We start from the raw sequence: 72,089 nt of genomic DNA, 5'->3' as shown, positions 1-72,089 counted from the left end.
GTAATATATATTTACTGTAATTTTGATATTTTATTTACAGTATATAAAATGTATTTGGTGTACTTTTAGTTAATATTATATGTACAATATATGTAATATATTTGCTGTACTTTTTGATATTTTACATACAGTATATAAGATATATTTGGTTACCTTCCGATATTTTTTGTAAATTATATAATATATATTTGGTGTAAATTTGGATATTTTACATAGGGTGTGTAATATATATTTACTGTATTTTGGATATTTTATTTACACCATATAATGTTCATTTGGAGTAAATTTTGATATTTTATGTACAGTATATTGAATATAATTACTGTAGTTTTTAATAGTTTATTTACAGTATATATAACACATATTTGGTGTACTTTTTGATATTTTATGTATAGTATGTAATATATATTTACTGTAATTTTTGATATTTTATTTACAGTATATAAAATGTATTTGGTGTACTTTTAGTTAATATTATATGTACAATATATGAAATATATTTACTGTAGTTTTTGATATTTTACGTACAGTATATAGGATATATTTGATGTCCTTCCGATATTTTTTGTAAATTATATAATGTATATTTGGTGTAATATTTGCTATTTTACATAGGGTGTGTAATATACATATACTGTATTTTGGATATATTATTTACACTATATAATGTACATTTGGAGTAATTTTTGACGTTTTATGTACAGTATATTAAATATAATTACTATAGTTTTTGATAGTTTATTTACAGTATATATAACACGTTTGGTGTACTTTTTGATATTATATGTACAGTATGCAATATATATTTACTGTAGTTTTCGATATTTTATTTACAGTATACAAAATGTATTTGTTGTACTTTTAGTTAATATTATATGTACAATATATGAAATATATTTTCTGTAGTTTTTGATATTTTAGGTACAGTATATAAGATATATTCGGTGTCCTTCCGATATTTTTTGTAAAGTGTATAATATATATTTGGTGTAATTTTCGATATTTTACATAGGGTGTGTCATATATATTTACTGTATTTTGGATATTTTATTTACACTATATAATGTACATTTGGAGTAATTTTTGGTATTTTATGTACAGTATATTTAATATAATTACTGTAGTTTTTTATAGTTTATTTACAGTATATATAACACGTATTTGGTGTACTATTTGATATTTTATGTACAGTATGTAATATATATTTACTGTAATTTTTGACATTTTATTTACAGTATAGAAAATGTATTTGGTGTACCTTTAGTTAATAATATATGTACAATATATGAAATATATATACTGTACTTTTTGATATTTTATGTACAGTACATAAGATATATTTGGTGTCCTTTTGATATTTTATGTAAATTATATAATATATATTTGGTGTAGTTTTCTATACTTTACATAGGGTGTGTAGTATATATTTACTGTCCTTTTTGATATTTTATTTACAGTATATAATTTACATTTGGTGTAATTTTTGATAGTTTATATACAGTACATTGAATATAATTACTGTAGTTTTTGATAATTACAGTATATATAACACATATTTGGTGTACTTTTTGATATTTTACGTACAGTATGTAATATATATTTACTGTAATTTTTGATATTTCATTTACAGAATATAAAATGTATTTGGTGTACTTTTAGTTAATATTATATGTACAATATATGAAATATATTTACTGTAGTTTTTGATATTTTACGTACAGTATATAAGATATATTTGGTGTCCTTCCGATATTTTTTGTAAATTATATAATATATATTTGGTGTAAATTTGGATATTTTACATTGGGTGTGTAATATATATTTACTGTATTTTGGATATTTTATTTACAGTATATAATTGACATTTGGTGTAATTTTTGATATTTTATATACAGTACATTGAATATAATTACTGTAGTTTTTGATATTTACAGTATATATAACACATATTTGGTGTACTTTTTGATATTTTATGTACAGTATGTAATATATATTTACTGTAAATTTTGATAATTTATTTACAGTATATAAAATGTATTTGGTGTACTTTTAGTTAATATTATATGTACAATATATGAAATATATTTACTGTACTATTTGATATTTTATGTAGAGTATATAAGATACATTTGGTGTCCTTTTGATATTTTATGTAAATTATATAATATACATTTGGTGTAGTTTTTGATATTTTACATAGGGTGTGTCATATATATTTACTGTACTTTTTGATATTTTATTTACAGTAAATAATATACATTTGGTGTAATTTTTGATATTTTATGTACAGCATATTAAATATAATTACTGTAGTTTTGATAGTTTATTTAGAGTATATATAACACATATTTGGTGTACATTTTGATATTTTATGAACAGTATGTAATATATATTAACTGTACTTTTTGATATTTTATTTACAGTATATAAAATGTATTTGGTGTACTTTTAGTTAATATTATATGTACAATATATGTAATATATTTACTGTACTTTTTGATATTTTATGTACAGTATATAATATATATTTGGTGTCCTTTTGATATTTTATGTAAATTATACAATATATATTTGTTGTAGTTTTTGATATTTTACATAGGGTGTGCTGTATACATTTACTGTCCTTTTTGATATTTTATATACAGTATATAACATACATTTGGTGTAATTTTTGATATTTTATATACAGTATATTAAATATAATTACTGTAGATTCTGATAGTATATTTACAGCATATATAACACATATTTGGTGTACTTTTTTATATTTTATGTACTGTATGTAATATATATTTACTGTATTTTTGATATTTTATTTACACTATATAAAATGTATTTGGTGTACTTTTAGTTAATATTATATGTACAATATATGAAATATATTTACTGTACTTTTTGATATTTTATGTACAGTATATTAGATATATTTGGTGTCCTTTTGATATTTTATGTAAATTATATAATATATATTTGGTGTATATTCTGATATTTTACATATGGTGTGTAATATATATTTACTGTATTATTTGATATTTTCTTTACAGTAAATAATATACATTAGGTGTAATTTCTGATATATTATGTACAGTATATTAAATATAATTAGTGTAGTTTTTGATAGTTTACTTACAGTGTATATAACACATATTTGGTGTACTTTTTGATATTTTATGTAAAGTATGTAATATATATTCACTGTAATTTTTGATACTTTATTTACACTATATAAAATGTATTTGGTGTACTTTTAGTTAATATTATATGTACAATATATGAAATATATTTACTGTAAATTTTGATATTTTATGTACAGTATATAAGGTATATTTTGTTTCCTTTTGATATTTTATATAAATTATATAATATATATTTGGTGTAGTTTGTGATATTTTACATAGGGTGTGTAATATATATTTACTGTACTTTTTGGTATTTTATTTACAGTAAATAATATACATTTGGTGCGATTTTTGATATTTTATGTACAGTATATTAAATATAATTACTGTAGTTTTTGATAGTTTATTTACAGCATATATAACACATATTTGGTGTACTTTTTGATATTTTATTTACAGTATGTAGTATATATTCACTGTAATATTTCATATTTGATTTAAACTATATAAAGTTTATTTGGTGTATTTTAGTTAATATTATATATACAATATATGAAATATATTTACTGTACTTTTTGATATTTTATGTACAGTATATAGGATATATTTGGTGTCCTTTTGATATTATATGTAAATTATATAATATGTATTTAGTGTAGATTGTGATATTTTACATATGGTGTGTAATATATATTTAGTGTACTTTTTGATATTTTATTTACAGTAAATAATATACTTTTGGTGTAATTTTTATATTTTATGTACAGTATATTATATATAATTACTGTAGTTTTTGATAGTTTATTTACAGTATATAAAACACATATTTGGTGAACTTTTTTATATTTTATGTACTGTATGTAATATATATTTACTGTACTTTTTGATATTTTATTTACAGTATATAAAATGTATTTGGTGTACTTTTAGTTAATATTATATGTACAATATATGAAATATATTTACTGTAGTTTTTGATATTTTACGTACAGTATATAGGATATATTTGGTGTCCTTCTGATATTTTTTGTAAATTATATAATGTATATTTGGTGTAATATTTGATATTTTACATAGGGTGTGTAATATATTTACTGTATTTTGGATATATTTTTTACACTATATAATGTACATTTGGAGTAATTTTTGACATTTTATGTACAGTATATTAAATATAATTACTGTAGTTTTTGACAGTTTATTTACAGTATATATAACACATGTTTGGTGTAATTTTTGATATTTTATGTACAGTATGTAATATATATTTACTGTAATTTTTGATATTTTATTTACAGTATATAAAATGTATTTGGTGTACTTTTAGTTAATATTATATGTACAATATATGTAATATATTTACTGTACTTTTTGATATTTTACATACAGTATATAAGATATATTTGGTGACCTTCCGATATTTTTTGTAAATTATATAATATATATTTGGGGTAAATTTGGATATTTTACATAGGGTGTGTAATATATATTTACTGTATTTTGGATATTTTATTTACACCATATTATGTACATTTGGAGTAATTTTTGATATTTTATGTACAGTATATTGAATATAATTACTGTAGTTTTTACTAGTTTATTTACAGTATATATAACACATATTTGGTGTACTTTTTGATATTTTATGTATAGTATGTAATATATATTTACTGTAATTTTTGATATTTTATTTACAGTATATAAAATGTATTTGGTGTACTTTTAGTTAATATTATATGTACAATATATGAAATATATTTACTGTAGTTTTTGATATTTTACGTACAGTATATAGGATATATTTGGTGTCCTTCCGATATTTTTTGTAAATTATATAATGTATATTTGGTGTAATATTTGATATTTTACATAGGGTGTGTAATATATATTTACTGTATTTTGGATATATTATTTACACTATATAATGTACTTTTGGAGTAATTTTTGACATTTTATGTACAGTATATTAAATATAATTACTGTAGTTTTTGATAGTTTATTTACAGTATATATAACACATGTTTGGTGTAATTTTTGATATTTTATGTACAGTATGTAATATATTTACTGTAATTTTCGATATTTTATTTACAGTATATAAAATGTATTTGGTGTACTTTTAGTTAATATTATATGTACAATATATGTAATATATTTACTGTACTTTTTGGTATTTTACATACAGTATATAAGATATATTTGGTGACCTTCCGATATTTTTTGTAAATTATATAATATGTATTTGGTGTAAATTTGGATGTTTTACATAGGGTGTGTAATATATATTTACTGTATTTTGGATATTTTATTTACACCATATAATGTACATTTGGAGTAATTTTTGATATTTTATGTACAGTATATTGAATATAATTACTGTAGTTTTTAATAGTTTATTTACAGTATATATAACACATATTTGGTGTACTTTTTGATATTTTATGTATAGTATGTAATATATATTTACTGTAATTTTTGATATTTTATTTACAGGATATAAAATGTATTTGGTGTACTGTTAGTTAATATTATATGTACAATATATGAAATATATTTACTGTAGTTTTTGATATTTTATGTAAAGTATATGAGATATATTTGGTGTCCTTTGATATTTATTGTAAATTATAAAATATATACTTGGTGTAGTTTTTGATATTTTACGTAGTGTGTGTCATATATATTCACTGTCCTTTTTGATATTTTATTTACGGTATATAATATACATTTGGTGTGATTTTTGAAATTTTATGTACAGTATATTAAATATAATTACTGTAGTTTTTGATAGTTTACAGTATATATAACACATATTTGGTGTACTTTTTGATATTTTATGTACAGTATGTAATATATATTTACTGTAATTTTTGATATTTTATTTACAGTATATAAAATGTATTTGGTGTACTTTTAGTTAATATTATATGTACAATATATGAAATATATTTACTGTAGTTTTTGATATTTTACGTACAGTATATAGGATATATTTGGTGTCCTTCTGATATTTTTTGTAAATTATTTAATGTATATTTGGTGTAATATTTGATATTTTACATAGGGTGTGTAATATATATTTACTGTATTTTGGATATTTTATTTACACCATATAATGTACATTTGGAGTAATTTTTGATATTTTATGTACAGTATATTGAATATAATTACTGTAGTTTTTAATAGTTTATTTACAGTATATATAACACATATTTGGTGTACTTTTTGATATTTTATGTATAGTATGTAATATATATTTACTGTAATTTTTGATATTTTATTTACAGTATATAAAATGTATTTGGTGTACTTTTAGTTAATATTATATGTACAATATATGAAATATATTTACTGTAGTTTTTGATATTTTACGTACAGTATATAGGATATAATTGGTGTCCTTCCGATATTTTTTGTAAATTATATAATGTATATTTGGTGTAATATTTGAAATTTTACATAGGGTGTGTAATATATATTTACTGTATTTTGGATATATTATTTACACCATATAATGTACATTTGGAGTAATTTTTGACATTTTATGTACAGTATATTAAATATAATTACTGTAGTTTTGATAGTTTATTTACAGTATATATAACACATGTTTGGTGTAATTTTTGATATTTTATGTACAGTATGTAATATATATTTACTGTACTTTTTGGTATTTTATTTACAGTATATAAAATGTATTTGGTGTACTTTTAGTTAATATTATATATACAATATATGAAATATATTTACTGTACTTTTTGATATTTTACATACAGTATATAAGATATATTTGGTGACCTTCCGATATTTTTTGTAAATTATATAATATATATTTGGTGTAAATTTGGATATTTTACAAAGGGTGTGTAATATATATTTACTGTATTTTGCATATTTTATTTACACCATATAATGTACATTTGGAGTAATTTTTGATATTTTATGTACAGTATATTGAATATAATTACTGTAGTTTTTAATAGTTTTTTTACAGTATATATAACACATGTTTGGTGTACTTTTGATATTTTATGTATAGTATGTAATATATATTTACTGTAATTTTTGATATTTTATTTACAGTATATAAAATGATTTTGGTGTACTTTTAGTTAATATTATATGTACAATATATGAAATATATTTACTGTAGTTTTTGATATTTTACATACAGTATATAGGATATATTTGGTGTCCTTCCGATATTTTTTGTAAATTATATAATGTATATTTGGTGTAATATTTGATATTTTACATAGGGTGTGTAATATATATTTACTGTATTTTGGATATATTATTTACACTATATAATGTACATTTGGAGTAATTTTTGACATTTTATGTACAGTATATTAAATATAATTACTGTAGTTTTTGATAGTTTATTTACAGTATATTTAACACATGTTTGGTGTAATTTTTGATATTTTATGTACAGTATGTAATATATATTTACTGTAATTTTTGATATTTTATTTACAGTATATAAAATGTATTTGGTGTACTTTTAGTTACTATTATATGTACAATATATGTAATATATTTACTGTACTTTTTGATATTTTACATACAGTATATAAGATATATTTGGTGACCTTCCGATATTTTTTGTAAATTATAAAATATATATTTGGTGTAAATTTGGATATTTTACATAGGGTGTGTAATATATATTTACTGTATTTTGGATATTTTATTTACACCATATAATGTACATTTGGAGTAAATTTTGATATTTTATGTACAGTATATTGAATATAATTACTGTAGTTTTTAATAGTTTATTTACAGTATATATAACACATATTTGGTGTACTTTTTGATATTTTATGTATAGTATGTAATATTTATTTACTGTAATTTTTGATATTTTATTTACAGTATATAAAATGTATTTGGTGTACTTTTAGTTAATATTATATGTACAATATGTGAAATATATTTACTGTACTTTTTGATATTTTATGTACAGTATATGAGATATATTTGGTGTCCTTCGATATTTATTGTAAATTATAAAATATATACTTGGTGTAGTTTTTGATATTTTACATAGTGTGTGTCATATATATTCACTGTCCTTTTTGATATTTTATTTATGGTATATAATATACATTTGGTGTGATTTTTGAAATTTTATGTACAGTATATTAAATATAATTACTGTAGTTTTTGATAGTTTACAGTATATATAACACATATTTGGTGTACTTTTTGATATTTTATGTACAGTATGTAATATATATTTACTGTAATTTTTGATATTTTATTTACAGTATATAAAATGTATTTGGTGTACTTTTAGTTAATATTATATGTACAATATATGAAATATATTTACTGTAGTTTTTCATATTTTACGTACAGTATATAGGATATATTTGGTGTCCTTCTGATATTTTTTGTAAATTATTAAATGTATATTTGGTGTAATATTTGATATTTTACATAAGGTGTGTAATATATATTTACTGTATTTTGGATATTTTATTTACACCATATAATGTACATTTGGAGTAATTTTTGATATTTTATGTACAGTATATTGAATATAATTACTGTAGTTTTTAATAGTTTATTTACAGTATATATAACACATATTTGGTGTACTTTTTGATATTTTATGTATAGTATGTAATATATATTTACTGTAATTTTTGACATTTTATTTACAGTATATAAAATGTATTTGGTGTACTTTTAGTTAATATTATATGTACAATATATGAAATATATTTACTGTAGTTTTTGATATTTTATGTACAGTATATAGGATATAATTGGTGTCCTTCCGATATTTTTTGTAAATTATATAATGTATATTTGGTGTAATATTTGATATTTTACATAGGGTGTGTAATATATATTTACTGTATTTTGGATATATTATTTACACCATATAATGTACATTTGGAGTAATTTTTGACATTTTATGTACAGTATATTAAATATAATTACTGTAGTTTTTGATAGTTTATTTACAGTATATATAACACATGTTTGGTGTAATTTTTGATATTTTATGTACAGTATGTAATATATATTTACTGTACTTTTTGGTATTTTATTTACAGTATATAAAATGTATTTGGTGTACTTTTAGTTAATATTATATATACAATATATGAAATATATTTACTGTAGTTTTTGATATTTTACATAGAGTATATAAGATATATTTGGTGACCTTCCGATATTTTTTGTAAATTATATAATATATATTTGGTGTAAATTTGGATATTTTACATAGGGTGTGTAATATATATTTACTGTATTTTGCATACTTTATTTACACCATGTAATGTACATTTGGAGTAATTTTTGATATTTTATGTACAGTATATTGAATATAATTACTGTAGTTTTTAATAGTTTTTTTACAGTATATATAACACATGTTTGGTGTACTTTTGATATTTTATGTATAGTATGTAATATATATTTACTGTAATTTTTGATATTTTATTTACAGTATATAAAATGATTTTGGTGTACTTTTAGTTAATATTATATGTACAATATATGAAATATATTTACTGTAGTTTTTGATATTTTACATACAGTATATAGGATATATTTGGTGTCCTTCCGATATTTTTTGTAAATTATATAATGTATATTTGGTGTAATATTTGATATTTTACATAGGGTGTGTAATATATATTTACTGTATTTTGGATATATTATTTACACTATATAATGCACATTTGGAGTAATTTTTGACATTTTATGTACAGTATATTAAATATAATTACTGTAGTTTTTGATATTTTATTTACAGTATATATAACACATGTTTGGTGTAATTTTTGATATTTTATGTACAGTATGTAATATATATTTACTGTAATTTTTGATATTTTATTTACAGTATATAAAATGTATTTGGTGTACTTTTAGTTAATATTATATGTACAATATATGTAATATATTTACTGTACTTTTTGATATTTTACATACAGTATATAAGATATATTTGGTGACCTTCCGATATTTTTTGTAAATTATAAAATATATATTTGGTGTAAATTTGGAAATTTTACATAGGGTGTGTAATATATATTTACTGTATTTTGGATATATTATTTTCACTATATAATGTACATTTGGAGTAATTTTTGACATTTTATGTACAGTATATTAAATATAATTACTGTAGTTTTTGATAGTTTATTTACAGTATATATAACACATGTTTGGTGTAATTTTTAATATTTTATGTACAGTATGTAATATATATTTACTGTACTTTTTGATATTTTATTTACAGTATATAAAATGTATTTGGTGTACTTTTAGTTAATATTATATGTACAATATATGAAATATATTTACTGTACTTTTTGATATTTTATGTACAGTATATGAGATATATTTGGTGTCCTTTGATATTTATTGTAAATTATAAAATATATACTTGGTGTAGTTTTTGATATTTTACATAGTGTGTGTCATATATATTCACTGTCCTTTTTGATATTTTATTTACGGTATATAATATACATTTGGTGTGATTTTTGAAATTTTATGTACAGTATATTAAATATAATTACTGTAGTTTTTGATAGTTTACAGTATATATAACACATATTTGGTGTACTTTTTGATATTTTTTATACAGTATGTAATATATATTTACTGTAATTTTTGATATTTTATTTACAGTATATAAAATGTATTTGGTGTACTTATAGTTAATATTATATGTACAATATATGTAATATATTTACTATACTTTTTGATATTTTACATACAGTATATAAGATATATTTGGTGACCTTCCGATATTTTTTGTAAATTATATAATATATATTTGGTGTAAATTTGGATATTTTACCTAGGGTGTGTAATATATATTTACTGTATTTTGGATATTTTATTTACACCATATAATGTACATTTGGAGTAATTTTTGATATTTTATGTACAGTATATTGAATATAATTACTGTAGTTTTTGATAGTTTATTTACAGTATATATAACACATATTTGGTGTACTTTTTGATATTTTATGTACAGTATGTAATATATATTTACTGTAATTTTTGATATTTTATTTACAGTATATCAAATGTATTTGGTGTACTTTTAGTTAATATTATATGTACAATATATGAAATATATTTACTGTACTTTTTGATATTTTATGTACAGTATATTAGATATATTTGGTGTCCTACTGATATTTTATGTAAATTATATAATATATATTTCGTGTAGTTTGTGATATTTTACATAGGGTGTGTAATATATATTTACTGTATTTTTGATATCTTATTTACAGTATATAATATACATTTGGTGTAATATTTGATAATTTATATACAGTACATTGAATATAATTACTGTAGTTTTTGATAATTACAGTATATACAACACATATTTGGTGTACTTTTTGATATTGTATGTACAGTATGTAATATATATTTCCTGTAATTTTTGATAAATTATTAAAAGTATGTAAAATGTATCTGTTGTACTTTTAGTTAATATTATATGTACAATATATGAAATATATTTACTGTAGTTTTTGATATTTTACGTACAGTATATAAGATATATTTGGTGTCCTTCCGATATTTTTTGTAAATTATATAATATATATTTGGTGTAAATTTGGATATTTTACATAGGGTTTGTAATATATATTTACTGTATTTTGGATATTTTATTTACACCATATAATGTACATTTGGAGTAATTTTTGATATTTTATGTACAGTATATTGAATATAATTACTGTAAATTTTGATAGTTTATTTACAGTATATATAACACATATTTGGTGTACTTTTTGATATTTTATGTACAGTATGTAATATATATATACTGTACTTTTTGATATTTTATTTACAGTATATAAAATGTATTTGGTGTACTTTTAGTTAATGTTATATGTACAATATATGAAATATATTTAATGTATTTTTTGATATTTTACGTACAGTGTATAGGATATATTTGGTGTCCTTTTGATATTTAATGTAAATTATATAATATATATTTGGTGTAGTTTTTGATATTTTACATAGAGTGTAATATATATTTACTGTCCTTTTTGATATTTTATTTAGAGTGTATAATATACATTTTGTGTAATTTTTATATTTAATGTACAGTATATTAAATATAATTACTGAAGATTTTGATAGTTTATTTACAGTATATATAACACATCTTTGGTGTACTTTTTGATATTTTATGTACAGTAGATTATATATACTTACTGTAATTTTTGATATTTTATTTACAGTATGTAAAATGTATTTGGTGTACTTTTATTTAATATTATATGTACAATATATGAAATATATTTACTGTACTTTTTGATATTTTATGTACAGTATATAATATATATTTGGTGTACTTTTGATATTTTATGCAAATTATATTATATGTATTTGGTGTAGTTTTTGATATTTTACATAGAGTGTAATATATATTTACTGTCCTTTTTGATATTTTATTTAGAGTGTATAATATACATTTGGTGTAATTTTTGATATTTCATGTACAGTATATTAAATATAATTACTGAAGATTTTGATAGTTTATTTACAGTATATATAACACATCTTTGGTGTACTTTTTGATATTTTATGTACAGTAGATAATATATACTTACTGTAATTTTTGATATTTTATTTACAGTATGTAAAATGTATTTGGTGTACTTTTAGTTAATATTATATGTACAATATATGAAATATATTTACTGTACTTTTTGATATTTTATGTACAGTATATAATATATATTTGGTGTACTTTTGATATTTTATGTAAATTATCTAATATATATTTGGTGTAGTTTTTGATATTTTACATAGAGTGTAATATATATTTACTGTCCTTTTTCATATTTTATTTAGAGTGTATAATATACATTTGGTGTAATTTTTGATATTTTATGTACAGTATATTAAATATAATTACCGAAAATTTTGATAGTTTATTTACAGTATATATAACACATCTTTGGTGTACTTTTTGATATTTTATGTACAGTAGATAATATATACTTACTGTAATTTTTGATATTTTATTTACAGTATGTAAAATGTATTTGGTGTACTTTTATTTAATATGATATGTACAATATATGAAATACATTTACTGTACTTTTTGATATTTTATGTACAGTATATAATATATATTTGGTGTACTTTTGATATTTTATGTAAATTATATAATATATATTTGGTGTAGTTTTTGATATTTTACATAGAGTGTAATATATATTTACTGTCCTTTTTGATATTTTATTTAGAGTGTATAATATACATTTGGTGAAATTTTTAAATTTAATGTACAGTATATTAAATATAATTACTGAAGATTTTGATAGTTTATTAACAGTATAAATAACACATATTTGGTGTACTTTTTGATATTTTATGTACAGTAGATAATATATACATACTGAATTTTTGATATTTTATTTACAGTATGTAAAATGTATTTGGTGTACTTTTAGTTAATATTATATGTACAATATATGAAATATATTTACTGTACTTTTTGATATTTTATGTACAGTATGTAATATATATTTGGTGTACTTTTGATATTTTATGTAAATTATATAATATATATTTGGTGTAGTTTTTGATATTTTACATAGAGTGTAATATATATTTACTGTCCTTTTTGATATTTTATTTAGAGTGTATAATATACATTTGGTGTAATTTTTGATATTTTATGTACAGTATATTAAATATAATTACTGAAGATTTTGATAGTTTATTAACAGTATAAATAACACATATTTGGTGTACTTTTTGATATTTTATGTACAGTAGATAATATATACATACTGAATTTTTGATATTTTATTTACAGTATGTAAAATGTATTTGGTGTAGTTTTAGTTAATAGTATATGTACAAAATATGAAATACATTTACTGTAGTTTTTGATATTTTATGTACAGTATATAATATATATTTGGTGTACTTTGATATTTTATGTAAATTATATAATATATACGGTGTAGTTTTTGATATTTTACATAGAGTGTAATATATATTTACTGTCCTTTTTGATATTTTATTTAGAGTGTATAATATACATTTTGTGTAATTATTGATATTTTATGTACAGTATATTAAATATAATTACTGAAGATTTTGATAGTTTATTTACAGTATATATAACACATCTTTGGTGTACTTTTTGATATTTTATGTACAGTAGATAATATATACTTACTGTAATTTTTGATATTTTATTTACAGTATGTAAAATGTATTTGGTGTAGTTTTAGTTAATATTATATGTACAATATATGAAATATATTTACTGTACTTTTTGATATTTTATGTACAGTATATAATATATATTTGGTGTACTTTTGATATTTTATGTAAATTATATAATATATATTTGGTGTAGTTTTTGATATTTTACATAGAGTGTAATATACATTTACTGTCCTTTTTGATATTTTATTTAGAGTGTATAATATACATTTGGTGTAATTTTTATATTTAATGTACAGTATATTAAATATAATTACTGAAGATTTTGATAGTTTATTTACAGTATATATAACACATCTTTGGTGTACTTTTTGATATTTTATGTACAGTAGATAATATATACTTACTGTAATTTTTGATATTTTATTTAGAGTATGTAAAATGTATTTGGTGTACTTTTATTTAATATTATATGTACAATATATGAAATATATTTACTGTACTTTTTGATATTTTATGTACAGTATATAATATATATTTGGTGTACTTTTGATATTTTATGCAAATTATATTATATGTATTTGGTGTAGTTTTTGATATTTTACATAGAGTGTAATATATATTTACTGTCCTTTTTCATATTTTATTTAGAGTGTATAATATACATTTGGTGTAATTTTTGATATTTTATGTACAGTATATTAAATATAATTACCGAAAATTTTGATAGTTTATTTACAGTATATATAACACATCTTTGGTGTACTTTTTGATATTTTATGTACAGTAGATAATATATACTTACTGTAATTTTTGATATTTTATTTACAGTATGTAAAATGTATTTGGTGTACTTTTATTTAATATGATATGTAAAATATATGAAATACATTTACTGTACTTTTTGATATTTTATGTACAGTATATAATATATATTTGGTGTACTTTTGATATTTTATGTAAATTATATAATATATATTTGGTGTAGTTTTTGATATTTTACATAGAGTGTAATATATATTTACTGTCCTTTTTGATATTTTATTTAGAGTGTATAATATACATTTGGTGAAATTTTTAAATTTAATGTACAGTATATTAAATATAATTACTGAAGATTTTGATAGTTTATTAACAGTATAAATAACACATATTTGGTGTACTTTTTGATATTTTATGTACAGTAGATAATATATACATACTGAATTTTTGATATTTTATTTACAGTATGTAAAATGTATTTGGTGTAGTTTTAGTTAATATTATATGTACAATATATGAAATATATTTACTGTACTTTTTGATATTTAATGTACAGTATGTAATATATATTTGGTGTACTTTTGATATTTTATGTAAATTATATAATATATATTTGGTGTAGTTTTTGATATTTTACATAGAGTGTAATATATATTTACTGTCCTTTTTGATATTTTATTTAGAGTGTATAATATACATTTGGTGTAATTTTTGATATTTTATGTACAGTATATTAAATATAATTACTGAAGATTTTGATAGTTTATTAACAGTATAAATAACACATATTTGGTGTACTTTTTGATATTTTATGTACAGTAGATAATATATACATACTGAATTTTTGATATTTTATTTACAGTATGTAAAATGTATTTGGTGTAGTTTTAGTTAATAGTATATGTACAAAATATGAAATATATTTACTGTAGTTTTTGATATTTTATGTACAGTATATAATATATATTTGGTGTACTTTGATATTTTATGTAAATTATATAATATATACGGTGTAGTTTTTGATATTTTACATAGAGTGTAATATATATTTACTGTCCTTTTTGATATTTTATTTAGAGTGTATAATATACATTTTGTGTAATTATTGATATTTTATGTACAGTATATTAAATATAATTACTGAAGATTTTGATAGTTTATTTACAGTATATATAACACATCTTTGGTGTACTTTTTGATATTTTATGTACAGTAGATAATATATACTTACTGTAATTTTTGATATTTTATTTACAGTATGTAAAATGTATTTGGTGTAGTTTTAGTTAATATTATATGTACAATATATGAAATATATTTACTGTACTTTTTGATATTTTATGTACAGTATATAATATATATTTGGTGTACTTTTGATATTTTATGTAAATTATATAATATATATTTGGTGTAGTTTTTGATATTTTACATAGATTGTAATATATATTTACTGTCCTTTTTGATATTTTATTTAGAGTGTATAATATACATTTGGTGTAATTTTTGATATTTTATGTACAGTATATTAAATATAATTACTGAAGATTTTGATAGTTTATTTACAGTATATATAACACATATTTGGTGTACTTTATGATAATTTATGTACAGTAGATAATATATACTTACTGTAATTTTTGATATTTTATTTACAGTATGTAAAATGTATTTGGTGTACTTTTAGTTAATATTATATGTACAATATATGAAATACATTTACTGTACTTTTTGATATTTTATGTACAGTATATAATATATATTTGGTGTACTTTTGATATTTTATGTAAATTATATAATATATATTTTGTGTAGTTTTTGATATTTTACATAGAGTGTAATATATATTTACTGTCCTTTTTGATATTTTATTTAGAGTGTATAATATACATTTGGTGTAATTTTTGATATTTTATGTACAGTATATTAAATATAATTACTGAAGATTTTGATAGTTCATTTACAGTATATATAACACATATTTGGTGTACTTTCTGATATTTTATTTACAGTAGATAATATATACTTACTTTAATTTTTGATATTTTATTTACGGTATGTAAAATGTATTTGGTGTAGTTTTAGTTAATATTATATGTACAATATATGAAATATATTTACTGTACTTTTTGATATTTTATGTACAGTATATAATATATATTTGGTGTACTTTTGATATTTTATGTAAATTATATAATATATATTTGGTGTAGTTTTTCATATTTTACATTGAGTGTAATATATATTTACTGTCCTTTTTGATATATTATTAAGAGTGTATAATATACATTTGGTGTAATTTTTGATATTTTATGAACAGTATATTAAATATAATTACTTAAGATTTTGATAGTTTATTTACAGTATATATAACACATATTTGGCGTACTTTTTGATATTTTATGTACAGTAGATAATATATACTTACTGTAATTTTTAATATTTTATTTACAGTATGTAAAATGTATTTGGTGTAATTTTAGTTATTATTATATGTACAATATATGAAATATATTTACTGTACTTTTTGATATTTTATGTACAGTATATAATATATATTTGGTGTACTTTTGATATTTTATGTAAATTATATAATATATATTTGGTGTAGTTTTTGATATTTTACATAGAGTGTAATATATATTTACTGTCCTTTTTGATATATTATTTAGTGTGTATAATATACATTTGGTGTAATTTTTGATATTTTATGTACAGTATATTAAATATAATTACTGTAGATTTTGATAGTTTATTTACAGTATATATAACACATCTTTGGTGTACTTTTTGATATTTTATGTACAGTAGATAATATATACTTACTGTAATTTTTGATATTTTATTTACAGTATGTAAAATGTATTTGGTGTACTTTTAGTTAATATTATATGTACAATATATGAAATATATTTACTGTACTTTTTGATATTTTATGTACAGTATGTAATATATATTTGGTGTACTTTTGATATTTTATGTAAATTATATAATATATATTTGGTGTAGTTTTTGATATTTTACATAGAGTGTAATATATATTTACTGTCCTTTTTGATATTTTATTTAGAGTGTATAATATACATTTGGTGTAATTTTTGATATTTTATGTACAGTATATTAAATATAATTACTGAAGATTTTGATAGTTTATTAACAGTATAAATAACACATATTTGGTGTACTTTTTGATACTTTATGTACAGTAGATAATATATACATACTGAATTTTTAATATTTTATTTACAGTATGTAAAATGTATTTGGTGTAGTTTTAGTTAATAGTATATGTACAAAATATGAAATATATTTACTGTACTTTTTGATATTTTATGTACAGTATATAATATATATTTGGTGTACTTTTGATATTTTATGTAAATTATATAATATATACGGTGTAGTTTTTGATATTTTACATAGAGTGTAATATATATTTACTGTCCTTTTTGATATTTTATTTAGAGTGTATAATATACATTTGGTGTAATTATTGATATTTTATGTACAGTATATTAAATATAATTACTGAAGATTTTGATACTTTATTTACAGTATATATAACACATATTTGGTGTACCTTTTGATATTTTATGTACAGTAGATAATATATACTTACTGTAATTTTTGATATATTATTTACAGTATATAAAATGTATTTGGTGTAGTTTTAGTTAATATAATATGTACAATATATGAAATATATTTACTGTACTTTTTGATATTTTATGTACAGTATATAATATATGTTTGGTGTACTTTTGATATTTTATGTAAATTATATAATATATATTTGGTGTAGTTTTTGATATTTTACATAGAGTGTAATATATATTTACTGTCCTTTTTGATATTTTATTTAGAGTGTATAATATACATTTGGTGTAATTTTTGATATTTTATGTACAGTATATTAAATATAATTACTTAAGATTTTGATAGTTTATTTACAGTATATACAACACATATTTGGTGTACTTTATTATAATTTATGTTCAGTAGATAATATATACTTACTGTAATTTTTGATATTTTATTTACAGTATGTAAAATGTATTTGGTGTACTTTTAGTTAATATAATATGTACAATATATGAAATACATTTACTGTACTTTTTGATATTTTATATACAGTATATAATATATATTTGGTGTACTTTTGATATTTTATGTAAATTATATAATATATATTTGGTGTAGTTTTTGATATTTTACATAGAGTGTAATATATATTTACTGTCCTTTTTGATATTTTATTTAGAGTGTATAATATACATTTGGTGTAATTTTTGATATTTTATGTACAGTATATTAAATATAATTACTGAAGATTTTGATAGTTTATTTACAGTATATATAACACATATTTGGTGTACTTTCTGATATTTTATGTACAGTAGATAATATATACTTACTGTAATTTTTGATATTTTATTTACAGTATGTAAAATGTATTTGGTGTAGTTTTGGTTAATATTATATGTACAATATATGAAATATATTTACTGTACTTTTTGATATTTTATGTACAGTTTATAATATATATTTGGTGTACTTTTGATATTTTATGTAAATTATATAATATATATTTGGTGTAGTTTCGATATTTTACATAGTGTGTAATATATATTTACTGTCCTTTTTGATATTTTATTTAGAGTGTATAATATACATTTGGTGTAATTTTTGATATTTTAGGTACAGTATATTAAATATAATTACTGAAGATTTTGATAGTTTATTTACAGTATATATAACACATCTTTGGTGTAGTTTTAGATATTTTATGTACAGTAGATAATATATACTTACTGTAATTTTTGATATTTTATTTACCGTATGTAAAATGTATTTGGTGTACTTTTAGTTAATATAATATGTACAATGTATGAAATATATTTACTGTACTTTTTGATATTTTATGTACAGTATATAATCTATATTTGGTGTACTTTTGATATTTTATGTAAATTATATAATATATATTTGGTGTAGTTTTTGATATTTTACATAGAGTGTAATATATATTTACTGTCCTTTTTGATATTTTGATTAGAGTGTATAATATACATTTGGTGTAATTTTTGATATTTTATGAACAGTATATTAAATATAATTACTGAAGATTTTGATAGTTTATTTAGAGTATACATAACACATATTTGGTGTACTTTTTGATATTTTATGTACAGTAGATAATATATACTTACTGTAAGTTTTGATATTTTATTTACAGTATGTAAAATGTATCTGGTGTACTTTTAGTTAATATTATATGAACAATATATGAAATATATTTACTGTACTTTTTGACATTTTATGTACAGTATATAATATATATTTGGTGTACTTTTGATATTTTATGTAAATTATATAATATACATTTTGTGTAGTTTTTGATATTTTACATAGAGTGTAATATATATTTACTGTCCTTTTTGATATTTTATTTAGAGTGTATAATATACATTTGGTGTAATTTTTGATATTTTATGTACAGTATATTAAATATAATTACTGAAGATTTTGATAGTTTATTTAAAGTATATATAACACATATTAGGTGTACTTTTTGATATTTTATGTACAGTAGATAATATATACTTACTGTAATTTTTTATATATTATTTACAGTATGTAAAATGTATTTGGTGTACTTTTAGTTAATATTATATGTACAATATATGAAATATATTTACTGTACTTTTTGATATTTTATGTACAGTATATAATATATATTTGGTGTACTTTTCATATTTTATGTAAATTATATAATATATATTTGGTGTAGTTTTTGATATTTTACATAGGGTGTAATATATATATACTGTCCTTTTTTGATATTTTATTTAGAGTGTATAATATACATTTGGTGTAATTTTTGATATTTTATGTACAGTATATTAAATATAATTACTTAAGATTTTGATAGTTTATTTACTGTATATATAACACATATTTGGTGTACTTTTTGATAATTTATGTACAGTAGATAATATATATTTACTGTAATTTTTGATATTTTATTTAGAGTAGGTAAAATGTATTTGGTGTACTTTTAGTTAATATTATATGTACAATATATGAAATATATTTACTGTACTTTTTGATATTTTATGTACAGTATATAATATATATTTGGTGTACTTTTGATATTTTATGTAAATTATATAATATATATTTGGTGTAGTTTTTGATATTTTACATAGAGTGTAATATATATTTACTGTCCTTTTTGATATTTTATTTAGAGTGTATAATATACATTTGGTGTAATTTTTGATATTTTATGTACAGTATATTAAATATAATTACTGAAGATTTTGATAGTTTATTTACAGTATATATAACACATCTTTGGTGTACTTTTTGATATTTTATGTACAGTAGATAATATATACTTACTGTAATTTTTGATATTTTATTTACAGTATGTAAAATGTATTTGGTGTACTTTTAGTTAATATTATATGTACAATATATGAAATATATTTACTGTACTTTTTGATATTTTATGTACAGTATGTAATATATATTTGGTGTACTTTTGATATTTTATGTAAATTATATAATATATATTTGGTGTAGTTTTTGATATTTTACATAGAGTGTAATATATATTTACTGTCCTTTTTGATATTTTATTTAGAGTGTATAATATACATTTGGTGTAATTTTTGATATTTTATGTACAGTATATTAAATATAATTACTGAAGATTTTGATAGTTTATTTACAGTATATATAACACATCTTTGGTGTACTTTTTGATATTTTATGTACAGTAGATAATATATACTTACTGTAATTTTTGATATTTTATTTACAGTATGTAAAATGTATTTGGTGTACTTTTAGTTAATATTATATGTACAATATATGAAATACATTTACAGTACTTTTTGATATTTAATGTACAGTATATAATATATATTTGGTGTACTTTTGATATTTTATGTAAATTATATAATATATATTTGGTGTAGTTTTTGATATTTTACATAGAGTGTAATATATATTTACTGTCCTTTTTGATATTTTATTTAGAGTGTATAGTATACATTTGGTGTAATTTTTGATATTTTATGTACAGTATATTAAATATAATTACTGAAGATTTTGATAGTTCATTTACACTATATATAACACATATTTGGTGTACTTTCTGATATTTTATGTACAATAGATAATATATACTTACTGTAATTTTTGATATTTTATTTACAGTATGTAAAATGTATTTGGTGTAGTTTTAGTTAATATTATATGTACAATATATGAAATATATTTACTGTACTTTTTGATATTTTATGTACAGTTTATAATATATATTTGGTGTACTTTTGATATTTTATGTAAATTATATAATATATATTTGGTGTAGTTTTTCACATTTTACATTGAGTGTAATATATATTTACTGACATTTTTGATATTTTATTTAGAGTGTATAATATACATTTGGTGTAATTTTTGATATTTTATGAACAGTATATTAAATATAATTACTGAAAGTTTTGATAGTTTATTTACAGTATATATAACACATATTTGGCGTACTTTTTGATATTTTATGTACAGTAGATAATATATACTTACTGTAATTTTTGATATTTTATTTACAGTATGTAAAATGTATTTGGTGTAGTTTTAGTTAGTATTATATGTACAATATATGAAATATATTTACTGTACTTTTTGATATTTTATGTACAGTATATAATATATATTTGGTGTACTTTTGATATTTTATGTAAATTATATAATATATATTTGGTGTAGTTTTTGATATTTTACATAGAGTGTAATATATATTTACTGTCCTTTTTGATATTTTATTTAGAGTGTATTATATACATTTGGTGTAATTTTTGATATTTTATGTACAGTATATTAAATATAATTACTGAAGATTTTGATAGTTTATTTACAGTATATATAACACATCTTTGGTGTACTTTTTGATATTTTATGTACAGTAGATAATATATACTTACTGTAATTTTTGATATTTTATTTACCGTATGTAAAATGTACTTGGTGTACTTTTAGTTAATATTATATGTACAATATATGAAATATATTTACTGTACTTTTTGATATTTTATGTACAGTATATAATATATATTTGGTGTACTTTTGATATTTTATGTAAATTATATAATATATATTTGGTGTAGTTTTTGATATTTTACATAGAGTGTAATATATATTTACTGTCCTTTTTGATATTTTATTTAGAGTGTATTATATACATTTGGTGTAATTTTAGATATTTTATGTACAGTATATTAAATATAATTACTGAAGATTTTGATAGTTTATTTACAGTATATATAACACATCTTTGGTGTACTTTTTGATATTTTATGTACAGTAGATAATATATACTTACTGTAATTTTTGATATTTTATTTACAGTATGTAAAATGTATTTGGTGTACTTTTAGTTAATATTATATGTACAATATATGAAATATATTTACTGTACTTTTTGATATTTTATGTACAGTATATAATATATATTTTGTGTACTTTTGATATTTTATGTAAATTATATAATATATATTTGGTGTAGTATTTGATATTTTACATAGAGTGTAATATATATTTACTGTCCTTTTTGATATTTTATTTAGAGTGTATAATATACATTTGGTGTAATTTTTGATATTTTATGTACAGTATATTAAATATAAGTACTGAAAATTTTGATAGTTTATTTACAGTATATATAACACATATTTGGTGTACTTTTTGATATTTTATGTACAGTAGATAATATATACTTACTGTAATTTTTGATATTTTATTTACAGTATGTAAAATGTATTTGGTGTACTTTTATTTAATATTATATATACAATATATGAAATATATTTACTGTACTTTTTGATATTTTATGTACACTATATAATATATATTTGGTGTACTTTTGATATTTTATGTAAATTATATAATATATATTTGGTGTAGTTTTTGATATTTTACATAGAGTGTAATATATATTTACTGTCCTTTTTGATATTTTATTTAGAGTGTATAATATACATTTGGTGTAATTTTTGATATTTTATGAACAGTGTATTAAATATAATTACTGAAGATTTTGATAGTTTATTTACAGTATATATAACACATATATGGCGTACTATTTGATATTTTATGTACAGTAGATAATATATACATTCTGAAATTTTTGATATTTTATTTACAGTATGTAAAATGTATTTGGTGTAGTTTTAGTTATTATTATATGTACAATATATGCAATATATTTACTGTACTTTTTGATATTTTATGTACAGTATATAATATATAGTTGGTGTACTTTTGATATTTTATGTAAATTATATAATATATATTTTGTGTAGTTTTTGATATTTTACATAGAGTGTAATATATATTTACTGTCCTTTTTGATATTTTATTTAGAGTGTATAATATACATTTGGTGTAATTTTTGATATTTTATGTACAGTATATTAAATATAATTACTGAAGATTTTGATAGTTTATTTACAGTATATATAACACATCTTTGGTGTAGTTTTTGATATTTTATGTACAGTAGATAATATATACTTACTGTAATTTTTGATATATTATTTACCGTATGTAAAATGTATTTGGTGTACTTTTAGTTAATATTATATGAACAATATATGAAATATATTTACTGTACTTTTTGACATTTTATGTACAGTATATAATATATATTTGGTGTACTTTTGATATTTTATGTAAATTATATAATATATATTTGGTGTAGTTTTTGATATTTTACATAGAGTGTAATATATATTTACTGTCCTTTTTGATATTTTATTTAGAGTGTATAATATACATTTGGTGTAATTTTTGATGTTTTATGTACAGTATATTAAATATAATTATTGAAGATTTTGATAGTTTATTTACAGTATATATAACACATCTTTGGTGTACTTTTTGATATTTTATGTACAGTAGATAATATATACTTACTGTAATTTTTGATATTTTATTTACAGTATGTAAAATGTATTTGGTGTACTTTTAGTTAATATTATATGTACAATATATGAAATATATTTACTGTACTTTTTGATATTTTATGTACAGTATATAATATATATTTGGTGTACTTTTGTTATTTTATGTAAATTATATAATATATATTTGTTGTAGTATTTGATATTTTACATAGAGTGTAATATATATTTACTGTCCTTTTTGATATTTTATTTAGAGTGTATAATATACATTTGGTGTAATTTTTGATATTTTATGTACAGTATATTAAATATAATTACTGAAAATTTTGATAGTTTATTTACAGTATATATAACACATATTTGGTGTACTTTTTGATATTTTATGTACAGTAGATAATATATACTTACTGTAATTTTTGATATTTTATTTACAGTATGTAAAATGTATTTGGTGTACTTTTATTTAATATTATATGTACAATATATGAAATATATTTACTGTACTTTTTGATATTTTATGTACACTATATAATATATATTTGGTGTACTTTTGATATTTTATGTAAATTATATAATATATATTTGGTGTAGTTTTTGATATTTTACATAGAGTGTAATATATATTTACTGTCCTTTTTGATATTTTATTTAGAGTGTATAATATATTTTTGGTGTAATTTTTGATATTTTATGAACAGTGTATTAAATATAATTACTGAAGATTTTGATAGTTTATTTACAGTATATATAACACATATATGGCGTACTATTTGATATTTTATGTACAGTAGATAATATATACATTCTGAAATTTTTGATATTTTATTTACAGTATGTAAAATGTATTTGGTGTAGTTTTAGTTATTATTATATGTACTATATATGCAATATATTTACTGTACTTTTTGATATTTTATGTACAGTATATAATATATAGTTGGTGTACTTTTGATATTTTATGTAAATTATATAATATATATTTTGTGTAGTTTTTGATATTTTACATAGAGTGTAATATATATTTACTGTCCTTTTTGATATTTTATTTAGAGTGTATAATATACATTTGGTGTAATTTTTGATATTTTATGTACAGTATATTAAATATAATTACTGAAGATTTTGATAGTTTATTTACAGTATATATAACACATCTTTGGTGTAGTTTTAGATATTTTATGTACAGTAGATAATATATACTTACTGTAATTTTTGATATTTTATTTACCATATGTAAAATGTATTTGGTGTACTTTTAGTTAATATAATATGCACAATATATGAAATATATTTACTGTACTTTTTGATATTTTATGTACAGTATATAATCTATATTTGGTGTACTTTTGATATTTTATGTAAATTATATAATATATATTTGGTGTAGTTTTTGATATTTTACATAGAGTGTAATATATATTTACTGTCCTTTTTGATATTTTACTTAGAGTGTATAATATACATTTGGTGTAATTTTTGATATTTTATGAACAGTATATTAAATATAATTACTGAAGATTTTTATAGTTTATTTAGAGTATACATAACACATATTTGGTGTACTTTTTGATATTTTATGTACAGTAGATAATATATACTTACTGTAATTTTTGATATGTTATTTACAGTATGTAAAATGTATTTGGTGTACTTTTAGTTAATATTATATGAACAATATATGAAATATATTTACTGTACTTTTTGACATTTTATGTACAGTATATAATATATATTTGGTGTACTTTTGATATTTTATGTAAATTATATAATATATATTTGGTGTAGTTTTTGATATTTTACATAGAGTGTAATATATATTTACTGTCCATTTTGATATTTTATTTAGAGTGTATAATATACATTTGGTTTAATTTTTGGTATTTTATGTACAGTATATAAAATATAATTACTGAAGATTTTGATAGTTTATTTACACTATATATAACACACCTTTGGTGTACTTTTTGATATTTTATGTACAGTAGATAATATATACTTACTGAAATTTTTGATATTTTATTTACCGTATATAAAATGTATTTGGTGTACTTTTAGTTAATATTATATGTACAATATAGGAAATATATTTACTGTACTTTTTGATATTTTATGTACATTATATAATATATATTTGGTGTACTTTTCATATTTTATGTAAATTATATAATATATATTTGGTGTAGTATTTCATATTTTACATAGGGTGTAATATATATTTACTGTCCTTTTTGATATTTTACTTAGAGTGTATAATATACATTTGGTGTAATTTTTGATATTTTATGAACAGTATATAAAGTATAATTACTGAAGATTTTGATAGTTTATTTAGATTATACATAACACATATTTGGTGTACTATTTGATATTTTATGTACAGTAGATAATATATACTTACTGTAAGTTTTGATATTTTATTTACAGTATGTAAAATGTATTTGGTGTTCTTTTAGTTAATATTATATGAACAATATATGAAATATATTTACTGTACTTTTTGACATTTTATGTACAGTATATAATATATATTTGGTGTACTTTTTATATTTTATGTAAATTATATAATATATATTTTGTGTAGTTTTTGATATTTTACATAGAGTGTAATATATATTTACTGTCCTTTTTGATATTTTATTTAGAGTGTATAATATACATTTGGTGTAATTTTTGATATTTTATGAACAGTATATTAAATATAATTACTGAAGATTTTGATAGTTTATTTAGAGTATACATAACACATATTTGGTGTACTTTTTGATATTTTATGTACAGTAGATAATATATACTTACTGTAAGTTTTGATATTTTATTTACAGTATGTAAAATGTATCTGGTGTACTTTTAGTTAATATTATATGAACAATATATGAAATATATTTACTGTACTTTTTGACATTTTATGTACAGTATATAATATATATTTGGTGTACTTTTGATATTTTATGTAAATTATATAATATACATTTTGTGTAGTTTTTGATATTTTACATAGAGTGTAATATATATTTACTGTCCTTTTTGATATTTTATTTAGAGTGTATAATATACATTTGGTGTAATTTTTGATATTTTATGTACAGTATATTAAATATAATTACTGAAGATTTTGATAGTTTATTTACAGCATATATAACACATATTTGGTGTACTTTTTGATATTTTATGTACAGTAGATAATATATACTTACTGTAATTTTTGATATTTTATTTACAGTATGTGAAATATATTTGGTGTATTTTAGTTAATATTATATGTACAATATATGAAATATATTTACTGTACTTTTTGATATTATATGTACAGTATGTAATATATATTTGGTGTACTTTTGATATTTTATGTAAATTATATAATATATATTTGGTGTAGTTTTTGATATTTTACATAGAGTGTAATATATATTTACTGTCCTTTTTGATATTTTATTTAGAGTGTATAATATACATTTGGTGTAATTTTTGATATTTTCTGTACAGTATATTAAATATAAGTACTGAAGATTTTGATAGTTTATTTGCAGTATATATAACACATATTTGGTGTACTTTTTGATATTTTATGTTCAGTAGATAATATATACTTACTGTAATTTTTGATATTTTATTTACAGTATGTAAAATGTATTTGGTGTAGTTTTAGTTAATAGTATATGTACAAAATATGAAATATATTTACTGTCCTTTTTGATATTTTATGTACAGTATATAATAAATATTTGGTGTACTTTTGATATTTTATGTAAATTATATAATATATACGGTGTAGTTTTTGATATTTTACATAGAGTGTAATATATATTTACTGTCCTTTTTGATATTTTATTTAGAGTGTATAATATACATTTGGTGTAATTTTTGATATTTTATGTACAGTATATTAAATATAATTACTGAAGATTTTGATAGTTTATTTACAGTATATATAACACATCTTTGGTGTACTTTTTGATATTTTATGTACAGTAGATAATATATACTTACTGTAATTTTTGATATTTTATTTACCGTATGTAAAATGTATTTGGTGTACTTTTAGTTAATATTATATGTACAATATATGAAATATATTTACTGTACTTTTTGATATTTTATGTACAGTATATAATATATATTTGGTGTACTTTTGATATTTTATGTAAATTATATAATATATATTTGGTGTAGTTTTTGATATTTTACATAGAGTGTAATATATATTTACTGTCCTTTTTGATATTTTACTTAGAGTGTATAATATACATTTGGTGTAATTTTTGATATTTTATGAACAGTATATTAAATATAATTACTGAAGGTTTTGATAGTTTATTTAGAGTATACATAACACATATTTGGTGTACTTTTTGATATTTTATGTACAGTAGATAATATATACTTACTGTAAGTTTTGATATTTTATTTACAGTATGTAAAATGTATCTGGTGTACTTTTAGTTAATATTATATGAACAATATATGAAATATATTTACTGTACTTTTTGACATTTTATGTACAGTATATAATATATATTTGGTGTACTTTTGATATTTTATGTAAATTATATAATATACATTTTGTGTAGTTTTTGATATTTTACATAGAGTGTAATATATATTTACTGTCCTTTTTGATATTTTATTTAGAGTGTATAATATACATTTGGTATAATTTTTGATATTTTATGTACAGTATATTAAATATAATTACTGAAGATTTTGATAGTTTATTTAAAGTATATATAACACATATTAGGTGTACTTTTTGATATTTTATGTACAGTAGATAATATATACTTACTGTAATTTTTTATATATTATTTACAGTATGTAAAATGTATTTGGTGTACTTTTAGTTAATATTATATGTACAATATATGAAATATATTTACTGTACTTTTTGATATTTTATGTACAGTATATAATATATATTTGGTGTACTTTTGATATTTTATGTAAATTATATAATATATATTTGGTGTAGTTTTTGATATTTTACATAGAGTGTAATATATATATACTGTCCTTTTTTGATATTTTATTTAGAGTGTATAATATACATTTGGTGTAATTTTTGATATTTTATGTACAGTATATTAAATATAATTATTTAAGATTTTGATAGTTTATTTACAGTATATATAACACATATTTGGTGTACTTTTTGATAATTTATGTACAGTAGATAATATATATTTACTGTAATTTTTGATATTTTATTTAGAGTATGTAAAATGTATTTGGTGTACTTTTAGTTAATATTATATGTACAATATATGAAATATATTTACTGTACTTTTTGATATTTTATGTACAGTATATAATATATATTTGGTGTACTTTTGATATTTTATGTAAGTTATATAATATATATTTGGTGTAGTTTTTGATATTTTACATAGAGTGTAATATATATTTACTGTCCTTTTTGATATTTTATTTAGAGTGTATAATATACATTTGGTGTAATTTTTGATATTTTATGTACAGTATATTAAATATAATTACTGAAGATTTTGATAGTTTATTTACAGTATATATAACACATCTTTGGTGTACTTTTTGATATTTTATGTACAGTAGATAATATATACTTACTGTAATTTTTGATATTTTATTTACAGTATGTAAAATGTATTTGGTGTACTTTTAGTTAATATTATATGTACAATATATGAAATATATTTACTGTACTTTTTGATATTTTATGTACAGTATATAATATATATTTGGTGTACTTTTGATATTTTATGTAAATTATATAATATATATTTGGTGTAGTTTTTGATATTTTACATAGAGTGTAATATATATTTACTGTCCTTTTTGATATTTTATTTAGAGTGTATAATATACATTTGGTGTAATTTTTGATATTTTATGTACAGTATATTAAATATAATTACTGAAGATTTTGATAGTTTATTTACAGTATATATAACACATCTTTGGTGTACTTTTTGATATTTTATGTACAGTAGATAATATATACTTATTGTAATTTTTGATATTTTATTTACAGTATGTAAAATGTATTTGGTGTACTTTAATTAATATTATATGTACAATATATGAAATATATTTACTGTACTTTTTGATATTTTATGTACAGTATATAATATATATTTGGTGTACTTTTGATATTTTATGTAAATTATATAATATATTTTTGGTGTAGTATTTGATATTTTACATAGAGTGTAATATATATTTACTGTCCTTTTTGATATTTTATTTAGAGTGTATAATATACATTTGGTGTAATTTTTGATATTTTATGTACAGTATATTAAATATAATTACTGAAAATTTTGATAGTTTATTTACAGTATATATAACACATATTTGGTGTACTTTTTGATATTTTATGTACAGTAGATAATATATACTTACTGTAATTTTTGATATTTTATTTACCGTATGTAAAATGTATTTGGTGTACTTTTATTTAATATTATATGTACAATATATGAAATATATTTACTGTACTTTTTGATATTTTATGTACAGTATATAATATATATTTGGTGTACTTTTGATATTTTATGTAAATTATATAATATATATTTGGTGTAGTTTTTGATATTTTACATAGAGTGTAATATATATTTACTGTCCTTTTTGATATTTTATTTAGAGTGTATAATATACATTTGGTGTAATTTTTGATATTTTATGAACAGTGTATTAAATATAATTACTGAAGATTTTGATAGTTTATTTACAGTATATATAACACATATATGGCGTACTATTTGATATTTTATGTACAGTAGATAATATATACATTCTGTAATTTTTGATATTTTATTTACAGTATGTAAAATGTATTTGGTGTAGTTTTAGTTATTATTATATGTACAATATATGCAATATATTTACTGTACTTTTTGATATTTTATGTACAGTATATAATATATAGTTGGTGTACTTTTGATATTTTATGTAAATTATATAATATATATTTTGTGTAGTTTTTGATATTTTACATAGTGTGTAATATATATTTACTGTCCTTTTTGATATTTTATTTAGAGTGTATAATATACATTTGGTGTAATTTTTGATATTTTATGTACAGTATATTAAATATAATAACTGAAGATTTTGATAGTTTATTTACAGTATATATAACACATCTTTGGTGTACTTTTTGATATTTTATGTACAGTAGATAATATATACTTACTGTAATTTTTGATATTTTATTTACCGTATGTAAAATGTGTTTGGTGTACTTTTAGTTAATATTATATGTACAATATATGTAATATATTTACTGTACTTTTTGATATTTTATGTACAGTATATAATATATATTTGGTGTACTTTTGATATTTTATGTAAATTATATAATATATATTTGGTGTAGTTTTTGATATTTTACATAGAGTGTAATATATATTTACTGTCCTTTTTGATATTTTATTTAGAGTGTATAATATACATTTGGTGTAATTTTTGATATATTATGTACAGTATATTAAATATAATTACTGAAGATTTGATAGTTTATTTACAGTATATATAACACATATTTGGTGTACTTTTTGATATTTTATGTACAGTAGATAATATATACTTACTGTAATTTTTGATATTTTATTTACTGTATGTAAAATGTATTTGGTGTACTTTTAGTTAATATTATATGTACAATATATGAAATATATTTACTGTACTTTTTGACATTTTATGTACAGTATATAATATATATTTGGTGTACTTTTGATATTTTATGTAAATTATATAATATATATTTGGTGTAGTTTTTGATATTTTACATAGAGTGTAATATATATTTACTGTCCTTTTTGATATTTTATTTAGAGTGTATAATATACATTTGGTGTAATTTTTGATATTTTATGTACAGTATATTAAATATAATTACTGAAGATTTTGATAGTTTATTTACAGTATATATAACACATCTTTGGTGTACTTTTTGATATTTTATGTACAGTAGATAATATATACTTACTGTAATTTTTGATATTTTATTTACCGTATGTAAAATGTATTTGGTGTAGTTTTAGTTAATAGTATATGTACAATATATGAAATATATTTACTGTACTTTTTGATATTTTATGTACAGTTTATACTATATATTTGGTGTACTTTTGATATTTTATGTAAATTATATAATATATATTTGGTGTAGTTTTTGATATTTTACATAGAGTGTAATATATATTTACTGTCCTTTTTGATATTTTACTTAGAGTGTATAATATACATTTGGTGTAATTTTTGATATTTTATGAACAGTATATTAAATATAATTACTGAAGATTTTGATAGTTTATTTAGAGTATACATAACACATATTTGGTGTACTTTTTGATATTTTATGTACAGTAGATAATATATACTTACTGTAAGTTTTGATATTTTATTTACAGTATGTAAAATGTATCTGGTGTACTTTTAGTTAATATTATATGAACAATATATGAAATATATTTACTGTACTTTTTGACATTTTATGTACAGTATATAATATATATTTGGTGTACTTTTGATATTTTATGTAAATTATATAATATACATTTTGTGTAGTTTTTGATATTTTACATAGAGTGTAATATATATTTACTGTCCTTTTTGATATTTTATTTAGAGTGTATAATATACATTTGGTGTAATTTTTGATATTTTATGTACAGTATATTAAATATAATTACTGAAGATTTTGATAGTTTATTTAAAGTATATATAACACATATTAGGTGTACTTTTTGATATTTTATGTACAGTAGATAATATATACTTACTGTAATTTTTTATATATTATTTACAGTATGTAAAATGTATTTGGTGTACTTTTAGTTAATATTATATGTACAATATATGAAATATATTTACTGTACTTTTTGATATTTTATGTACAGTATATAATATATATTTGGTGTACTTTTGATATTTTATGTAAATTATATAATATATATTTGGTGTAGTTTTTGATATTTTACATAGAGTGTAATATATATATACTGTCCTTTTTTGATATTTTATTTAGAGTGTATAATATACATTTGGTGTAATTTTTGATATTTTATGTACAGTATATTAAATATAATTACTTAAGATTTTGATAGTTTATTTACAGTATATATAACACATATTTGGTGTACTTTTTGATAATTTATGTACAGTAGATAATATATATTTACTGTAATTTTTGATATTTTATTTAGAGTAGGTAAAATGTATTTGGTGTACTTTTAGTTAATATTATATGTACAATATATGAAATATATTTACTGTACTTTTTGATATTTTATGTACAGTATATAATATATATTTGGTGTACTTTTGATATTTTATGTAAATTATATAATATATATTTGGTGTAGTTTTTGATATTTTACATAGAGTGTAATATATATTTACTGTCCTTTTTGATATTTTATTTAGAGTGTATAATATACATTTGGTGTAATTTTTGATATTTTATGTACAGTATATTAAATATAATTACTGAAGATTTTGATAGTTTATTTACAGTATATATAACACATCTTTGGTGTACTTTTTGATATTTTATGTACAGTAGATAATATATACTTACTGTAATTTTTGATATTTTATTTACAGTATGTAAAATGTATTTGGTGTACTTTTAGTTAATATTATATGTACAATATATGAAATATATTTACTGTACTTTTTGATATTTTATGTACAGTATATAATATATATTTGGTGTACTTTTGATATTTTATGTAAATTATATAATATATATTTGGTGTAGTTTTTGATATTTTACATAGAGTGTAATATATATTTACTGTCCTTTTTGATATTTTATTTAGAGTGTATAATATACATTTGGTGTAATTTTTGATATTTTATGTACAGTATATTAAATATAATTACTGAAGATTTTGATAGTTTATTTACAGTATATATAACACATCTTTGGTGTACTTTTTGATATTTTATGTACAGTAGATAATATATACTTACTGTAATTTTTGATATTTTATTTACAGTATGTAAAATGTATTTGGTGTACTTTTAGTTAATATTATATGTACAATATATGAAATACATTTACAGTACTTTTTGATATTTAATGTACAGTATATAATATATATTTGGTGTACTTTTGATATTTTATGTAAATTATATAATATATATTTGGTGTAGTTTTTGATATTTTACATAGAGTGTAATATATATTTACTGTCCTTTTTGATATTTTATTTAGAGTGTATAGTATACATTTGGTGTAATTTTTGATATTTTATGTACAGTATATTAAATATAATTACTGAAGATTTTGATAGTTCATTTACACTATATATAACACATATTTGGTGTACTTTCTGATATTTTATGTACAATAGATAATATATACTTACTGTAATTTTTGATATTTTATTTACAGTATGTAAAATGTATTTGGTGTAGTTTTAGTTAATATTATATGTACAATATATGAAATATATTTACTGTACTTTTTGATATTTTATGTACAGTTTATAATATATATTTGGTGTACTTTTGATATTTTATGTAAATTATATAATATATATTTGGTGTAGTTTTTCACATTTTACATTGAGTGTAATATATATTTACTGACATTTTTGATATTTTATTTAGAGTGTATAATATACATTTGGTGTAATTTTTGATATTTTATGAACAGTATATTAAATATAATTACTGAAAGTTTTGATAGTTTATTTACAGTATATATAACACATATTTGGCGTACTTTTTGATATTTTATGTACAGTAGATAATATATACTTACTGTAATTTTTGATATTTTATTTACAGTATGTAAAATGTATTTGGTGTAGTTTTAGTTAGTATTATATGTACAATATATGAAATATATTTACTGTACTTTTTGATATTTTATGTACAGTATATAATATATATTTGGTGTACTTTTGATATTTTATGTAAATTATATAATATATATTTGGTGTAGTTTTTGATATTTTACATAGAGTGTAATATATATTTACTGTCCTTTTTGATATTTTATTTAGAGTGTATAATATACATTTGGTGTAATTTTTGATATTTTATGTACAGTATATTAAATATAATTACTGAAGATTTTGATAGTTTATTTACAGTATATATAACACATCTTTGGTGTACTTTTTGATATTTTATGTACAGTAGATAATATATACTTACTGTAATTTTTGATATTTTATTTACCGTATGTAAAATGTACTTGGTGTACTTTTAGTTAATATTATATGTACAATATATGAAATATATTTACTGTACTTTTTGATATTTTATGTACAGTATATAATATATATTTGGTGTACTTTTGATATTTTATGTAAATTATATAATATATATTTGGTGTAGTTTTTGATATTTTACATAGAGTGTAATATATATTTACTGTCCTTTTTGATATTTTACTTAGAGTGTATTATATACATTTGGTGTAATTTTTGATATTTTATGTACAGTATATTAAATATAATTACTGAAGATTTTGATAGTTTATTTAGAGTATATATAACACATATTTGGTGTACTTTTTGATATTTTATGTACAGTAGATAATATATACTTACTGTAATTTTTGATATTTTATTTACAGTATGTAAAATGTATTTGGTGTACTTTTAGTTAATATTATATGTACAATATATGAAATATATTTACTGTACTTTTTGATATTTTATGTACAGTATATAATATATATTTGGTGTACTTTTGATATTTTATGTAAATTATATAATATATATTTGGTGTAGTATTTGATATTTTACATAGAGTGTAATATATATTTACTGTCCTTTTTGATATTTTATTTAGAGTGTATAATATACATTTGGTGTAATTTTTGATATTTTATGTACAGTATATTAAATATAAGTACTGAAAATTTTGATAGTTTATTTACAGTATATATAACACATATTTGGTGTACTTTTTGATATATTATGTACAGTAGATAATATATACTTACTGTAATTTTTGATATTTTATTTACAGTATGTAAAATGTATTTGGTGTACTTTTATTTAATATTATATATACAATATATGAAATATATTTACTGTACTTTTTGATATTTTATGTACACTATATAATATATATTTGGTGTACTTTTGATATTTTATGTAAATTATATAATATATATTTGGTGTAGTTTTTGATATTTTACATAGAGTGTAATATATATTTACTGTCCTTTTTGATATTTTATTTAGAGTGTATAATATACATTTGGTGTAATTTTTGATATTTTATGAACAGTGTATTAAATATAATTACTGAAGATTTTGATAGTTTATTTACAGTATATATAACACATATATGGCGTACTATTTGATATTTTATGTACAGTAGATAATATATACATTCTGAAATTTTTGATATTTTATTTACAGTATGTAAAATGTATTTGGTGTAGTTTTAGTTATTATTATATGTACAATATATGCAATATATTTACTGTACTTTTTGATATTTTATGTACAGTATATAATATATAGTTGGTGTACTTTTGATATTTTATGTAAATTATATAATATATATTTTGTGTAGTTTTTGATATTTTACATAGAGTGTAATATATATTTACTGTCCTTTTTGATATTTTATTTAGAGTGTATAATATACATTTGGTGTAATTTTTGATATTTTATGTACAGTATATTAAATATAATTACTGAAGATTTTGATAGTTTATTTACAGTATATATAACACATCTTTGGTGTAGTTTTTGATATTTTATGTACAGTAGATAATATATACTTACTGTAATTTTTGATATATTATTTACCGTATGTAAAATGTATTTGGTGTACTTTTAGTTAATATTATATGAACAATATATGAAATATATTTACTGTACTTTTTGACATTTTATGTACAGTATATAATATATATTTGGTGTACTTTTGATATTTTATGTAAATTATATAATATATATTTGGTGTAGTTTTTGATATTTTACATAGAGTGTAATATATATTTACTGTCCTTTTTGATATTTTATTTAGAGTGTATAATATACATTTGGTGTAATTTTTGATGTTTTATGTACAGTATATTAAATATAATTATTGAAGATTTTGATAGTTTATTTACAGTATATATAACACATCTTTGGTGTACTTTTTGATATTTTATGTACAGTAGATAATATATACTTACTGTAATTTTTGATATTTTATTTACAGTATGTAAAATGTATTTGGTGTACTTTTAGTTAATATTATATGTACAATATATGAAATATATTTACTGTACTTTTTGATATTTTATGTACAGTATATAATATATATTTGGTGTACTTTTGTTATTTTATGTAAATTATATAATATATATTTGTTGTAGTATTTGATATTTTACATAGAGTGTAATATATATTTACTGTCCTTTTTGATATTTTATTTAGAGTGTATAATATACATTTGGTGTAATTTTTGATATTTTATGTACAGTATATTAAATATAATTACTGAAAATTTTGATAGTTTATTTACAGTATATATAACACATATTTGGTGTACTTTTTGATATTTTATGTACAGTAGATAATATATACTTACTGTAATTTTTGATATTTTATTTACAGTATGTAAAATGTATTTGGTGTACTTTTATTTAATATTATATGTACAATATATGAAATATATTTACTGTACTTTTTGATATTTTATGTACACTATATAATATATATTTGGTGTACTTTTGATATTTTATGTAAATTATATAATATATATTTGGTGTAGTTTTTGATATTTTACATAGAGTGTAATATATATTTACTGTCCTTTTTGATATTTTATTTAGAGTGTATAATGTACTTTTGGTGTAATTTTTGATATTTTATGAACAGTGTATTAAATATAATTACTGAAGATTTTGATAGTTTATTTACAGTATATATAACACATATATGGCGTACTATTTGATATTTTATGTACAGTAGATAATATATACATTCTGAAATTTTTGATATTTTATTTACAGTATGTAAAATGTATTTGGTGTAGTTTTAGTTATTATTATATGTACTATATATGCAATATATTTACTGTACTTTTTGATATTTTATGTACAGTATATAATAAATATTTGGTGTACTTTTGATATTTTATGTAAATTATATAATATATATTTTGTGTAGTTTTTGATATTTTACATAGAGTGTAATATATATTTACTGTCCTTTTTGATATTTTATTTAGAGTGTATAATATACATTTGGTGTAATTTTTGATATTTTATGTACAGTATATTAAATATAATTACTGAAGATTTTGATAGTTTATTTACAGTATATATAACACATCTTTGGTGTAGTTTTAGATATTTTATGTACAGTAGATAATATATACTTACTGTAATTTTTGATATTTTATTTACCGTATGTAAAATGTATTTGGTGTACTTTTAGTTAATATAATATGCACAATGTATGAAATATATTTACTGTACTTTTTGATATTTTATGTACAGTATATAATCTATATTTGGTGTACTTTTGATATTTTATGTAAATTATATAATATATATTTGGTGTAGTTTTTGATATTTTACATAGAGTGTAATATATATTTACTGTCCTTTTTGATATTTTACTTAGAGTGTATAATATACATTTGGTGTAATTTTTGATATTTTATGAACAGTATATTAAATATAATTACTGAAGATTTTTATAGTTTATTTAGAGTATACATAACACATATTTGGTGTACTTTTTGATATTTTATGTACAGTAGATAATATATACTTACTGTAATTTTTGATATGTTATTTACAGTATGTAAAATGTATTTGGTGTACTTTTAGTTAATATTATATGAACAATATATGAAATATATTTACTGTACTTTTTGACATTTTATGTACAGTATATAATATATATTTGGTGTACTTTTGATATTTTATGTAAATTATATAATATATATTTGGTGTAGTTTTTGATATTTTACATAGAGTGTAATATATATTTACTGTCCTTTTTGATATTTTATTTAGAGTGTATAATATACATTTGGTTTAATTTTTGGTATTTTATGTACAGTATATAAAATATAATTACTGAAGATTTTGATAGTTTATTTACACTATATATAACACACCTTTGGTGTACTTTTTGATATTTTATGTACAGTAGATAATATATACTTACTGAAATTTTTGATATTTTATTTACCGTATATAAAATGTATTTGGTGTACTTTTAGTTAATATTATATGTACAATATAGGAAATATATTTACTGTACTTTTTGATATTTTATGTACATTATATAATATATATTTGGTGTACTTTTCATATTTTATGTAAATTATATAATATATATTTGGTGTAGTATTTCATATTTTACATAGGGTGTAATATATATTTACTGTCCTTTTTGATATTTTACTTAGAGTGTATAATATACATTTGGTGTAATTTTTGATATTTTATGAACAGTATATAAAGTATAATTACTGAAGATTTTGATAGTTTATTTAGATTATACATAACACATATTTGGTGTACTATTTGATATTTTATGTACAGTAGATAATATATACTTACTGTAAGTTTTGATATTTTATTTACAGTATGTAAAATGTATTTGGTGTTCTTTTAGTTAATATTATATGAACAATATATGAAATATATTTACTGTACTTTTTGACATTTTATGTACAGTATATAATATATATTTGGTGTACTTTTGATATTTTATGTAAATTATATAATATACATTTTGTGTAGTTTTTGATATTTTACATAGAGTGTAATATATATTTACTGTCCTTTTTGATATTTTATTTAGAGTGTATAATATACATTTGGTGTAATTTTTGATATTTTATGTACAGTATATTAAATATAATTACTGAAGATTTTGATAGTTTATTTACAGCATATATAACACATATTTGGTGTACTTTTTGATATTTTATGTACAGTAGATAATATATACTTACTGTAATTTTTGATATTTTATTTACAGTATGTGAAATGTATTTGGTGTATTTTAGTTAATATTATATGTACAATATATGAAATATATTTACTGTACTTTTTGATATTATATGTACAGTATGTAATATATATTTGGTGTACTTTTGATATTTTATGTAAATTATATAATATATATTTGGTGTAGTTTTTGATATTTTACATAGAGTGTAATATATATTTACTGTCCTTTTTGATATTTTATTTAGAGTGTATAATATACATTTGGTGTAATTTTTGATATTTTCTGTACAGTATATTAAATATAAGTACTGAAGATTTTGATAGTTTATTTGCAGTATATATAACACATATTTGGTGTACTTTTTGATATTTTATGTTCAGTAGATAATATATACTTACTGTAATTTTTGATATTTTATTTACAGTATGTAAAATGTATTTGGTGTAGTTTTAGTTAATAGTATATGTACAAAATATGAAATATATTTACTGTCCTTTTTGATATTTTATGTACAGTATATAATAAATATTTGGTGTACTTTTGATATTTTATGTAAATTATATAATATATACGGTGTAGTTTTTGATATTTTACATAGAGTGTAATATATATTTACTGTCCTTTTTGATATTTTATTTAGAGTGTATAATATACATTTGGTGTAATTTTTGATATTTTATGTTCAGTATATTAAATATAATTACTGAAGATTTTGATAGTTTATTTACAGTATATATAACACATCTTTGGTGTACTTTTTGATATTTTATGTACAGTAGATAATATATACTTACTGTAATTTTTGATATTTTATTTACCGTATGTAAAATGTATTTGGTGTACTTTTAGTTAATATTATATGTACAATATATGAAATATATTTACTGTACTTTTTGATATTTTATGTACAGTATATAATATATATTTGGTGTACTTTTGATATTTTATGTAAATTATATAATATATATTTGGTGTAGTTTTTGATATTTTACATAGAGTGTAATATATATTTACTGTCCTTTTTGATATTTTACTTAGAGTGTATAATATACATTTGGTGTAATTTTTGATATTTTATGAACAGTATATTAAATATAATTACTGAAGGTTTTGATAGTTTATTTAGAGTATACATAACACATATTTGGTGTACTTTTTGATATTTTATGTACAGTAGATAATATATACTTACTGTAAGTTTTGATATTTTATTTACAGTATGTAAAATGTATCTGGTGTACTTTTAGTTAATATTATATGAACAATATATGAAATATATTTACTGTACTTTTTGACATTTTATGTACAGTATATAATATATATTTGGTGTACTTTTGATATTTTATGTAAATTATATAATATACATTTTGTGTAGTTTTTGATATTTTACATAGAGTGTAATATATATTTACTGTCCTTTTTGATATTTTATTTAGAGTGTATAATATACATTTGGTGTAATTTTTGATATTTTATGTACAGTATATTAAATATAATTACTGAAGATTTTGATAGTTTATTTAAAGTATATATAACACATATTAGGTGTACTTTTTGATATTTTATGTACAGTAGATAATATATACTTACTGTAATTTTTTATATATTATTTACAGTATGTAAAATGTATTTGGTGTACTTTTAGTTAATATTATATGTACAATATATGAAATATATTTACTGTACTTTTTGATATTTTATGTACAGTATATAATATATATTTGGTGTACTTTTGATATTTTATGTAAATTATATAATATATATTTGGTGTAGTTTTTGATATTTTACATAGAGTGTAATATATATATACTGTCCTATTTTGATATTTTATTTAGAGTGTATAATATACATTTGGTGTAATTTTTGATATTTTATGTACAGTATATTAAATATAATTATTTAAGATTTTGATAGTTTATTTACAGTATATATAACACATATTTGGTGTACTTTTTGATAATTTATGTACAGTAGATAATATATATTTACTGTAATTTTTGATATTTTATTTAGAGTATGTAAAATGTATTTGGTGTACTTTTAGTTAATATTATATGTACAATATATGAAATATATTTACTGTACTTTTTGATATTTTATGTACAGTATATAATATATATTTGGTGTACTTTTGATATTTTATGTAAGTTATATAATATATATTTGGTGTAGTTTTTGATATTTTACATAGAGTGTAATATATATTTACTGTCCTTTTTGATATTTTATTTAGAGTGTATAATATACATTTGGTGTAATTTTTGATATTTTATGTACAGTATATTAAATATAATTACTGAAGATTTTGATAGTTTATTTACAGTATATATAACACATCTTTGGTGTACTTTTTGATATTTTATGTACAGTAGATAATATATACTTACTGTAATTTTTGATATTTTATTTACAGTATGTAAAATGTATTTGGTGTACTTTTAGTTAATATTATATGTACAATATATGAAATATATTTACTGTACTTTTTGATATTTTATGTACAGTATATAATATATATTTGGTGTACTTTTGATATTTTATGTAAATTATATAATATATATTTGGTGTAGTTTTTGATATTTTACATAGAGTGTAATATATATTTACTGTCCTTTTTGATATTTTATTTAGAGTGTATAATATACATTTGGTGTAATTTTTGATATTTTATGTACAGTATATTAAATATAATTACTGAAGATTTTGATAGTTTATTTACAGTATATATAACACATCTTTGGTGTACTTTTTGATATTTTATGTACAGTAGATAATATATACTTACTGTAATTTTTGATATTTTATTTACAGTATGTAAAATGTATTTGGTGTAGTTTTAGTTAATAGTATATGTACAATATATGAAATATATTTACTGTACTTTTTGATATTTTATGTACAGTTTATACTATATATTTGGTGTACTTTTGATATTTTATGTAAATTATATAATATATATTTGGTGTAGTTTTTGATATTTTAAATAGAGTGTAATATATATTTACTGTCCTTTTTGATATTTTATTTAGAGTGTAATATACATTTGGTGTAATTTTTGATATTTTATGAACAGTATATTAAATATAATTACTGAAGATTTTGATAGTTTATTTACAGTATATATAACACATATTTGGCCTACTTTTTGATATTTTATGTACAGTAGATAATATATACATACTGTAATTTTTGATATTTTATTTACAGTATGTAAAATGTATTTGGGGTAGTTTTAGTTAGTATTATATGTACAATATATGAAATATATTTACTGTACTTTTTGATATTTTATGTACAGTATATAATATATAGTTGGTGTTCTTTTGATATTTTATGTAAATTATATAATATATATTTTGTGTAGTATTTGATATTTTACATAGAGTGTAATATATATTTACTGTCCTTTTTGATATATTATTTAGAGTGTATAATATACATTTGGTGTAATTTTTGATATTTTATGTACAGTATATTAAATATAATTACTGAAGATTTTGATAGTTTATTTACAGTATATATAACACATCTTTGGTGTACTTTTTGATATTTTATTTACAGTAGATAATATATACTTACTGTAATTTTTGATATTTTATTTACCGTATGTAAAATGTATTTGGTGTACTTTTAGTTAATATTATATGTACAATATATGAAATATATTTACTGTACTTTTTGATATTTTATGTACAGTATATAATATATATTTGGTGTACTTTTGATATTTTATGTAAATTATATAATATATATTTGGTGTAGTTTTTGATATTTTACATAGAGTGTAATATATATTTACTGTCCTTTTTGATATTTTACTTAGAGTGTATAATATACATTTGGTGTAATTTTTGATATTTTATGAACAGTATATTAAATATAATTACTGAAGATTTTGATAGTTTATTTAGAGTATACATAACACATATTTGGTGTACTTTTTGATATTTTATGTACAGTAGATAATATATACTTACTGTAAGTTTTGATATTTTATTTACAGTATGTAAAATGTATCTGGTGTACTTTTAGTTAATATTATATGAACAATATATGAAATATATTTACTGTACTTTTTGACATTTTATGTACAGTATATAATATATATTTGGTGTACTTTTGATATTTTATGTAAATTATATAATATACATTTTGTGTAGTTTTTGATATTTTACATAGAGTGTAATATATATTTACTGTCCTTTTTGATATTTTATTTAGAGTGTATAATATACATTTGGTGTAATTTTTGATATTTTATGTACAGTATATTAAATATAATATCTGAAGTTTTTTATAGTTTATTTAAAGTATATATAACACATATTTGGTGTACTTTTTGATATTTTATGTACAGTAGATAATATATACTTACTGTAATTTTTGATATTTTATTTACAGTATGTGAAATGTATTTGGTGTGCTTTTAGTTAATATAATATGTACAATATATGAAATATATTTACTGTACTTTTTGATATTTTATGTACAATATGTAATATATATTTGGTGTACTTTTGATATTTTATGTAAATTATATAATATATATTTGGTGTAGTTTTTGATATTTTACATAGAGTGTAATATATATTTACTGTCCTTTTTGATATTTTATTTAGAGTGTATAATATACATTTGGTGTAATTTTTGATATTGTATGAACAGTATATTAAATATAATTACTGAAGATTTTGATAGTTTATTTACAGTATATATAACACATATTTGGTGTATTTTTGATATTTTATGTTCAGTAGATAATATATACTTACTGTAATTTTTGATATTTTATTTACAGTATGTAAAATGTATTTGGTGTAGTTTTAGTTAATAGTATATGTACAAAATATGAAATATATTTACCGTCCTTTTTGATATTTTATGTACAGTATATAATATATATTTGGTGTACTTTTGATATTTTATGTAAATTATATAATATATACGGTGTAGTTTTTGATATTTTACATAGAGTGTAATATATATTTACTGTCCTTTTTGATATTTTATTTAGAGTGTATAATATACATTTGGTGTAATTATTGATATTTTATGTACAGTATATTAAATATAATTACTTAAGATTTTGATAGTTTATTTACAGTATATATAACACATATTTGGTGTACTTTTTAATAATTTATGTACAGTAGATAATATATATTTACTGTAATTTTTGATATTTTATTTAGAGTATGTAAAATGTATTTGGTGTACTTTAGTTAATATTATATGTACAATATATGAAATATATTTACTGTACTTTTTGATATTTATGTACAGTATATAATATATATTTGGTGTACTTTTGATATTTTATGTAAATTATATAATATATATTTGGTGTTGTTTTTGATATTTTACATAGTGTGTAATATATATTTACTGTCCTTTTTGATATTTTATTTAGAGTGTATAATATACATTTGGTGTAATATTTGATATTTTATGTACAGTATATTAAATATAATTACTGAAGGTTTTGATAGTTTATTTACAGTATATATAACACATCATTGGTGTACTTTTTGATATTTTATGTACAGTAGATAATATATACTTACTGTAATTTTTGATATTTTATTTACAGTATGTAAAATGTATTTGGTGTACTTTTAGTTAATATTATATGTACAATATATGAAATATATTTACTGTACTTTTTGATATTTTATGTACAGTATATAATATATATTTGGTGTACTTTTGATATTTTATGTAAATTATATAATATATATTTGGTGTAGTTTTTGATATTTTACATAGAGTGTAATATATATTTACTGTCCTTTTTGATATTTTATTTAGAGTGTATAATATACATTTGGTGTAATTTTTGATATTTTATGTACAGTATATTAAATATAATTACTTAAGATTTTGATAGTTTATTTACAGTATATATAACACATATTTGGTGTACTTTATGATAATTTATGTACAGTAGATAATATATACTTACTGTAATTTTTGATATTTTATTTACAGTATGTAAAATGTATTTGGTGTACTTTTAGTTAATATTATATGTACAATATATGAAATACATTTACAGTACTTTTTGATATTTAATGTACAGTGTATAATATATATTTGGTGTACTTTTGATATTTTATGTAAATTATATAATATATATTTGGTGTAGTTTTTGATATTTTACATAGAGTGTAATATATATTTACTGTCCTTTTTGATATTTTATTTAGAGTGTATAATATACATTTGGTGTAATTTTTGATATTTTATGTACAGTATATTAAATATAATTACTGAAGATTTTGATAGTTCATTTACAGTATATATAACACATATTTGGTGTACTTTCTGATATTTTATGTACAGTAGATAATATATACTTACTCTAATTTTTGATATTTTATTTACAGTATGTAAAATGTATTTGGTGTAGTTTTAGTTAATATTATATGTACAATATATGAAATATATTTACTGTACTTTTTGATATTTTATATACAGTTTATAATATATATTTGGTGTACTTTTGATATTTTATGTAAATTATATAATATATATTTGGTGTAGTTTTTCATATTTTACATTGAGTGTAATATATATTTACTGTCCTTTTTGATATTTTATTTAGAGTGTATAATATACATTTGGTGTAATTTTTGATATTTTATGAACAGTATATTAAATATAATTACTGAAGATTTTGATAGTTTATTTACAGTATATATAACACATCTTTGGTGTACTTTTTGATAATTTATGTACAGTAGATAATATATACTTACTGTAATTTTTGATATTTTATTTACTGTATGTAAAATGTACTTGGTGTACTTTTAGTTAATATTATATGTACAATATATGAAATATATTTACTGTACTTTTTGATATTTTATGTACAGTATATAATATATATTTGGTGTACTTTTGATATTTTATGTAAATTATATAATATATATTTGGTGTAGTTTTTGATATTTTACATAGAGTGTAATATATATTTACTGTCCTTTTTGATATTTTATTTAGAGTGTATAATATACATTTGGTGTAATTTTTGATATTGTATGAACAGTATATTAAATATAATTACTGAAGATTTTGATAGTTTATTTACAGTATATATAACACATATTTGGTGTATTTTTGATATTTTATGTTCAGTAGATAATATATACTTACTGTAATTTTTGATATTTTATTTACAGTATGTAAAATGTATTTGGTGTAATTTTAGTTAATAGTATATGTACAAAATATGAAATATATTTACCGTCCTTTTTGATATTTTATGTACAGTATATAATATATATTTTGTGTACTTTTGATATTTTATGTAAATTATATAATATATACGGTGTAGTTTTTGATATTTTACATAGAGTGTAATATATATTTACTGTCCTTTTTGATATTTTATTTAGAGTGTATAATATACATTTGGTGTAATTATTGATATTTTATGTACAGTATATTAAATATAATTACTGAAGATTTTGATAGTTTATTTACAGTATATATAACACATATTTGGTGTACTTTTTGATATTTTATGTACAGTAGATAATATATACTTACTGTAATTTTTTATATTTTATTTACAGTATGTAAAATGTATTTGGTGTACTTTTAGTTAATATTATATGTACAATATATGAAATATATTTACTGTACTTTTTGATATTTTATGTACAGTATATAATATATATTTGGTGTACTTTTGATATTTTATGTAAATTATATAATATATATTTGGTGTAGTTTTTGATATTTTACATAGAATGTAATATATATATACAGTCCTTTTTTGATATTTTATTAAGAGTGTATAATATACATTTGGTGTAATTTTTGATATTTTATGTACAGTATATTAAATATAATTACTTAAGATTTTGATAGTTTATTTACAGTATATATAACACATATTTGGTGTACTTTTTAATAATTTATGTACAGTAGATAATATATATTTACTGTAATTTTTGATATTTTATTTAGAGTATGTAAAATGTATTTGGTGTACTTTAGTTAATATTATATGTACAATATATGAAATATATTTACTGTACTTTTTGATATTTATGTACAGTATATAATATATATTTGGTGTACTTTTGATATTTTATGTAAATTATATAATATATATTTGGTGTAGTTTTTGATATTTTACATAGTGTGTAATATATATTTACTGTCCTTTTTGATATTTTATTTAGAGTGTATAATATACATTTGGTGTAATATTTGATATTTTATGTACAGTATATTAAATATAATTACTGAAGGTTTTGATAGTTTATTTACAGTATATATAACACATCATTGGTGTACTTTTTGATATTTTATGTACAGTAGATAATATATACTTACTGTAATTTTTGATATTTTATTTACAGTATGTAAAATGTATTTGGTGTACTTTTAGTTAATATTATATGTACAATATATGAAATATATTTACTGTACTTTTTGATATTTTATGTACAGTATATAATATATATTTGGTGTACTTTTGATATTTTATGTAAATTATATAATATATATTTGGTGTAGTTTTTGATATTTTACATAGAGTGTAATATATATTTACTGTCCTTTTTGATATTTTATTTAGAGTGTATAATATACATTTGGTGTAATTTTTGATATTTTATGTACAGTATATTAAATATAATTACTTAAGATTTTGATAGTTTATTTACAGTATATATAACACATATTTGGTGTACTTTATGATAATTTATGTACAGTAGATAATATATACTTACTGTAATTTTTGATATTTTATTTACAGTATGTAAAATGTATTTGGTGTACTTTTAGTTAATATTATATGTACAATATATGAAATACATTTACAGTACTTTTTGATATTTAATGTACAGTGTATAATATATATTTGGTGTACTTTTGATATTTTATGTAAATTATATAATATATATTTGGTGTAGTTTTTGATATTTTACATAGAGTGTAATATATATTTACTGTCCTTTTTGATATTTTATTTAGAGTGTATAATATACATTTGGTGTAATTTTTGATATTTTATGTACAGTATATTAAATATAATTACTGAAGATTTTGATAGTTCATTTACAGTATATATAACACATATTTGGTGTACTTTCTGATATTTTATGTACAGTAGATAATATATACTTACTCTAATTTTTGATATTTTATTTACAGTATGTAAAATGTATTTGGTGTAGTTTTAGTTAATATTATATGTACAATATATGAAATATATTTACTGTACTTTTTGATATTTTATATACAGTTTATAATATATATTTGGTGTACTTTTGATATTTTATGTAAATTATATAATATATATTTGGTGTAGTTTTTCATATTTTACATTGAGTGTAATATATATTTACTGTCCTTTTTGATATTTTATTTAGAGTGTATAATATACATTTGGTGTAATTTTTGATATTTTATGAACAGTATATTAAATATAATTACTGAAGATTTTGATAGTTTATTTACAGTATATATAACACATCTTTGGTGTACTTTTTGATAATTTATGTACAGTAGATAATATATACTTACTGTAATTTTTGATATTTTATTTACTGTATGTAAAATGTACTTGGTGTACTTTTAGTTAATATTATATGTACAATATATGAAATATATTTACTGTACTTTTTGATATTTTATGTACAGTATATAATATATATTTGGTGTACTTTTGATATTTTATGTAAATTATATAATATATATTTGGTGTAGTTTTTGATATTTTACATAGAGTGTAATATATATTTACTGTCCTTTTTGATATTTTATTTAGAGTGTATAATATACATTTGGTGTAATTTTTGATATTGTATGAACAGTATATTAAATATAATTACTGAAGATTTTGATAGTTTATTTACAGTATATATAACACATATTTGGTGTATTTTTGATATTTTATGTTCAGTAGATAATATATACTTACTGTAATTTTTGATATTTTATTTACAGTATGTAAAATGTATTTGGTGTAGTTTTAGTTAATAGTATATGTACAAAATATGAAATATATTTACCGTCCTTTTTGATATTTTATGTACAGTATATAATATATATTTTGTGTACTTTTGATATTTTATGTAAATTATATAATATATACGGTGTAGTTTTTGATATTTTACATAGAGTGTAATATATATTTACTGTCCTTTTTGATATTTTATTTAGAGTGTATAATATACATTTGGTGTAATTATTGATATTTTATGTACAGTATATTAAATATAATTACTGAAGATTTTGATAGTTTATTTACAGTATATATAACACATATTTGGTGTACTTTTTGATATTTTATGTACAGTAGATAATATATACTTACTGTAATTTTTTATATTTTATTTACAGTATGTAAAATGTATTTGGTGTACTTTTAGTTAATATTATATGTACAATATATGAAATATATTTGCTGTACTTTTTGATATTTTATGTACAGTATATAATATATATTTGGTGTACTTTTGATATTTTATGTAAATTATATAATATATATTTGGTGTAGTTTTTGATATTTTACATAGAATGTAATATATATATACAGTCCTTTTTTGATATTTTATTAAGAGTGTATAATATACATTTGGTGTAATTTTTGATATTTTATGTACAGTATATTAAATATAATTACTTAAGATTTTGATAGTTTATTTACAGTATATATAACACATATTTGGTGTACTTTTTAATAATTTATGTACAGTAGATAATATATATTTACTGTAATTTTTGATATTTTATTTAGAGTATGTAAAATGTATTTGGTGTACTTTAGTTAATATTATATGTACAATATATGAAATATATTTACTGTACTTTTTGATATTTATGTACAGTATATAATATATATTTGGTGTACTTTTGATATTTTATGTAAATTATATAATATATATTTGGTGTAGTTTTTGATATTTTACATAGTGTGTAATATATATTTACTGTCCTTTTTGATATTTTATTTAGAGTGTATAATATACATTTGGTGTAATATTTGATATTTTATGTACAGTATATTAAATATAATTACTGAAGGTTTTGATAGTTTATTTACAGTATATATAACACATCATTGGTGTACTTTTTGATATTTTATGTACAGTAGATAATATATACTTACTGTAATTTTTGATATTTTATTTACAGTATGTAAAATGTATTTGGTGTACTTTTAGTTAATATTATATGTACAATATATGAAATATATTTACTGTACTTTTTGATATTTTATGTACAGTATATAATATATATTTGGTGTACTTTTGATATTTTATGTAAATTATATAATATATATTTGGTGTAGTTTTTGATATTTTACATAGAGTGTAATATATATTTACTGTCCTTTTTGATATTTTATTTAGAGTGTATAATATACATTTGGTGTAATTTTTGATATTTTATGTACAGTATATTAAATATAATTACTTAAGATTTTGATAGTTTATTTACAGTATATATAACACATATTTGGTGTACTTTATGATAATTTATGTACAGTAGATAATATATACTTACTGTAATTTTTGATATTTTATTTACAGTATGTAAAATGTATTTGGTGTACTTTTAGTTAATATTATATGTACAATATATGAAATACATTTACAGTACTTTTTGATATTTAATGTACAGTGTATAATATATATTTGGTGTACTTTTGATATTTTATGTAAATTATATAATATATATTTGGTGTAGTTTTTGATATTTTACATAGAGTGTAATATATATTTACTGTCCTTTTTGATATTTTATTTAGAGTGTATAATATACATTTGGTGTAATTTTTGATATTTTATGTACAGTATATTAAATATAATTACTGAAGATTTTGATAGTTCATTTACAGTATATATAACACATATTTGGTGTACTTTCTGATATTTTATGTACAGTAGATAATATATACTTACTCTAATTTTTGATATTTTATTTACAGTATGTAAAATGTATTTGGTGTAGTTTTAGTTAATATTATATGTACAATATATGAAATATATTTACTGTACTTTTTGATATTTTATATACAGTTTATAATATATATTTGGTGTACTTTTGATATTTTATGTAAATTATATAATATATATTTGGTGTAGTTTTTCATATTTTACATTGAGTGTAATATATATTTACTGTCCTTTTTGATATTTTATTTAGAGTGTATAATATACATTTGGTGTAATTTTTGATATTTTATGAATAGTATATTAAATATAATTACTGAAGATTTTGATAGTTTATTTACAGTATATATAACACATCTTTGGTGTACTTTTTGATAATTTATGTACAGTAGATAATATATACTTACTGTAATTTTTGATATTTTATTTACTGTATGTAAAATGTACTTGGTGTACTTTTAGTTAATATTATATGTACAATATATGAAATATATTTACTGTACTTTTTGATATTTTATGTACAGTATATAATATATATTTGGTGTACTTTTGATATTTTATGTAAATTATATAATATATATTTGGTGTAGTTTTTGATATTTTACATAGAGTGTAATATATATTTACTGTCCTTTTTGATATTTTATTTAGAGTGTATAATATACATTTGGTGTAATTTTTGATATTTTATGTACAGTATATTAAATATAATTACTGAAGATTTTGATAGTTTATTTACAGTATATATAACACATCTTTGGTGTACTTTTTGATATTTTATGTACAGTAGATAATATATACTTATTGTAATTTTTGATAATTTATTTACAGTATGTAAAATGTATTTGGTGTACTTTAATTAATATTATATGTACAATATATGAAATATATTTACTGTACTTTTTGATATTTTATGTACAGTATATAATATATATTTGGTGTACTTTTGATATTTTATGTAAATTATATAATATATATTTGGTGTAGTATTTGATATTTTACATAGAGTGTAATATATATTTACTGTCCTTTTTGATATTTTATTTAGAGTGTATAATATACATTTGGTGTAATTTTTGATATTTTATGTACAGTATATTAAATATAATTACTGAAAATTTTGATAGTTTATTTACAGTATATATAACACATATTTGGTGTACTTTTTGATATTTTATGTACAGTAGATAATATATACTTACTGTAATTTTTGATATTTTATTTACCGTATGTAAAATGTATTTGGTGTACTTTTATTTAATATTATATGTACAATATATGAAATATATTTACTGTACCTTTTGATATTTTATGTACAGTATATAATATATATTTGGTGTACTTTTGATATTTTATGTAAATTATATAATATATATTTGGTGTAGTTTTTGATATTTTACATAGAGTGTAATATATATTTACTGTACTTTTTGATATTTTATTTAGAGTGTATAATATACATTTGGTGTAATTTTTGATATTTTATGAACAGTGTATTAAATATAATTACTGAAGATTTTGATAGTTTATTTACAGTATATATAACACATATATGGCGTACTATTTGATATTTTATGTACAGTAGATAATATATACATTCTGTAATTTTTGATATTTTATTTACAGTATGTAAAATGTATTTGGTGTAGTTTTAGTTATTATTATATGTACAATATATGCAATATATTTACTGTACTTTTTGATATTTTATGTACAGTATATAATATATAGTTGGTGTACTTTTGATATTTTATGTAAATTATATAATATATATTTTGTGTAGTTTTTGATATTTTACATAGTGTGTAATATATATTTACTGTCCTTTTTGATATTTTATTTAGAGTGTATAATATACATTTGGTGTAATTTTTGATATTTTATGTACAGTATATTAAATATAATAACTGAAGATTTTGATAGTTTATTTACAGTATATATAACACATCTTTGGTGTACTTTTTGATATTTTATGTACAGTAGATAATATATACTTACTGTAATTTTTGATATTTTATTTACCGTATGTAAAATGTGTTTGGTGTACTTTTAGTTAATATTATATGTACAATATATGTAATATATTTACTGTACTTTTTGATATTTTATGTACAGTATATAATATATATTTGGTGTACTTTTGATATTTTATGTAAATTATATAATATATATTTGGTGTAGTTTTTGATATTTTACATAGAGTGTAATATATATTTACTGTCCTTTTTGATATTTTATTTAGAGTGTATAATATACATTTGGTGTAATTTTTGATATATTATGTACAGTATATTAAATATAATTACTGAAGATTTGATAGTTTATTTACAGTATATATAACACATATTTGGTGTACTTTTTGATATTTTATGTACAGTAGATAATATATACTTACTGTAATTTTTGATATTTTATTTACAGTATGTAAAATGTATTTGGTGTACTTTTAGTTAATATTATATGTACAATATATGAAATATATTTACTGTACTTTTTGACATTTTATGTACAGTATATAATATATATTTGGTGTACTTTTGATATTTTATGTAAATTATATAATATATATTTGGTGTAGTTTTTGATATTTTACATAGAGTGTAATATATATTTACTGTCCTTTTTGATATATTATTTAGAGTGTATAATATACATTTGTTGTAATTTTTGATATTTTATGTACAGTATATTAAATATAATTACTGAAGGTTTTGATAGTTTATTTACAGTATATATAACACATCTTTGGTGTACTTTTTGATATTTTATGTACAGTAGATAATATATACTTACTGTAATTTTTGATATTTTATTTACAGTATGTAAAATGTATTTGGTGTAGTTTTAGTTAATAGTATATGTACAATATATGAAATATATTTACTGAACTTTTTGATATTTTATGTACAGTTTATACTATATATTTGGTGTACTTTTGACATTTTATGTAAATTATATAATATATATTTGGTGTAGTTTTTGATATTTTACATAGAGTGTAATATATATTTACTGTCCTTTTTGATATTTTATTTAGAGTGTAATATACATTTGGTGTAATTTTTGATATTTTATGAACAGTATATTAAATATAATTACTGAAGATTTTGATAGTTTATTTACAGTATATATAACACATATTTGGCGTACTTTTTGATATTTTATGTACAGTAGATAATATATACATACTGTAATTTTTGATATTTTATTTACAGTATGTAAAATGTATTTGGGGTAGTTTTAGTTAGTATTATATGTACAATATATGAAATATATTTACTGTACTTTTTGATATTTTATGTACAGTATATAATATATAGTTGGTGTTCTTTTGATATTTTATGTAAATTATATAATATATATTTTGTGTAGTATTTGATATTTTACATAGAGTGTAATATATATTTACTGTCCTTTTTGATATATTATTTAGAGTGTATAATATACATTTGGTGTAATTTTTGATATTTTATGTACAGTATATTAAATATAATTACTGAAGATTTTGATAGTTTATTTACAGTATATATAACACATCTTTGGTGTACTTTTTGATATTTTATTTACAGTAGATAATATATACTTACTGTAATTTTTGATATTTTATTTACCGTATGTAAAATGTATTTGGTGTACTTTTAGTTAATATTATATGTACAATATATGAAATACATTTACAGTACTTTTTGATATTTAATGTACAGTGTATAATATATATTTGGTGTACTTTTGATATTTTATGTAAATTATATAATATATATTTGGTGTAGTTTTTGATATTTTACATAGAGTGTAATATATATTTACTGTCCTTTTTGATATTTTATTTAGAGTGTATAATATACATTTGGTGTAATTTTTGATATTTTATGTACAGTATATTAAATATAATTACTGAAGATTTTGATAGTTCATTTACAGTATATATAACACATATTTGGTGTACTTTCTGATATTTTATGTACAGTAGATAATATATACTTACTCTAATTTTTGATATTTTATTTACAGTATGTAAAATGTATTTGGTGTAGTTTTAGTTAATATTATATGTACAATATATGAAATATATTTACTGTACTTTTTGATATTTTATATACAGTTTATAATATATATTTGGTGTACTTTTGATATTTTATGTAAATTATATAATATATATTTGGTGTAGTTTTTCATATTTTACATTGAGTGTAATATATATTTACTGTCCTTTTTGATATTTTATTTAGAGTGTATAATATACATTTGGTGTAATTTTTGATATTTTATGAACAGTATATTAAATATAATTACTGAAGATTTTGATAGTTTATTTACAGTATATATAACACATCTTTGGTGTACTTTTTGATAATTTATGTACAGTAGATAATATATACTTACTGTAATTTTTGATATTTTATTTACTGTATGTAAAATGTACTTGGTGTACTTTTAGTTAATATTATATGTACAATATATGAAATATATTTACTGTACTTTTTGATATTTTATGTACAGTATATAATATATATTTGGTGTACTTTTGATATTTTATGTAAATTATATAATATATATTTGGTGTAGTTTTTGATATTTTACATAGAGTGTAATATATATTTACTGTCCTTTTTGATATTTTATTTAGAGTGTATAATATACATTTGGTGTAATTTTTGATATTTTATGTACAGTATATTAAATATAATTACTGAAGATTTTGATAGTTTATTTACAGTATATATAACACATCTTTGGTGTACTTTTTGATATTTTATGTACAGTAGATAATATATACTTATTGCAATTTTTGATAATTTATTTACAGTATGTAAAATGTATTTGGTGTACTTTAATTAATATTATATGTACAATATATGAAATATATTTACTGTACTTTTTGATATTTTATGTACAGTATATAATATATATTTGGTGTACTTTTGATATTTTATGTAAATTATATAATATATATTTGGTGTAGTATTTGATATTTTACATAGAGTGTAATATATATTTACTGTCCTTTTTGATATTTTATTTAGAGTGTATAATATACATTTGGTGTAATTTTTGATATTTTATGTACAGTATATTAAATATAATTACTGAAAATTTTGATAGTTTATTTACAGTATATATAACACATATTTGGTGTACTTTTTGATATTTTATGTACAGTAGATAATATATACTTACTGTAATTTTTGATATTTTATTTACCGTATGTAAAATGTATTTGGTGTACTTTTATTTAATATTATATGTACAATATATGAAATATATTTACTGTACTTTTTGATATTTTATGTACAGTATATAATATATATTTGGTGTACTTTTGATATTTTATGTAAATTATATAATATATATTTGGTGTAGTTTTTGATATTTTACATAGAGTGTAATATATATTTACTGTCCTTTTTGATATTTTATTTAGAGTGTATAATATACATTTGGTGTAATTTTTGATATTTTATGAACAGTGTATTAAATATAATTACTGAAGATTTTGATAGTTTATTTACAGTATATATAACACATATATGGCGTACTATTTGATATTTTATGTACAGTAGATAATATATACATTCTGTAATTTTTGATATTTTATTTACAGTATGTAAAATGTATTTGGTGTAGTTTTAGTTATTATTATATGTACAATATATGCAATATATTTACTGTACTTTTTGATATTTTATGTACAGTATATAATATATAGTTGGTGTACTTTTGATATTTTATGTAAATTATATAATATATATTTTGTGTAGTTTTTGATATTTTACATAGTGTGTAATATATATTTACTGTCCTTTTTGATATTTTATTTAGAGTGTATAATATACATTTGGTGTAATTTTTGATATTTTATGTACAGTATATTAAATATAATAACTGAAGGTTTTGATAGTTTATTTACAGTATATATAACACATCTTTGGTGTACTTTTTGATATTTTATGTACAGTAGATAATATATACTTACTGTAATTTTTGATATTTTATTTACCGTATGTAAAATGTGTTTGGTGTACTTTTAGTTAATATTATATGTACAATATATGTAATATATTTACTGTACTTTTTGATATTTTATGTACAGTATATAATATATATTTGGTGTACTTTTGATATTTTATGTAAATTATATAATATATATTTGGTGTAGTTTTTGATATTTTACATAGAGTGTAATATATATTTACTGTCCTTTTTGATATTTTATTTAGAGTGTATAATATACATTTGGTGTAATTTTTGATATATTATGTACAGTATATTAAATATAATTACTGAAGATTTGATAGTTTATTTACAGTATATATAACACATATTTGGTGTACTTTTTGATATTTTATGTACAGTAGATAATATATACTTACTGTAATTTTTGATATTTTATTTACAGTATGTAAAATGTATTTGGTGTACTTTTAGTTAATATTATATGTACAATATATGAAATATATTTACTGTACTTTTTGACATTTTATGTACAGTATATAATATATATTTGGTGTACTTTTGATATTTTATGTAAATTATATAATATATATTTGGTGTAGTTTTTGATATTTTACATAGAGTGTAATATATATTTACTGTCCTTTTTGATATTTTATTTAGAGTGTATAATATACATTTGTTGTAATTTTTGATATTTTATGTACAGTATATTAAATATAATTACTGAAGGTTTTGATAGTTTATTTACAGTATATATAACACATCTTTGGTGTACTTTTTGATATTTTATGTACAGTAGATAATATATACTTACTGTAATTTTTGATAATTTATTTACAGTATGTAAAATGTATTTGGTGTAGTTTTAGTTAATAGTATATGTACAATATATGAAATATATTTACTGTACTTTTTGATATTTTATGTACAGTTTATACTATATATTTGGTGTACTTTTGATATTTTATGTAAATTATATAATATATATTTGGTGTAGTTTTTGATATTTTACATAGAGTGTAATATATATTTACTGTCCTTTTTGATATTTTATTTAGAGTGTAATATACATTTGGTGTAATTTTTGATATTTTATGAACAGTATATTAAATACAATTACTGAAGATTTTGATAGTTTATTTACAGTATATATAACACATATTTGGCGTACTTTTTGATATTTTATGTACAGTAGATAATATATACATACTGTAATTTTTGATATTTTATTTACAGTATGTAAAATGTATTTGGGGTAGTTTTAGTTAGTATTATATGTACAATATATGAAATATATTTACTGTACTTTTTGATATTTTATGTACAGTATATAATATATAGTTGGGGTTCTTTTGATATTTTATGTAAATTATATAATATATATTTTGTGTAGTATTTGATATTTTACATAGAGTGTAATATATATTTACTGTCCTTTTTGATATATTATTTAGAGTGTATAATATACATTTGGTGTAATTTTTGATATTTTATGTACAGTATATTAAATATAATTACTGAAGATTTTGATAGTTTATTTACAGTATATATAACACATCTTTGGTGTACTTTTTGATATTTTCTTTACAGTAGATAATATATACTTACTGTAATTTTTGATATTTTATTTACCGTATGTAAAATGTATTTGGTGTACTTTTAGTTAATATTATATGTACAATACATGAAATATATTTACTGTACTTTTTGATATTTTATGTACAGTATATAATATATATTTGGTGTACTTTTGATATTTTATGTAAATTATATAATATATATTTGGTGTAGTTTTTGATATTTTACATAGAGTGTAATATATATTTACTGTCCTTTTTGATATTTTACTTAGAGTGTATAATATACATTTGGTGTAATTTTTGATATTTTATGAACAGTATATTAAATATAATTACTGAAGATTTTGATAGTTTATTTAGAGTATACATAACACATATTTGGTGTACTTTTTGATATTTTATGTACAGTAGATAATATATACTTACTGTAAGTTTTGATATTTTATTTACAGTATGTAAAATGTATTTGGTGTACTTTTAGTTAATATTATATGAACAATATATGAAATATATTTACTGTACTTTTTTACATTTTATGAACATTATATAACATATATTTGGTGTACTTTTGATATTTTATGTAAATTATGTTATATATATTTTGTGTAGTTTTTGATATTTTACATAGAGTGTAATATATATTTACTGTCCTTTTTGATATTTTATTTAGAGTGTATAATATACATTTGGTGTAATTTTTGATATTTTATGTACAGTATATTAAATATAATTATTGAAGATTTTGATAGTTTATTTACAGTATATATAACACATATTTGGTGTACTTTTTGATATTTTATGTACAGTAGATAATATATACTTACTGTAATTTTTGATATTTTATTTACAGTATGTAAAATGTATTTGGTGTACTTTTAGTTAATATTATATGTACAATATATGAAATATATTTGCTGTACTTTTTGATATTTTACGTACAGTATGTAATAGATATTTGGTGTACTTTTGATATTTTATGTAAATTATATAATATATATTTGGTGTAGTTTTTGATATTTTACATACAGTGTAATATATATTTACTGTCTTTTTGATATTTTATTTAGAGTGTATAATATACATTTGGTGTAATTTCTGATATTTTCTGTACAGTATATTAAATATAATTACTGAATATTTTGATAGTTTATTTACAGTATATATAACACACATTTGGTGTACTTTTTGATATTTCATGTTCAGTAGATAATATATACTTACTGTAATTTTTGATATGTTATTTACAGTATGTAAAATGTATTTGGTGTAGTTTTAGTTAATAGTATATGTACAAAATATGAAATATATTTACTGTCCTTTTTGATATTTTATGTACAGTATATAATAAATATTTGGTGTACTTTTGATATTTTATGTAAATTATATAATATATACGGTGTAGTTTTTGATATTTTACATAGAGTGTAATATATATTTACTGTCCTTTTTGATATTTTATTTAGAGTGTATAATATACATTTGGTGTAATTTTTGGTATTTTATGTACAGTATATAAAATATAATTATTGAAGACTTTGATAGTTTATTTACAGTATATATAACACATCTTTGGTGTACTTTTTGATATTTTATGTACAGTAGATAATATATACTTACTGTAATTTTTGATATTTTATTTACCGTATATAAAATGTATTTGGTGTACTTTTAGTTAATATTATATGTACAATATATGAAATATATTTACTGTACTTTTTGATATTTTATGTACAGTATGTAATATATATTTGGTGTACTTTTGATATTTTATGTAAATTATATAATATATATTTGGTGTAGTTTTTGATATTTAACATAGAGTGTAATATATATTTACTGTCCTTTTTGATATTTTACTTAGAGTGTATAATATACATTTGGTGTAATTTTTGATATTTTATGAACAGTATATTAAATATAATTACTGAAGATTTTGATAGTTTATTTAGAGTATACATAACACATATTTGGTGTACTTTTTGATATTTTATGTACAGTAGATAATATATACTTACTGTAAGTTTTGATATTTTATTTACAGTATGTAAAATGTATTTGGTGTACTTTTAGTTAATATTATATGAACAATATATGAAATATATTTACTGTACTTTTTGACATTTTATGTACAGTATATAATATATATTTGGTGTACTTTTGATATTTTATGTAAATTATATAATATACATTTTGTGTAGTGTTTGATATTTTACATAGAGTGTAATATATATTTACTGTCCTTTTTGATATTTTATTTAGAGTGTATAATATACATTTGGTGTAATTTTTGATATTTTATATACAGTATATTAAATATAATTACTGAAGATTTTGATAGTTTATTTAAAGTATATATAACACATATTTGGTGTACTTTTTGATATTTTATGTACAGTAGATAATATATACTTACTGTAATTTTTGATATTTTATTTACAGTATGTAAAATGTATTTGGTGTACTTTTAGTTAATATAATATGTACAATATATGAAATATATTTACTGTACTTTTTGATATTTTATGTACAGTATGTAATATATATTTGGTGTACTTTTGATATTTTATGTAAATTATATAATATATATTTGGTGTAGTTTTTGATATTTTACATAGATTGTAATATATATTTACTGTCCTTTTTGATATTTTATTTAGAGTGTATAATATACATTTGGTGTAATTTTTGATATTATCTGTACAGTATATTAAATATAATTACTGAAGATTTTGATAGTTTATTTACAGTATATATAACACATATTTGGTGTATTTTTGATATTTTATGTTCAGTAGATAATATATACTTACTGTAATTTTTGATATTTTATTTACAGTATGTAAAATGTATTTGGTGTAGTTTTAGTTAATAGTATATGTACAAAATATGAAATATATTTACTGTCCTTTTTGATATTTTATGTAGAGTATATAATATATATTTGGTGTACTTTTGATATTTTATGTAAATTATATAATATATACGGTGTAGTTTTTGATATTTTACATAGAGTGTAATATATATTTACTGTCCTTTTTGATATTTTATTTAGAATGTATAATATACATTTGGTGTAATTATTGATATTTTATGTACAGTATATTAAATATAATTAGTGAAGATTTTGATAGTTGATTTACAGTATATATAACACATCTTTGGTGTACTTTTTGATATTTTATGTACAGTAGATAATAAATACTTACTGTAATTTTTTATATTTTATTTACAGTATGTAAAATGTATTTGTTGTACTTTTAGTTAATATTATATGTACAATGTATGAAATATATTTACTGTACTTTTTGATATTTTATGTACAGTATATAATATATATTTGGTGTACTTTTGATATTTTATGTAAATTATATAATATATATTTGGTGTAGTATTTGATGTTTTACATAGAGTGTAATATATATTTACTGTCCTTTTTGATATTTTATTTAGAGTTTATAATATACATTTGGTGTAATTTTTGATATTTTATGTACAGTATATTAAATATAATTACTGAAAATTTTGATAGTTTATTTACAGTATATATAACACATATTTGGTGTACTTTTTGATATTTTATGTACAGTAGATAATATATACTTACTGTAATTTTTGATATTTTATTTACAGTATGTAAAATGTATTTGGTGTACTTTTATTTAATATTATATGTACAATATATGAAATATATTTACTGTACTTTTTGATATTTTATGTACACTATATAATATATATTTGCTGTACTTTTGATATTTTATGTAAATTATATAATATATATTTGGTGTAGTTTTTGATATTTTACATAGAGTGTGATATATATTTACTGTCCTTTTTGATATTTTATTTAGAGTTTATAATATACATTTGGTGTAATTTTTGATATTTTATGAACAGTGTATTAAATATAATTACTGAAGATTTTGATAGTTTATTTACAGTATATATAACACATATATGGCATACTATTTGATATTTTATGTACAGTAGATAATATATACATTCTGTAATTTTTGATATTTTATTTACAGTATGTAAAATGTATTTGGTGTAGTTTTAGTTATTATTATATGTACAATATATGCAATATATTTACTGTACTTTTTGATATTTTATGTACAGTATATAATATATATTTGGTGTACTTTTGATATTTTATGTAAATTATGTAATATATATTTTGTGTAGTTTTTGATATTTTACATAGAGTGTAATATATATTTACTGTCCTTTTTGATATTTTATTTAGAGTGTATAATATACATTTGGTGTAATTTTTGATATTTTATGTACAGTATATTAAATATAATTATTGAAGATTTTGATAGTTTATTTACAGTATATATAACACATATTTGGTGTACTTTTTGATATTTTATGTACAGTAGATAATATATACTTACTGTAATTTTTGATATTTTATTTACAGTATGTAAAATGTATTTGGTGTACTTTTAGTTAATATTATATGTACAATATATGAAATATATTTGCTGTACTTTTTGATATTTTATGTACAGTATGTAATATATATTTGGTGTACTTTTGATATTTTATGTAAATTATATAATATATATTTGTGTAGTTTTTGATATTTTACATAGAGTGTAATATATATTTACTGTCCTTTTTGATATTTTATTTAGAGTGTATAATATACATTTGGTGTAATTTCTGATATTTTCTGTACAGTATATTAAATATAATTACTGAATATTTTGATAGTTTATTTACAGTATATATAACACATATTTGGTGTACTTTTTGATATTTTATGTTCAGTAGATAATATATACTTACTGTAATTTTTGATATGTTATTTACAGTATGTAAAATGTATTTGGTGTAGTTTTAGTTAATAGTATATGTACAAAATATGAAATATATTTACAGTCCTTTTTGATATTTTATGTACAGTATATAATAAATATTTGGTGTACTTTTGATATTTTATGTAAATTATATAATATATACGGTGTAGTTTTTGATATTTTACATAGAGTGTAATATATATTTACTGTCCTTTTTGATATTTTATTTAGAGTGTATAACATACATTTGGTGTAATTTTTGGTATTTTATGTACAGTATATAAAATATAATTACTGAAGATTTTGATAGTTTATTTACAGTATATATAACACATCTTTGGTGTACTTTTTGATATTTTACGTACAGTAGATAATATATACTTACTGTAATTTTTGATATTTTATTTACCGTATATAAAATGTATTTGGTGTACTTTTAGTTAATATTATATGTACAATATATGAAATATATTTACTGTACTTTTTGATATTTTATGTACAGTATATAATATATATTTGGTGTACTTTTGATATTTTATGTAAATTATATAATATATATTTGGTGTAGTTTTTGATATTTTACATAGGGTGTAATATATATTTACTGTCCTTTTTGATATTTTACTTAGAGTGTATAATATACATTTGGTGTAATTTTTGATATTTTATGAACAGTATATAAAATATAATTACTGAAGGTTTTGATAGTTTATTTAGAGTATACATAACACATATTTGGTGTACTTTTTGATATTTTATGTACAGTAGATTATATATACTTACTGTAAGTTTTGATATTTTATTTACAGTATGTAAAATGTATTTGGTGTACTTTTAGTTAATATTATATGAACAATATATGAAATATATTTACTGTACTTTTTGACATTTTATGTACAGTATATAATATATATTTGGTGTACTTTTGATATTTTATGTAAATTATATAATATATATTTGGTGTAGTTTTTGATATTTAACATAGAGTGTAATATATATTTACTGTCCTTTTTGATATTTTATTTAGAGTGTATAATATACATTTGGTGTAATTTTTGATATTTTATGAACAGTGTATTAAATATAATTACTGAAGATTTTGATAGTTTATTTACAGTATATATAACACATATATGGCGTACTATTTGATATTTTATGTACAGTAGATAATATATACATTCTGTAATTTTTGATATTTTATTTACAGTATGTAAAATGTATTTGGTGTAGTTTTAGTTATTATTATATGTACAATATATGCAATATATTTATTGTACTTTTTGATATTTTATGTACAGTATATAATATATAGTTGGTGTACTTTTGATATTTTATGTAAATTATATAATATATATTTTGTGTAGTTTTTGATATTTTACATAGTGTGTAATATATATTTACTGTCCTTTTTGATATTTTATTTAGAGTGTATAATATACATTTGGTGTAATTTTTGATATTTTATGTACAGTATATTAAATATAATAACTGAAGATTTTGATAGTTTATTTACAGTATATATAACACATCTTTGGTGTACTTTTTGATATTTTATGTACAGTAGATAATATATACTTACTGTAATTTTTGATATTTTATTTACCGTATGTAAAATGTGTTTGGTGTACTTTTAGTTAATATTATATGTACAATATATGTAATATATTTACTGTACTTTTTGACATTTTATGTACAGTATATAATATATATTTGGTGTACTTTTGATATTTTATGTAAATTATATAATATATATTTTGTGTAGCTTTTGATATTTTACATAGTGTGTAATATATATTTACTGTCCTTTTTGATATTTTATTTAGAGTATATAATATACATTTGGTGTAATTTTTGATATTTTATGTACAGTATATTAAATATAATTACTGAAGATTTTGATAGTTTATTAACAGTATAAATAACACATATTTGGTGTACTTTTTGATATTTTATGTACAGTAGATAAAATATACATACTGAATTTTTGATATTTTATTTACAGTATGTAAAATGTATTTGGTGTAGTTTTAGTTAATAGTATATGTACAAAATATGAAATATATTTACTGTACTTTTTGATATTTTATGTACAGTATATAATATATATTTGGTGTACCTTTGATATTTTATGTAAATTATATAATATATACGGTGTAGTTTTTGATATTTTACATAGAGTGTAATATATATTTACTGTCCTTTTTGATATTTTATTTAGAGTGTATAATATACATGTGTTGTAATTTTTGATATTTTATGTACAGTATATTAAATATAATTACTGAAGATTTTGATAGTTTATTTACAGTATATATAACACATATTTGGTGTACTTTTTGATATTTTATGTACAGTAGATAATATATACTTACTGTAATTTTTGATATTTTATTTACAGTATATAAAATGTATTTGGTGTAGTTTTAGTTAATATAATATGTACAATATATGAAATATATTTACTGTACTTTTTGATATTTTATGAACAGTATATAATATATATTTGGTGTACTTTTGATATTTTATATAAATTATATAATATATATTTGGTGTAGTTTTTGATATTTTACATAGAGTGTAATATATATATACTGTCCTTTTTGATATTTTATTTAGAGTGTATAATATACATTTGGTGTAATTTTTGATATTTTATGTACAGTACATTAAATATAATTACTTAAGATTTTGATAGTTTATATACAGTATATATAACACATATTTGGTGTACTTTATGATAATTTATGTACAGTAGATAATATATACTTACTGAAATTTTTGATATTTTATTTACAGTATATAAAATGTATTTGGTGTAGTTTTAGTTAATATAATATGTACAATATATGAAATATATTTACTGTACTTTTTCATATTTTATGTACAGAATATAATATATATTTGGTGTACTTTTGAGATTTTATGTAAATTATATAATATATATTTGGTGTAGTTTTTCATATTTTACATAGAGTGAAATATATATATACTGTCCTTTTTGATATTTTATTTAGAGTGTATAATATACATTTGGTGTAATTTTTGATATTTTATGTACAGTATATTAAATATAATTACTGAAGGTTTTGATAGTTTATTTACAGTATATATAACACATATTTGGTGTACTTTTTGACATTTTATTTACAGTAGATAATATATACTTACTGTAGTTTTTGATATTTTATTTACAGTATATAAAATGCATTTGGTGTAGTTTTATTTAATATTATATGTACAATATATGAAATATATTTACTGTACTTTTTGATATTTTATGTACATTATATAATATATATTTGGTGTACTTTTGATATTTTATGAAAATTATATAATATATATTTGGTGTAGTCTTTGATATTTTACATAGAGTGTAATATATATTTACTGTCCTTTTTGATATATTATTTAGAGTGCATAATATACATTTGGTGTAATTTTTGATATTTTATGTACAGTATATTAAATATAATTACTTAAGATTTTGATAGTTTATATACAGTATATATAACACATATTTGGTGTACTTTATGATAATTTATGTACAGTAGATAATATATACTTACTGTAATTTTTGATATTTTATTTACAGTATGTAAAATGTATTTGGTGTACTTTTAGTTAATATTATATGTACAATATATGAAATACATTTACTGTACTTTTTGATATTTTATGTACAGTATATAATATATATTTGGAGTACTTTTGATATTTTATGTAAATTATATAATATATATTTGGTGTAGTTTTTCATATTTTACATTGAGTGTAATATATATTTACTGTACTTTTTGATATTTTATTTAGAGTGTATAATATACATTTGGTGTAATTTTTGATATTTTATGAACAGTATATTAAATATAATTACTGAATATTTTGATAGTTTATTTACAGTATATATAACACATATTTGGCGTACTTTTTGATATTTTATGTACAGTAGATAATATATACTTACTGTAATTTTTGATATTTTATTTACAGTATATAAAATGTATTGGGTGTACTTTTAGTTAATATTATATGTACAATATATGAAATATGTTTCCTGTAATTTTTGATATTTTATGTACAGTATATAATATATATTTGGTGTACTTTTGATATTTTATGTAAATTATATAATATATATTTGGTGTAGATTGTGATCTTGTACATATGGTGTTTAATATATATTTACTGTACTTTTTGATATTTTATTTACAGTACATAATATACATTTGGTGTACTTTTTGATATTTTATGTATAGTATGTAATATATATTTACTGTTCTTTTGGATATTTTATTTACAGTATATAAAATGTGTTGGTGTACTTTTAGTTAATATTATATGTACAATATTTGCAATATATTTACTTTCCTTTTTGATATTTTATGTACAGTAAATAATATATATTTGGTGTAGTTTTGATATTTTATGTAAATTATATAATATATATTTGGAGTAGTTTTTGATATTTTACATAGAGTGTGTAATATATATTTACTGTAATTTTAGATTTTATTTAAAGTATATGGTATACATTTCGTGTAATTTTTGATATTTTATGTACAGTAAATAATATATATTTGGTGTACTTTTGATAGTTTATGTAAATTATATAACATATATTTGGTGTAGTTTTTGATATTTTACATAGAGTGTGTTATAAATATTTACTGTAATATTTGATATTTTATTTACAGTATATAGCATGCATTTAGTGTAATTTTTGATATTTTATGTACATTATATTAAATATAATTACTGTAGTTATTATAGTTTATTTGGAGTATATATAACACATATTTGGTGTACTTTTTGATATTTTATGTACAGTATGTAATATATATTTACTGTACTATTGGATATTTTATTTACAGAATAAAAAACGTATTTGGTGTTCCTTTAGTTAATATTATATGTACAATATATGAAATATATTTACTGTACTTTTTGATATTTTATGTACTTTATATAATATCTATTTGGTGTACTTTTTATATTTTATGTAAATTAGATAATAAATATTTGGTGTAGTTTTTGATATTTTACATAGAGTGTGTAATATATATTTACTGTAACTTTAGATTTTTTTACAGTATATAGTACACATTTCGTGTAATTTTTGATATTTTATGTACAGTATATTAAATACAATTACTGTAGTTTTTGATTGTTTATTTACAGTATATATGTAACACATATTTGGTGTACTTTTTGATATTTTATGTACACTATGTAATATATATTTACTGTGCTTTTGAATATTTAATTTACAGTACATAAAATGTATTTGGTGTACTTTCAGTTAATGTTATATGTACAATATATGAAATAGGTTTAGTGTGCATTTTGATATTTTATGTACAGTATACAATATATATTTTGCGTACTTTTGATATTTTATCTAAATTATATAACATGTATTTGGTGTAGTTTTTGATATTTTACATAGAGCGTGTAATAAATATTTGCTGTACTATTTGATATTTTATTTACAGTATATAATATGCATTTAGTGTAATTTTTGATATTTTATGTACAGTATATTAAATATAATTACTGTAGTTTTTGATAGCTTATTTACAGTATATATAACACATATTTTGTGTACTTTTTGATATTTTATGTACAGTATGTAATATATATTTACTGTACTTTTGGAAATTTTTTTTACAGTATTTACAATGTATTTGGTGTACTTTATTAAATATTATATGTTCAATATATGAAATATATTTACTGTACATTTTCATATTTTATGTACAGTATATAAAATATATTAAGTGTACTTTTTATATTTTATGTAAATTATAATATATATTTTTGGTGTAGTGTTTGATATTTTAAATAGAATGTGTAATATATATTTACTGTAATTTTTGATATTTTATTTACAGTATATAATATACATTTTGTGTAATTTTTGATATTTTATGTACAGTATATTAAATATAATTACTGTAGCTTTCATAGTTTATTTACAGTATATATAACATATATTTGGTGTACTTTTTGCATTTTGATATTTTATTTACAGTATGTAAAATGTATTTTGTGTACTTTTAGTTAATATTATATGTACAATATATGAAATGTATTTACTGTACTTTTTGATATTTTATGTACAGTATATAAGATATATTTGGTGTCCTTTTGATATTTTATGTAAATTATATAATATATATTTTTAGTTTTGATATTTTACATAGAGTGTAATATATATTTACTGTCCTTTTTGATATTTTATTTACAGTATATAATATACATTTGGTGTGACTTTGATATTTTATGTACAGTATATTAAATATAATTACTGTAGTTTTTGATGGTTTACAGTATATATAACACATATTTGGTGTACTTTTTGATATTTTATGTACAGTATGTAAAATATATTTACTGTAATTTTTGATATTTTATTTGCACTCTATCAAATGTATTTGGTGTACTTTTAGTTAATAATATATGTACAATATATGAAATATATATACTGTACACTTTTATATTTTACGTACAGTATATAAGATAGATTTGGTGTCCTTTTGATATTTTATGTAAATTATATAATATATATTTGGTGTAGTTTTTGATATTTTACATAGGGTGTGTAGTATATATTTACTGTCCTTTTTGATATTTTATTTACGGTATATAATTTACATTTGGTGTAATTTTTGATAATTTATATACAGTACATTGAATATAATTACTGTAGATTTTGATAATTACAGTATATACAACACATATTTGGTGTACTTTTTAATATTTTATGTACAGTATGTAATATATATTTACTGTAATTTTTGATATTTTATTAAAAGTATATAAAATGTATTTGTTGTACTTTTAGTTAA

This window comes from Pan paniscus, chromosome 17, assembly GCF_029289425.2.
Source record: "Pan paniscus chromosome 17, NHGRI_mPanPan1-v2.0_pri, whole genome shotgun sequence".
Taxonomy (NCBI): domain Eukaryota; kingdom Metazoa; phylum Chordata; class Mammalia; order Primates; family Hominidae; genus Pan; species Pan paniscus.
This window is presented reverse-complemented; position numbering follows the sequence as displayed.